This window comes from Scleropages formosus, chromosome 10 (assembly GCF_900964775.1).
Source record: "Scleropages formosus chromosome 10, fSclFor1.1, whole genome shotgun sequence".
NCBI lineage: Eukaryota > Metazoa > Chordata > Actinopteri > Osteoglossiformes > Osteoglossidae > Scleropages > Scleropages formosus.
The window spans coordinates 26,421,583-26,492,941 of record NC_041815.1 but is presented as its reverse complement, the minus strand read 5'-3'; the positions used below and the strand labels follow the sequence as shown (position 1 = coordinate 26,492,941).

Sequence of the window (71,359 nt, the reverse complement as noted above, 5' to 3'; positions counted from 1 at the left end):
CGTGTGTGCGTGTGTGTATCTGTACAAAGATTCATTTACAGAAAAGTTCAGGAATGAGCAGAAATGCAGGTGAACATGCGTGAATGTTTAAATTCCGAGCGCGGTGCATTCTGTGATTATTGTTGTTATATTTAAATAAATAAATTCGTTAAGGAGTGACAACACTTCTCTCTGTAGGCTACACGGCATCCACCTATTTGCTCGTCTAAAACAGATCAGAATGCGAAACACCACCTGTACAGACCGCTAGCAACGCCACGTGCATTATTTATAGGATGTACGTGACACGATACAGCTATAATAATGTGCACCTGCGCGTGACCGCGGCGTCGTCTCGAGCTCATCAGAAAATAAAGGCGACTCACGGAAAACTGCCCACGACAGATATAAATAAATCGATCGACCGGCAAGAGGTTGCATCTTTTTTTTTTTTTTACAAGATTTCATTGCAAAAGCCACGCGGAAACCCGCGTGATGGTTCCCAAGGGAGCGCGGGCGGGAGGGGAGGCTGTGACACGCCTTGTTCACGCAGGTGTGTGCGCGCGTGGCGCGACCCTGTCGCTTTCACATCTCACTGGCACGTGCTAAAGGTGAACCTTTCTTCGTGACACCCACATGAGGAGAACGACGAAAAATAGCGATTTTCGTGGTCTGGTCTGTCATTACTTGAGATCGGGGATGGAACGTCGGCGCCCCCCGCGTATGAACACGTGACAGGCTACATACACTACACTGAGTGACATATGACCGGATTGTATACGCTATATATATATATATATATATATAAAATATATATATAAACCACTGGCTATAGCTAATGACATGTAAAACACTGAAAAGAGTTTAAAGCTAGAACTGCTGTTGGCGCGCGCGTGACACGCGCGCTCACGCGCTCCGTCTGCTGGAGCCGGCGGACGAGCGACCCGTCTCGTGCTCCGGCCGGTACTTGAGCCAGCAGATGAGCCACGTGACCACCACGGAGAACATGGCCAGGATGCTGGCCACGGACAGGCAGATGGGCCCCGCCGGCGAGGGGGGGCTGTTGTGGTTGTGCACGAAGACGAGGCCCGTGAAGAGCAGCACGAGCATGGAGAGGAAGGAGAAGACGACGCACACGCAGCCCGTGGTGAGCGCCGCGCGCTTGCAGCTCTGACAGCTGTCGTAGCGCACCGAGTCTTGCGACAGCGTCGTGGCCGTGGACACGGCGCTGGAGGGCGCCGCCGGGCCGGGGGGCGCGCCCGTCGTCGTCGCCGCCGCCGCCGCCGCCGCCGCCGCTGCTGCCGCCTCCTCGCGCCGCAGAGAGACGAGCGCCGGGTGCAGCGGCGGGGGGTGCGGGGGCAGGCAGTCCTGCGGCAGCGGGTCCGAGTCCACGCACAGTGGGAACGCCTCCGTCACTTTCGTGTTGTTGGGCAGGTTCTGTATGCGGTAGTCCGGCACCGGCGTCCGGTGGCGACACACGGGGCAGCTGATGCGCCACGGTCTGTCCTCGCGCAGGTGCAGCGTGTGCAGACACTCCTCGCAGAACGTGTGCAGGCACTCCAGGATCTTGGGCGCGCGGCGGTCAAGGTCGAAGTAATTGTAGCAGATCTTGCACTCGTACTCCTCGAAGGGGAACGGCGCGGCGCCCGCGCTCTCGGCTCCGCTCGCTGGCACGACCGCCTCTGCCATGTCATGTTTCGCCGCTCGCGCGATCGGCGCACGAAGAGGGGAGGGCGACAAAAAGAAGAAGAAGAAGAAGAAGAAGAGAAGAAGAAAAAAAGGACGCCCGGGCGCGCTCTCTACCAACGCGCCGCCTCCCTTTTCTTACATCCTAATACTATCATGCAATTGCATTGTTGTCGATGTCTCGCTGTTTTCTCTTCCTCTCGTCGTGTGCGAAACGCGTCGGTGGCCGCTTCCCTTCACTCCTCCATTGTTTCCATCCCTCTGCTGAACGCTATAAAGAGGACGGGCGGCTCGCGGAGGATGAGCGGTGATGTAATGCCCGTGATTCAGGCGCGAGAAGCCAGGGGGCTGCAGTCCGTACAGCTCCGCCACAGAGCTCCGCCACCGAGCTCCAGCACAGAGTTCCGCCACAGAGCTAAACCACCCAGCCCCACTACAGAGTGTGAACGCCCCACCGCAAAGGTCCGACACAGAGGTCTAGCTCCCAGCCCAGTATCGGAGCTCCACCACCAAGCACCAAATTGTAGAGCTCCAGCACCGAGCCAAAAAGGAGCTTCACCACCTTGGTTCACATAGTACAGCTCCACCACGAGCCCCACTTCAGAGCTCCACCATGAGCCCCACTTCAGAGCTCCACCATGAGCCCCACAACGTAGCTCCACCACTCTGCCCTGATCCCTAAACAAAGTGAAAAAGAAAACAAACCCTGAAGTCACAAGACACGGTGCACCACCCCAAACCCGCAAAAACAAAGAGTTTCTTTAATGAAATTAAGACTCAACATCAGGTCAGGGTCGTGGTCTCCACGGCAACAGCCGAGTTCAAAGATCTTCCTTCTGCGGCCACATTGTGATTGTCTATTATTATCCTTCCTACTTTACAGCACCTGAAGCATTAGAATCACTTCTTCGTGCACTACAGATGAAACAAAGGCACATGTTCCTGGATAATAAATGAATTGCTCACATTTTATTTCAGAAAGATTATTGTTACCTGTGCAAATGACAAAAACCGTCTTATTCATATTGTCTATGATTCTGACCCTCCCTGAGAATTTGCGTTATAGTTGTTTATTAGATTCTGATTAACTGAAAAATCAAATAAAAAATTAAATGAGAATAAATTACGTCTAATGATATATATGTGTAATTAGTTGGCTTCATATGGTGGTTTCTATTACACTTATATTCCAGGTGAAACTTACGAACAGAGCAAAAAATAATGAAAAATAAAGTAGTAATGGCTACAAGATCTCTCCCGAAATCCCCGTCTGTCACCAGCAGGTGAGCATCGCAAATGACTGTTTGTCGCTGTGACACGACACAGCCGCGCCTGCGTCGTCGGGCTCTAGGACGCCGCGGAATCCTTCCTGCCCACACACCTGCTCTGCCGCTCACCTGAGTGCTCGCGCACCGGAGCTCATACACCTGAGCCCGCGCCCCTTTCTGTCTGTCTGTCCGCGAGGCGCCAGGCGCTAGGCGCTCCGCGGCGACCATGCTGGCCGCGGTCCGGTACCTGCAGGGCTCGGAGCTCGTGGCCGCCTTTCAGCGCAGGTGCGGCCTCTTCGCCCAGGACGGGGCCGCGCGCCGGGAGCGACGCGACAAACAGGACAGAAATTCAAATTACAAATACAAATCGCGCGTGAGCCATGATGATGATGCCGTGAGTACATGATGTGCGCAGTTGTAAATGTCTGCTGCATAAAGTGGGTTAAAGATGTGGGTTGCTGGCGAAAACTGAGTGAGTGTTGCTGGGTGCATGTGCAGGCAAAGTTTGAAGTCAAAAAAAGAAGGAAGAGAAGGAAAGTCAAGTGTTTACTAACTGGATTTTCTCGTTTCACCAGTTTTTTCATCACCGGTTTTAGAAGATGAAGTCACACCAGATCATGTACTAAAAGTGATTTTTAAACTATTTAAGCCCAGTTCAATGTGTGAATTTAAGCAGTAAAGCCGTGACATGGTGCGAGTGGGTTTGATGTGTCTATGAAGTAACATCTCCTCCAGGCCCAGAAGAACAAGTCAGGTGATCTTAGGGAGAAAGAGGACATTGTCTCCAAGTATTTCATTTACTTAATTCCTCATTGATTTAGTCCTGCTGCCCATCTGGTTACACTGCGGTAGTGTCACTGCTGTGCACCTCACTAGCAGGGCTGCTGTTACTAGGATTAATTGTCCACAAATGATGGTCAAATCCAGAGTCCGCAGGGTGCTGTGACCTCATGGTCCACTGGCGCGGTCCCGTATTCATCGATGGCATTATAACTCCGGGAGTGTCTTTCATTAATAACCCAGTTTATGCTCGATCCCTAGCAACACACACCTTCATAAAGGCCCACGCTTTTTTTTTTCCCCCCCCCCAAGCGGATGAGAGTGCGCACCTGACTTCCTGTGTTGATAAGAGAACCTTGACTGTGCCAATAATTATTGGCTGGTAAGACAGTTACATTGTATTAAAGGTAGAGCACATTAATATCATCTTGCATTGGGGCAGCAGGTGGAGTAGCAGTTAGACATCACTTTACAATCCAAAGACCCAGGTTTGAATCCCACTTCCTGCTCTAATACCCCTGAGTGTGGTACTTACCCTTAACTGATATAGTATAAAATACCCTGCTCTAGGGAAATTATTGCAAATAACAAAATACCATTCTGAGTAATGAAAAAAGTGTGCGATACATGAATAATTAGACATCAGGCTAGGTGATGGTGTAAAAGATTCATTCTCATGAGAGGCAACAGTGTGATGTGATATAAGCAGATAATTACTTTGTGGAGAACCCCACCCCCATGACTCACCCTGCTCTACCACGTTTATATACAGGCGCCACCTCTCCAGTACAACGTCCGGAATCGCCTTCTCTATTACTTATTCTTGGGATCTGCGGAGCTCGGACACGAGATGTTCTACATCACCTTCCTTCCCTGCATCCACTGGAACCTGGATCCCTTCTTGTGTCGCCGCCTGGTCAACATGTGGATGGTAAATGTTCTCTGACCTCAGCATGTGAGATGTTTTATTTGTGTTTAATTTTCTCCACTTGTGTGGTACCCTTACAGTGTGTTTAAAAATACTCCCCTGGGCCACGTTCCAAATGGTACCAAACGATCAATACAGAGTCCCACTCTCACTTTTGCCAAATGAAACTGAATGAGTGGATTGAATTTCTCTACATAAGGTTTTGGGTGTGAGGCAGAGTATAGCTGATATGTTGAATAGTGCCCCCTGTGATATTACTACAAAGAATAGCGCTCCAAGGTGAAGCATAGTAATGTACAATATTTTGATAGTCTGTGTTTAATAAAATTGGCAGCAGGTGGTGTAGTGATTAGAGCTCTTACCTTTCAGTCAAAGAAAATGGATTCAAATTCCCAGACTTGCTCTAGTACCTGCGAGCAAGGTATTTACCCTGAATCAATACAGTAAAAAGGTAGCATAGTGGTTAGAGCTGTCACCCTTGCTTCTGAAAGTTACAGGTTCAAGTCCCATCTTCTGCTATAGTGCAATGAATTAAGGTACTGACCCTGAATTGATACAGGCCCGTGAAGCCTGGCGTGCATAAATGGTTAAATCATTGTGAGTCACTGAAACAAAGCTTCAGCTAAATGAGTAAATAGAAGAAAGTGGCAGATAAAGCAATAAATATCATTTAAATCATGAGGTCTGAATTTTATACTGAAAAAATCCTGTGATTTTTCGTCTGATTCCTGGTAAGCTGCTACCAGCTTGTGTGCAGAGTTGGCACAGTGTTCCCGACCATCTGTGGGCGACGGCTGATGGCGACGACGTCTGGCTCGCTTCTCTTTCACGCTGTAGAAGTGCCTCCCCCAGGAAGAACACAGCAAGCCCGATCAGAGCGAGTACAAAAATTATTTAAAAAAAAAAAAAATATTCCATCTCAATTGCCCGTCCTCTAGTGGAGCAACAAGGTCCACACTCATCCCATGGTAATGAGCAGAGACCTGGTCCGTACATAGTACAGCTTCAGAGACTTAAATGTCCCACCATAAGTGACGCGTGACCAGAGGGCGTTGCAGTCACATGAATTTCTAATTTTATCCCAGAATCCCCTCTTTTTTTGGAACAAGAATTCTTCTTTCCTAATGTGTTTTTCTACAGAAGCTCATGGAATTATAGCCTGTTCCGCATCGCTGACATGAAAGGGCGAGAGGCGACTCCTTGGCGAAGGCCGTCTGTGACACGGGCTGATGGCTGCCCCTCTCCACGCCAGGGGGATGATGCTTCCCCGGTGTCTCTCGCCGGGGCTCAAGCGAGGTTTAAAGGCTGCCGGATTTCATGCCCCTGGTGTCAATGGCACCGGCGGACGCCTGGTTAATTAGGTGCTAATTAAACCGTCGCTGTTTGACCGGCCGGTGTGACAATGCGACCCCTTCTTCAGACCCCCATTCCTTCCCGGCCCCCCGCTGCCCCTCCGCTAATCCCACACTGTCGCCATTCACAGACGTTGAAGCCAGACTTGTGTGTCTGATCGCATCCGCCCGGCCGACAGGCAGCGTCGCTGCAGAATTCTGGAGAACACTGTAAAAGAGAAATAGTTCTGGGTCGGCTGGGCCGGCGCTCCACGCCTGCTGTTATACGAGAGCTGTAAAGCGCCCCACGTCGTCTGTCCCCGTCGCCCCCCGAGAATAAATTCCGTTAAAGAAAAATGAGGAAAAGGGCAGGGAGATGCGACCGCCGTAAGCGTTTCGATATTAGTTTGTTTAACTGTGTCGCTTGCGATTGAGCTGCTGCACCGTCATCAGATCACCTGTCCGCCCCGTGATATATCTTGGCTCCCCTTTTATCATAGTCTAAAACAAAACCCAATTTTTTTGCTGTCCAGCAGTAAGGTCCCCAGCAGGGGTTAAACTTGTAAATCATAGTTGGATTCCTTTGCCCTAAACACAGGTTCGCTGTCTGGTCTGTAAAGCAGGAAGCCCCTCCCCCCATTTGATTGCTTTGAATTCTGTTTTCCTGTGTTTTTTGCATCTCAGATTTCGCCGCAGTTTAGAAAGCTCTAATTTACAGACTTAAATATCCTTTTCCTTATTGCTGGTGTTGCCCTGAAAGTATTTTTTCAGGATGGTTACCGCATTTTTTGGCGTTTCCTTACGGCCGCGCTGGGTTTCATGATGCGTATTTGAAGTGTGGTACAAGGTATGAAATGGGCGTTTGGATGAGTCGCCAGTGGGATCCCGCTGTGTGAATGTGACGCTCCCGATGGCCCCACCTCGCGACGCGTCCTCGTTGGCGGCGAAAGTGCGCCGAAGCGAAATCCCGCAGAAATATCTGGAATTCTTCGGGTGCCCTTCGCCGCGGAGGGAGCCGTCCGAGGGGACAATGGGCGCCCTTGTTTCCCGTCACAAAGGCCGCCTGTGTTTATGAGCAGCGCGGGCCGAGGTGAGCGCGTCCGCGGGGGGCAAAAAGCCTCAGTCGCCCTGGCGGGGCGCACCCTCGGAGTTCACACGCGCGTGCCCCTCTAAACGCAAACACACGCTCTCTGCGCGAGTGTGGGTGCGCGCGGATTTAGAATGACACCGTTTGTAGTTAAAGCGTTTCTTTCGCGTTGCGAAGCTCTCGTGTAAACCGGTCTGAACCGGATGGAAAAAAGTGACATCGTTCCTTCTTCGGTTCATTGTTGAGCCTTTCTGGTGAGCGAGCCCCCTCTCCCGATAGCGAGGAGCTAAATCTGGGCTGTGATCCACGGGATACGAAGTGACCCTTTGACCCCTAGCTCGGGCTGCCAGCGTGATGACGCAGTCCACTCGGTGCTCTGCCGTGTCGCCGGAGGGTCCCGATCTGCCCATTGAACTCCGTCTACACCAGACGGCTTCTCGAGACCCCTCCCCGCCGGTCCGCTTCGACGACGCCGCGGTGCCCCTCGTTAGACATTAAACCTGAGCTCTATTCTTCGGCCAGGGCTCCGTCCGAAGCTCGTCAAAGGCTGCCCTTTGCGCCGACCCGTCCGTGCCGTGCATTCCGGCACCCGAGCGCGCTCTGTCAGCCTGCCTGGGGGCAAACTGCTGTCCTGCTGTGCTGAAGGAGCCATCCAGGGTTCAGAGTCCCGATTTAGCCAGGGGCCACACATTCACAGGGCCCTCACTGTTGCCCTCCGCAACAATGAGCGTACGAGTATAAAACAAGAACAATTTGTTGGCCGGGAAACAGCTGCGTGCATTAACCCCCCGCCCCACCCGCAAAGAAAGCGATGAACGCTCTGGCCCAAACCACTGCTCTCAAGTGTGTGTAGCCGTATTTATTACGCAACGATGCGGTTAAAAAAGACATGCGAGCGTGCGGCCTGGCCACGTGACCTCTAACGCTTTGTAGCAGAGAGCCAGGTCCCCGGAAGTCCGGGGTACAGAGCGCGTCCTGGGGGCACGATTACGGTGAAGCATTTCATCCACCGGTTGATCTGAAATAGGAAGTCCGCTATGAGACGAAACCTTTGACCTTGTCTTAGCACGACTTTGTTCAAACCCGTGCGGCAGCAGCGAGGTCCTGTAATTTGGTTAAACTGGAGTGAATCAGTCTGTGTTTCGGAGGGGGAGGGCAATGATGCTACAAACAGAAATACACGCGCTGCGTTCCAACTAATGGGCTCCCGGGGTGGGTGTCTGGGTTAGGGTGACGGAGTGAGAGCGCTGTGCGGGTATACCTGACCTGCGCTGCAAGGCGTGATGGGAGAGAGAGAGAGATGGCAGGTGGCTCAACGTAGCGAATGATCGTCTGTAAAAGGCAGGTATTGATAACTGAGAATCTCAGTGTGCGGCACACAGGGCCTTCCTTCACCCAGCCTTAGTCATTCATTCGTTAATTCATTATGATGAATGCAGGGTCACAGTTAGAATCTCCAGTTCACCAGGAATGTCCCGTTCCGCCCAGAGGAAACCCGCATCGACATGGGGAGAACATACAAACTCCACATACACCTCCATCTGAACCCACAGCCCAAAAGCTGTGAGGCACCAGCGCTACCCGCTGAGCCGCAGCGCTGCCCCTCTCAGTGTTCACCCTCTGAGGAGCAGCATGGATGTGTTTTTCTTTGAAAAACATGTATGTCTACGTCATCCCGTTTTCCAAGGTTGTGCTGCTTTCCTAGGCTCCCGATAACTTGACGTTTCTCCGGCCGCCCCAGTAACCACAGATACGTTGTCTGGTCGAGGCCCATTTGCCGCGTGTTTACACTGACAGAGAGCACACATTATGCACGGTGAAACCAAGCAAAACCTTTGCAGCGTTCGCTGTGGAGTAAAGATTAATCTCCGGCATCTAGGAGAACTGCCTGAGCCTCGGACATCGGTGCGGCGGAGGGAAGCTGAGTACGAAATCCATTCCCCTCTGTCTGCACCAGTGGCTTTAAATTAAATATAGCGGCTCGGCCTAAAATACATCTCTAAAAGCCGGGGCCTTTGTTTTCACAGGCGGGCACCACACTAACTGCTCGTCATCCAGATGGAGCTTACCTATTTATACTGTCGACATGGTGGGGCGGTTCTACCCCATCCCCCTTAACAAGACACACCACAGTCCTGCCCTGCTGCAATGGACATGGGTTTGCATCCTAAATCTTGAGGCGCTCTCCTTTCCTGCGTCTTCCTAATGCATTTCCTTTCAAGGCTCCATCCTTAGCTATGAGCCATGTGATGATGAGAAGGGGTGTTGTTGTTATGACCCCACTGTCTTTCACCCCTTTACCCTTCCTTTCAGGTGGTGATGTATATTGGTCAGGTGATGAAGGACATGCTGAAGATGCCCCGCCCTCTTTCGCCCCCTGTGGTGAAGCTGGAGCCCCGTGTGAACGCCGAGTACGGAATGCCCTCCACCCACGCCATGGCCGCCACCGCCATCTCTTTCACCTTCCTGCTCAGCGCTGCACCCAGGTTCCAGGTGAGCGGGACACGCCCCGGACAACCCGCCGCAAGAGGACAGGTGACGGCATGTACATTTTCAGCACGTCTGAGCAGTACGGGTGTTTTTACCTGCTGTCTGATTGGATCTGATTGGATAGGGGAATGATCCCTCAGCGAGTAAGGGAATACCACATGTACCGTGTCAGGAGCTCTGTACAGTCACCGCTGAGAGGTGCCTGAACCACCCCCAGCCAAGGAGCAGAGAGGGCTGCGTACAGATGGCTTCTCCGTCACCAGTGAGCATCCTTACCATTTAGCATCCCTGGCGTGCAGCTGCTGCTCGTCGCCAGGATACAACCTTGCACTTCATCGCTGTCACACATCCATCATCGGGCTGTAGAGTGAGTGAGTGAGCGAGCGGGCGGGCGGGCGAGAGAGAGGATCGGATATGTCCTTCTCAGCTTGGCTTATGTCCTGGATCTCTCCAACTCCCACCAATGGGCTCCCTGGGACCCCAGTTCTGCATCCAGGTGGGACACTGGTTGTGAACACGGGCGCAAAGCCGTCGCCCTGGTCCACCGCCCACCTGGTCGGGATGAAACAACCCTGACGCACCGCACCCGTGCTCCTCGCTTCAATAACTTAAGAACCACCGCTCCGGAAAAGGAGTTTGGACCACGGCCTTGAGCATCATGCTATACGTTGGACGGCACACCTGGGTAAAACTGAGTTTTAAACCCTTAGTGAAAATATATCATTTTGCTTTTGCATATTGGTTTCCAGGGGGGGTTCAGACAAGGAAACATCCTCTGCTCCGGGTGTCGGAGGTCAGTGGCATCAGGGGAATGCGCAGTGATCGATGACGGCAAAAAACGACTCCCGCTTTAATAGCCCTGAGAATAACTGCCTCGCTTTTAATTTGATCGGTGTTTTGGTGTCATTTACTGGCGCAATCTTTTCGGAAGGTAGAGCTGAACATTTTACTCAGTCTGTAATCCTTTAATCCATAACGCTTCTTTAAATCCAGTCTTCCTGAGGTCGCAACTATAAATAATTGTGAATTGAAAAAGTTTGTGCTTCTGCCAGTCCTTTAATTGAAATGTTTCTTCACGGTCATGCAGGAAGAAGGCAATTATCATTAATTAATTGAGTTTTGTTATTGTATGTTTTTTGCATGGCACAACCTAGTAAAATAATGGTAATTGCTCAAAAATAATCTTCCTGAACTCCCAGAAATGTGATCAGCTCTTGGAGTGGTTTATTTTATTTTATTTATTTATTCTTTTCGGCAAGTGTGACCAAGGCGTGGTCCCATCCAGGCTCAGCCTCCATCCATAAAGCGGTAATTGAATATGGGCGAATGAACAGATGAATGGATGGTGTGATTTCCCCCCCCCCCCCCCCCCCTTTTTTTTTTTTTTTTTTTTTTTTTTTTTACTGTGCGTGCTGAGTCTTACTCATCATAGAGGGAGGGGCAGCCTGTGTGTGTGTGTTTCAGCGAGCAGTGATAGAGTCTGAAGGAGCAGAGAACTCGGAGGTGAAAGATCAGGACAGTCAATCACCGGGCTCTCTATAGAGCGGCCCTGCCATGCCTTCGCCTTTGTTACCCGGGACCGGCTCCCTTTTGATTCCGACCTCGTCATTAACTTCCACTCAATGGCATTCAGCTCCGGGAGGAGGGGAGCGAAGGGAACAAGAATGGGCCTGGGAGAGAAAGAGGCAGCGAGCGAGAGGAAGGGTCTCCATGAATATACAGGGCCGAGTTTCAGGCGCTGTCATTGAAATATGGGGACGCAAAATGGACAAACGGAGGGAGAAAGCATCAAGTGGACAGAGAGGGATGTCACAGGGGCGAGGGCTGGGGGGGGGGGAAAAAAAAGCCGACCATACATCAAAGTGCGTGAATGGAGAGCGGGCGGCGACGGAAGGGCTCTCCCCCGACAGGAGGGGTGATGGACACCGTGTTTGAATTCCCCTTCCTCTGTCTGGGTGCATGTCCAGAATTTCTGCACGTTGACATCATAGGGCCGCCTTGTTAGATGGACATCGAGCACAATGCACTTCAATGGGCTGAAGCGTGCGTTCTCGAACTGGAGTGCGCGTTTACGTCGGAAAATGCACGCTGGGGGATAAGGTGCGCCTAATAGCGTTCAGCCACACGCTAGAGGGCTGAGTGCGGGGTTTATAAATTATCCATAAAGTGCAAAGATTAACCGCATGGGAAGGACCGTGTCGGTATTTACAACGGTTCCTCCTTTCAGGTGCATGTCTTCGCCTAAAAGGCTACTGTAAAGTAACTAACTGTATGTTTACGACCCTGTGCGAGAGTGGTGTGGAGCATGTGAAATACCATGAAATACCTTTCCTTCCTTTCCTTCTTTTCTCTTTCTCTCTCGCCCCAGATCCAGTTTGAAGTCGGGCTCCTCGTGGCTGTCGCGTTTTCCACCCTGGTGGGCCTCAGTCGACTCTACACGGGCATGCATTCTGCGCTGGTGCGTTACCGAGAGTCGAGCATCGTACACGGCTCCCCACGCGAAACGCGCCCGGCTTTCCATCATTCGTCACGCGACGGCTCCCCCGATGCTGGTCTTGCGTGACACGTTCTCGCAGATTCCACGCTCTTTCCATGTTGGCGTACACTCTTTTTACTCTTACGTTTGCTGCCGGAATGTAAGCACGTGCAGTCCAAACACGCGCAGCGATCCAACTCTGGTTCGGTCAACTTTTTTTTGCATTGTTTCATTTAGCTGATGCTTTTTTTTCCCCAAACTGACTTGAAATATTAAGCTACCTACACTTGGTTACCATTTTTACTGGAGCGGTTGAGGGTAAGTACCGTGTTCAGGTTGTCCTACGGCAGTAGGCGGGATTTGAACGTGCGGTCTTCGGATCCGACCGCTCCCGCTGGGGTTGTCGCGTTTGACGTGTCCTCCCCGTTCCAGGACGTCATCTGCGGAGCGATGATCTCGGCCCTGTTGATGGTCGCGACCTACCCGGCGTGGGACGCTTTCGACCGCCTGCAGCTCGAGAGCCCGCTCTCCCCGGTCCTCGCGGTGCTCGTGCCCCTCTTCCTGTGCTACAACTACCCCAGGCTGGACCACTACAGCACCACGCGGGGGGACACCACCGTCATCCTGGGCGCGGGTGCCGGCTGCTCCGTGGGCTACTGGGTGAACCGCCAGCTCGGGAAGACGTTCGAGCCGCAGGGGGGCTTCCCCGTCCCTCTCCCCGCACTGACCCCGCAGGCCCTGCTGTTTGGGTGCGGGCGCTTCCTGCTGGGCGTCGCCATCCTGCTGGGGACCAGGCAGGCGATGAAGACGTTCAGCCTGCTGGCCCTCTGCTCCTGGCGCAAGGTCTCCTTCCAGGATTTAAAGGCCCGGCAGCAGAAGGAGATAGAGGTGCCGTACAAGTTTGCCACGTACATCAGCGTTGGTCTGGTGAACACCATTCTCGTAAACAACGTCTTTGTTGTTCTGGGGCTGCTTTGACAACAGACTTTTTTTTTTTTTTTTTTTTTTATTATAAATTATTTTGAAGGCGGTGCACTTGAGCATGTGCCCCTGTTCAGGTTCATTCAAGAGAAAGATATATAATCATGTGCTGTTTATCGTACATGAGCCAAAAACACTACAGTTCTACATGTATTTATGCTGCACAAATATCGAGTGTGTTCAACAATGAGCGTTTTGTGTTTTTTTTTTTTTTTTTTTTTTTTTTTTGTATAAAAATGTACAACGGTAACTTGAATCTTGTACCGGGACATGGTGTCATTTACCACCGATCATATTGTACGCTCTTTGTAAGTTATGATAAAAGCATATCCTTTGCGGTTTTTTTTTTTTTTTTTTTCTCCCCCCCCCCCTCCATTTCTACTAATGTGGATCCTTCCAATTCATAATTCCCTCGTTGTCACAGCTGCTCACATCTGGACAAACTCTGCAAACCAGTTTAAAACCTGTCCCAGCCACCTGTGGCAGGTGAAGGTTTTACTGCCTGAAATAAGAAATAAAACTACTGAAAAGCCATACATTTAAAATAAGTCTTAGAAATTGGTTGCAAGATCCTTGTCAATGCCCCCCCTCCCCCCCCCCCTTCACTGACTGCCAAACTTATGCCTTTTTAGTGATGAATATTTACTGCTTTCACTACTGTAATTTGCTGTTCAGAGGTCAGACTTTGTTGCGCATGTCTGGGTCACAACACTTTCTGATCCTGGTAGTGTTTACCCTGGTAGTACTGCCAATGACGTATGTTGCACGTGTATTGAAACCAAGAGTCGTTGTATTTCACCGTGTTTCAACGAGTAACGTGTATTATAGAGGGCAAAGTAAATTACCCTTTAAACTTCCATCTCGGGCTACAAATGTTGCGTTACGTGAAAAGTAAAACATGGGAGGAAGCTAGTATTGTATGCTGGTATTTTAATGGTTAGGGGTGGTAACTTACCATCAAATGTCCTGGGTTCAAATCACTGCTCCTGCCGTTGTACCTTTGATCAAGGTTTTTACCCTGAATTGTTTCAGTAAAAATGTCGTGCTTTATAAATGGAAATAAAACATGCATATTACATTGTAAATCGCATCCGGTTTTGTGGATAAGATTAAGCTAAGTGAATGAATAAATAAATGATTAAATCACAAATGAAATGGCTTAATTAAATGTTTGAACAGAGCCTGTGTTACCTTTTTAAGGTAAATAAATTATTTCCTGTTAATTTACTAAAGCAGAGGCAGAGAGACCGTTGGCCTGGAGGAGGGTGTTCTGTAATTATTTGAAGTGACGACGTGGTAAAGGTTAGAACCACACATGGCAGATAATTTTATCGATAGATAATTTTCTGTATAATGATTAACTATGATGTATAGTAGCGTGTGTTGTGAGAACAGAAGTAGTTTTCCTTAGGATGACCTTTAATGTAGCATTAACTTACTTCACCATTCATCCAACACTGGGATTTGTGCATTCATTACATTTATTTCTTCAGCAGATTCTTTTCCCCAAAGCGATTCCCAATGAACTCTAGTGTTATCGGCCCGCACACCTTATTCACCAAGGTGACTTACACTACCGGATACACTGCTTACACTGGGTCACTCATCCATACATCAGTAGAACACACACACTGGGTGAACCTAAACAGTATGTCTTTGGAGTGTGGGAGGAAACCAGAGCACCCGGAGGAAACTCACACAGACACGGGGAGTACATGCAAACTCCACACAGACTGAGCGGGGATCGAACCCACGTCCTGTCGCTCTACCCAGGCGCTGTGAGAGAGCAGTGCCACTTGCTGTGTCCCCCTATTTTTCATTTTGCTATTTTTTGCTATATTTACTATACTCCTATTGGCTGTATTTTCTATTTGCTATATTTATGTTTTTTTTGCTATTGCTGTTTTTAATGTGCCATCATGTCGCCATTATTTTTACACTGTCTCGTAGGAACTTTCCAAGTACTATATATAGGCAAGGAGATATTTGTCTCAGTGTGGTGGTCAGCTGAAGGACGGGCGGGTAGCATTTCTGCTAGAATGAAGGTACAGTGATCCGATATTCCAAGTAGGACTTGTGCTCAAATATTGATGAGGAAATATACCAGAGTAGAATACTTATGGGGAAGGCAGAAGTAAATGTACTGCAGCTGCAACAGGGTTTGGCCTCTAGCTGAGAAGGTTCGATCCGGGCTGGAAATACTGAACATTATCTGGACCGTACAAGTTTTGCCCACGTGTCCGGAGGTGGGTTCGAAATAGGTAGGGCTGCGTCGCTGTCTCGTATTCAGAGCGGCGACACACACGGCCATTGCTCGGGTTTCTGGCACCAAGAATCAGTCTAGCGCCCCTTCGATTACTGTCTCTGAATGAACATGAGGAAAAACTTGTTTTCAAACTTAGATTCACATCATAAAGAAGGGAAAATAAAATCTGCGTTTATAAATGTTATTAATGCAAATTACAATAGCATGTTTATAAACATACGTACACAGAATACAAATTTATTCTTTAATGACTGAAAGATAAACTTATTTTCAAGACTAAAGTTCATTGGGGAGCAAATGGCTATGAACAATTTAAGATGCAGATCGACCACTGGTTTCATAGAAAATATCGCCTATGAAGGTGCAACAGTTGAAAGACACGTGGCGGCGAAGCATCATACTATGTTTACGTAAGTGGGAGATCTTTAAAATTCTAGTAAAAATGTTAATTAAGGTTTAAATTAAGTTTCTCCCAGATCACAATTTATTTTTATCTTACTAATAAAATGTGGTGGGGGGGTGTGGTGGCACAGTGGGTTGGACCAGGTCCTGCTCTCCGGTGGGTCTGGGGTTCAAGTCCCGCTTGGGGTGCCTTGTGACGGACTGGCATCCCATCCTGGGTGTGTCCCCTCCAGCCCCATGCCCTGCGTTGCTGGGCTAGGCTCTGGCTCTCTGCGACCCTGTATGGGACAAGTGGCTCAGACTGTGTGTGTGTGTGTGTGTGTGTGTGTGTGTGTGTGTGTAATAAAATGTGAAGTGGGGGTGCAGTGGTGCAGCAGGTTTGCCCTGTGCCTACTTTCTGGTGGGTCTGGGGTTCAAGTCCCGATCAGGGTACCTTGTGGTGGACTGGCATCCCATCCTGGATGTGTCCCCTCCCCCTCCAGCCTTTCACCCTGTGTTGCCGGGTTAGGCTCCGGCTCACCACAACCCGACTCGGGACCAGCAGCTTTAGACTGTGTGTGTGTCTAATAAAATGCGATGCCCTTAGGCAATCGTCTAGCCTTGTCTGGTTATAAAACCAGCCCTGCTGATGTTGATAAATACCACAACAAAGGAGTCATTATTTATTTTACTTACATTTTTTTGTCTGATTTACAGTTAGTTTTGGACATTAATACACTTATTTATACAACAGTAACTTTAACCATATCAGTTCAGCTTAAAGAACCTCAATCAAGGATACAATAGCAGGAGTGGGGATTTGAACCCAAACCTTTCTGATGACAAGGTGCCACTTATGGCCATGATGCCCCGCCCCCATTCCTACCCACTGGGCTGTGAAAACCGTGACATTTTTTTCTGTGACATGCTGCAGGTGGGAGGGGGAGGTTCAGGGGCTCACTAGGGTAATAACACTGCTGGTGTCATCACAGAAAAGGGCAGGTGGGAGTGTAGTGGTTAGAGCTGCTGCTTTTAGACCCAGATGGTGCAAGTTTGAATCCCACCTCCAGCTGTAGTACCCTTGAGAAAGGTACTTACCTCAGTTGCTCCAGTAAAATTACCCAGCTGTATAAATGGGTAATAATTGCAAGCAGTTAAACACTGTGAGTGTCTGGGGAAAGCATTACCTATATGAATAAATGTGGATGTGGGATGATTGGGCTGGTGGGCAGCTGTCTGTCCGGGGGGTTTTTATTCCGCTCGGACCATAGAGCTCAGACAGGTTAAGGAACAGCTTTAAAAGTCACCCTCCCCAAACTGAAAAAATAATAATAAACCTGCCATGGAGTTGGGATGAGCGCAGAGACCCTTTGATGCCTAAGAAGGATCCCTTTGTTCCCTAATCTGCTCAAGCGCGCCACTATTTAACATGTTTTAAGCCCAACTGAACGTCAAAGCGCTGGTGTGTGTGGCGGAGTCAATAATTACATTCTTGATTCCCAGCTGAAGCAAAATCCTTTCTTTATCTTCCTATCACATTCCGGGGAAATGGCGATGCGCGCAGGAGCCGTTCGGTTAAAGAAGAGTTTGAGTGGACATCGGTACTGGGGCAATGGCTAAATCAATTTATAATGATTATAAATAAAGAGAAAATAGTAACTTGGGTTTTTTCAATTTATTTGTGTAGCAGACACTTTTGTCCAAAGCACTGCTAGATACGCTACTTATAATGGGTCACTCATCCATACATCAGTGGAACACACTCTCTCTGTCACTCACACACTATCGGGGAAGCTGAACAACATGTCTTTGGACTGTGGGAGGAAACCAGAGCACCCGGAGGAAACCCACGCAGACACGGGGAGAACATGCAAACTCCACACAGCCTGATTGGGGATCGAGCCCATGCCGTCTCGCACCACTGAGGCGCTGTGAGACAGCAGAGCTATTCGCTGTGCCACCACGCCACCCGCTTTTAGACTTTTCTCAAAAATTATTTACCTGTAATGAAATAATTACTCATTTATACAGCTGGGTAATTTTTACCGTATCATTTAACAATAAATACCTTGAGGGTAAGACCTACAGCAGGAGGTGGGGTTGAACCTGGGATCTTTGAATCTAGGTTGCAGTTATAAGCCCGACACCTCCTGCTGTCCCATTACTGTCTGATCCAAACCCATAATTGTTAGTTCTGTGTGTGTGCGCGTGTGTGTGTACGAGTCGGCACGGGCGCGAGGCCCACTGAGTGCTGTCTTTAACATTTAAACAGTAGCACAGGCCCACTCACATCCAGGCCTCTGTCACTGGATTTTTTTTCCCATCATGCCTCACGGCTTCCACCTCCTTCATTATGAATGAAGACTCCGGGCGCAGGAGGACTCCCTCGAAATCGGAGCCGCGTCCCGTGAGCGGAGGACACGTGAGCCGCATCTCGTCGGAAGTGACGCAAGCCAACGGGCGACGGCGATCGCGGCCCGTCCGCTTCGAAAATCATCCCTCGTGTTGTTGTGTTTTTTTCCCGGAGCAGCTGTCGCCATTGGGCGCGCGACCCCTTGGAAGGGGCCCTTACGTCGACTAGGGTATAACGAGGTCCCGAAGCATCGTACCATAAGTGCTTTCTGCCGCTTTGGGACTCGGCCCCTTTCTCTGGCGCCGTGGCCTCGGCAGCGTACGCGGATCGAAACGGCGAAACCGTGCCTCCCCGTAATTATGGGATTTGACACAGTTATTAGCGAAGAGATAAAAGTGCATTTGTTTCTCATAACATCTGCCCTCGGATCTCCACCGTCCCCCCTCTCTCCGAAATAACCTCACATCCTGAGGGAGGCCTGCGAAGGTCCCCACTGATAGGATCTCGCTCTCTCCCCAGCCGTCACGCTCCGTCCCCGGGGACAACCTGAGCCGTCTCTCCCCGTTGCGCCTCTGCCGAATCGCAGCCCCCCCCTCCCACCCCAACAGCTTGTTCGGTGCACGTGGGGGAACGCGGCGATTTCACCCTGGTGCTCCTCTGAGCCTGGGGCCGGGCACAGGTGAGTCGCCCCGGCCCGCAGAATCAGCTGACCTGGTCACGGTTTAATAGGTGGTCATGGTCGATCCCAGTCAACAGATAACCTCCGCCCCCGCCCCCCAATCTGATGCTCGGAAATGGTGATCCTACTAGTTCAGCCAGCATGCGTCCCCTGAGGACCCAAGCGCACGGGCCCATCGGCGCTGCGGGATATTTTTAAACCGAATCATGTCTGCACATGTCCTCAGATCTTTAATTTATTTATTTTTAATTTCCTGTCATTCTGAGGGCACAGGAAAGAGTTGGCGGCACACATGCAAGAGCTCGTCCAGCGCGGTGCCGGGGACCACAGGGGCAGAGGCGCCCGTACGGCACAACACAGGCCTGGCCCTTGTTTCTCCCCCGTTTACACTGATTTGCTTTCTGACACTTTTCTCTAAGGCGTCTGACAGTGTGATGTCTGAGCACTAAGCTACTTACATGGATTTACACTGATTTACCCGGCAGGCTCATTTTTACTGTGTCGGTTCAGGCTAAGTACCATGATCAAGGGTACAAAAGGTGCAGCACGGGTTCGAACCTGGGGCTTTAACTGCAAGGTCAAAGTTTTTTCCTTCTTTATTTTCTTGTTTTTTTTTTTTTTTACAAATAACTTTGTAAATCTATTTTAAAGCGATGAAATGTAGGTCTCTTACCCTTTATGAATACAGTATAATGTGGCCAGTGTAATAATTGCCAGTTTCAAAATACACACACACACACATTTTCAGAACCGCTCATCCCATACGGGGTCACGGGGGAACCGGAGCCAACCCGGTAACACAGGGCATAAGGCCGGAGGGGGAGGGGACACACCCAGGACGGGACGCCAGTCCATCGCAAGGCACCCCCAGCAGGACTCGAACCCCAGACCCACCGGAGACCAGGACTGTGGTCCAACCCACTGCGCCACCGCACCCCAGTTTCAAAATATATATTTTTAATTTCTTTCAATGGGACTGAAGTTTATAATTACATCCATTTCTTTAAAAGTAAAATCAATATTTGCCTCTTTTTTAATGTAAGCTTGCAGGTCAGTCCAAAATGTTTGTTATCATGCGACATAAGCAAAATAAATGCTCAATAGTTATCATTTGTATTTAACCTTCAGTCGCTGCACAGATTAAGGTTAAGGCTCTTTACTGGGTGAATTCGATGGAGTAACTCATGAAACCTCCTTAACCTTGTGACAGCTCTAACCGCTGCGCCCCCTGCTGCCCGTCTTCACCCCTCTGGGTGCCACACCAGTCCTGCTGTGCCCAGACTCATTGCAAATCCCCGGTGTTGAAACACAAGCAGATCACCGACCCCCAGTCCATTACCCACAATGCCTCTCTCAAGGCCCTTGTGTTTGGCGTCTCTGTACAGGGTCACCTCTGTTCGCCGAATACAGACGTAGTACTTTTAACCAACGGCAAATAAATGCCTTTTAGTTTCTTGAATCATTAGGCTGGATTTCATAATTATTCCACTCATCGATTATCGATATCCAATAACCCCTTATCCAGAGCGGAGTTGTGGTGGTCCATGGGGTGTGAAGCAGGATACACATCATGGGGCAATCACACACACACACACACACACACACACACACACACACTCATTCACTCACACACAGATTAGAGCCACCAGTACAACTGAAATGCGTGTCCGTGGACTGTGGGAGGAAACAGGAGCACCTGGAGGAAACCACCATGAACACAATTAGAGCATGCAAACTGTACACGTACTGAGCGCAACCCGAACCCGAGTTCAAACCCACAGCACCAGCAAAACCTGCTGCATCTTGCACTAAAGATTTAGTTTTTAAATTCTTTTTTCCTGCATTCAGGGGTCAGGGGTGTGGAAAGCTGCTTGGTCGGGGCTGACCCTCCCCCCACCCCTACACACACACACACACACACACACACACACACACATCCATCTCCCACTCTCTGGAAAGCTGAACCCATCGATCGCTCTAATGGGCGCCGCAGAGTTTTGTTGGGGGAGGTTGCAAACTGTCACTTTTTTGTCTCATGACCTTGGCCAGATCAATCTGAATCCAGGCCCTGACTCCATTCGTTCCCTAGGACACTCTGCCCTGTGACCCCACCACCCCTTACAGTTCGCCACGGGGCGATCACCAATCACACACGCACACGCACACACACACACACACACACACACACACACACACAACTAAATGTGACAGATGTTCATCACAAGCAAAGAAAAACGTGCAAAAACAATTCCCAGTGTGTAAACCACCTTCTTCATGTAATATATACAGTATGATCCACATGTGGCTTCATCATACATCACATCACATTCATCCATAAAGTGTCATTATGCTGACATCTGCAACCCTGAGTCTTGTAACCTTTTTGCAAAAATATGTCCTAAATCCCTAGACTTGAAACTATTATTATTATTATTATTATAGGAGGGATTATTATTGAACTTGTTTAGACTTTGTCCAAGACAACTTTTATTGTAAGTTTAGCAGCATTACAATAATGTACCTATTTATATAGCTGGAAATACTGTGTTGTATCAATTCATGGTAAGTACTTGAGGAGCAGGGATTCAAACCTGGGACCAGGACAGCAGCTCTGATCACCATGTTACCATGGTAAACAATTAATTAACGGTGGGGCTGTGAATTGTGCTTCAAATAGTTGTTTTTTTTATATAAATAAAGTTTTAAAAAATTTAAGCTATTTCAGAAATTTAAATAAAGGGACAGATGGAATTTCACTCGAATGACTGTTTACACGTTGTGTCATTTTTTCTTAAATGTGTCTTAAATATGTAACGTTTTGCAATATCAGTTCTCGAGATAAGCAGTCCGGGTTTAAAAATAAATCCTTTTTCCTACTTTTCAGCCTCAGGCTCTACTGAACACAGAAGATCTTTGACTCCCAGGGAGGAGGAAACAGGAATGAGGGGAAATCCTGGGAAAGGGCGCCACCCGTGGACAGAGGCGGTAACTGCACCCACGATGGGGCACGTGACTCATGAAAGAAAGGTGAGAGCGACCTCTGGTGGCAGAACTAAAAAATACCAGTATAGGTGGACAAACCCATGGAGTAACAAACATCCAGAACCTGCTAATGTGGCATAAGCGTATCAAGGAAATTACACAAAATATTTCATTTACTAAATCACTAGATTGATTAATTAAATCACATTTTGGCGGAGAAAACCGATAACCTGGAGAAACACACACAGCACGGACTTGTGAACGGGAGAGACAAGAATAATATGGTCTCATGAATAAAATTTTCTTTTTTCTAAATCCAAACAATTTCTTTCCACAAGTGGTGTGGTGAACAGCAGTTTCAAGTGAAATTCTTTCTGTTGACTAATACCAGATTTATTCGGGAATGAACCTCTGGAGCACAGATTTCACAGTCAATTTCTATTTCCTTTGGACTGTGGAAGGAAACCAGAGCACCAAGAGGAAACCCATGCAAACACAGGGAGAACATGCAGACTGTACACAGACTGAGCAGGGATCAAAGCCACATCGTCTTGCACAGCCTAGGCTCTGCGAGACAGCGGCTCTGCGAGACAGCAGCTCTACTCACTGTGCCACTGTGCCACCCACTTCCTAACTTACAATGATCCGGTGTCCTGCTGCATGCTGTTCAGGGCCTGCAGAAGGACTGAGGATCTTCCGAAGGCTGACGGTGGTCTGGCTCCTTTTTAATTATTTGATGTTAGTAAATACAATAATTTCCCAGTTAACACCAGGGTTAGGAATTAAACTAGACCACATCTGCCCACTAACTGCATTATTGGCAGATGTGTCCCATCCAGCTCGGTACTGTTTTTTTAACTAAAATATTTCAAAACAACATGCAGGTCCAGCTGTATATGTAAGCAAAAACAAATAAGTAGCTTGGTCACTAAACAGAGCATTAGCGAACATGGTCTAAACATGGCACGGTCATTAAAGTGCACCATTGCTGACCTCTTACCTCGCTCATGAAAATGAAATGTTTTGATTTGGCGGTCACTCAATAAGCATAATTGTTCTTAGCAGACTTTTCAGAACACAGAAATAGAAGAGTCTCATGTCAGATGACTGGAACAATGCGGTTTAGGGACAAAGATCTCAAGGAGGTTTGTATAGCTCGGGGCTCTGGTGGTTACCCCGGTAAAGAGTCGGAGGACAAATTGGCACTGTGTGCGGCCCCCTTGTTGCGTTTCCGCCGTGAAAACCACAGTCTGGGACATGTGCGTCCGGTCGAGTGGCCCATCGAGCGTGTGCTGTCTGGATGGCATGTGGGGGGCAACACACAGGGGTTAATCTGATAAACACACAGACAGACAGCAGAGCGGATCCCATGCGTCTCACTTAGTCGGCGGCAATTTTTGTTCTGCTGATAACATCTCCTGCCAGCATCTCCTTCCTGCATCAACTTCCCAGGGCGAAGAGGGAGAAGGATGCTGCAGTGTTTCCAAAGTGGCCCCATCTCAACGTAAAACCACAAATGTAAGCTGGAAATAATTAAAGAGTGGAAGCAGCTGTTTGTGTGGAACTTCCTTGAGGACATCGGGGGTGGGGGGGGGCAGCGCTGATGGACGGACGGACAGATGTGCGGCGGATCACAGAAAGCTGGGCGGTTAAAGAACGGAGGGCTCGGAGGAGGCGATAACCTCGACAGTCGGGAAGGGGTGCAATCCGTGCCGGGAAGTCAGCGGGAAGAGACGTGTTCTATATTCACACGCTGTTGGGCCGTGACGTGTAATATTTAGCTCGCAGGGTTTCCTCAAAATAGAAAAAAGGAGAGATTAAGTTTTTTTTAGCGCAGCTGAGAGCTGCAGGAGCTGCTGGTGAGGCTCCGCACAGCAGTGGAGCTCATGCACTGTACCATACTGCTATATTCATAACCAGTTTTCATATTAAAATCAGTATTAGGTCAGTGTGAAACAGCAACTGGCATGTTTGTGCTCTCGTTATGTAGCAGTCATTAAATGAATGTATCAACGTACTGTTCATCTTTCCCAAGGTGATTTATTATGTTAGATCAGAAAAAATTATTTTCCCATGCAGGGCAGCAGGTGGCATAGTGGTTAAAGATGTACAATAGGTTTCTCACAGTAATTTACACAGAAACTGTACACCAAAAATTATAATGAAATATAATATAATATACACACACACACACACACACATTTTCAGAACCGCTTATCCCATACGGGGTCACGGGGAACCGGAGCCTACCCGGGAACACAAGGGCGTAAGGCCAGAGGGGGAGGGAACACACCCAGGACGGGACGCCAGTCCGTCGCAAGGCACCCCAAGCGGGACTTGAACCCCAGACCCACCGGACAGCAGGACTGCGGTCCAACCCACTGCGCCACCGCACCCCCCAGTAATATAATATAATATAATATAATATAATATAATATAATATAATATAATATAATATAATATAATATAATATAATATAATATAATATTTACTTAGCAATGCACGGACATCCCTTTGTGGGTGTGCCCCCTGAGCCCAGTGCTTAAGGGATAGGCTCTAGTTCACTGGGCCCCTGCTCAGAACAAGTGTTTACTGAAATTGTATGGATGGATAATATAATATAATATAATATAATATAATATAATATAAAACGGAAATGGTTACAGTATTCAGCAATGGTGGACTTTTAGTACAATCTAAGAAAAAAAGGTATCCAGACCTTCAAGAGTTTCAGTGATGGTGCACATCAGAAAAAAAAATTTGGACCTAAAACATTATTTGATATGAAATTTAATTTTTACTCCCAGTGACTGAGAGAGAGAGAAGAATAACCTCTACCCCAGATGGGCCAGCGCTGTTACATAAATGCATAATTCTCACATGTGCAGCTCCCATTTGCACTGGAACACAAAGACGTTGGAACCGCCGTGATTTAATGACCTTATGGAAGTTCTTGGCACCGGCGACGCACAATATTTAGTATAAACCCCTCTCAGCTTACTGGTGGCATGCGAGGCTAACAGGAATGTTTGGTGGAAGGTGATTTTAGGTGAAGAGACGGGTTCGAGCGTGTTAATGTTGTCTGGGAAACGGGCGGCTCTCTATGTGCCTCCAGCGTGGTGCTGTAAATTGGCGCCGCCCTATTGGTGATCTCCAAACTACATGTTAAACCATCAGCAGGTGGCAAGGTGGGTGGGAGCGGTGCGGGAAAAGTGATCGGAAACATGGTGAAAACAGAGTTTGTGCCGCTCAGCATTCCGATGAGCGGGAGACTCCAGATGGCAGCAGTTCTCCAGTGGATCTTCTCCTTCCTCTTCTTAGTCCCGTCTCACCTCTCTGCCCTCTCAGCTAAATACCTCCTACTGGAGGCTCTTTTGCTCTTTAAGGTTCCTTTTTTGACGTAAACTTGATATTAATATATTTATCATAATCAGCATTTGATTGTTACATTTGCACATTAAGTTTCTTACAATTATTTACCTATTTATACAGCCGGGTAATTTTTACCGTATTAATTCAGGGTAAGTACCTTGACTAAGGATGCTACAGCAGGAGATGGGGTTCAGACCTGGGCACTTTGATTGCAAGCCACCTGCTGCCCATATAAAATCTGACATCATGGCGGCTCACAGTTCAGCCAATCAGAGAGCTGTATGGTAACCGTAGTAAAAACTGGGTGATCTTAGCAAGCTAACATTTCCTTCTCATAGTGATCTTTTGTACTTGCAAGCCCCGTCAAGACTTGTGACCTAGATCCAAGCAGACATTACTGGTTTGGTTTCCACCCACATGGGATCCCTGGGCAACTTCTTCACACCGGCTTTTGCCAACTTTCGGGAGCTCCTTCCTGGGCTGATTGCACACCTCCACATCCTGCCTTTCTGGTTCTGCTTCCCCTTCTTCTGGAAACACCAGGTGAGGTTCTACAACGGCTGGATGGGGGAAGGGCGCCAGGTAGAACAGCCAGAGGCGCGTGTCGATGACTCAACCTCCTTCATTTCAGATTCGCACTAATGCATGTTGCAAACCTGTAAAGTAGCTCTAGATGTGCTCTGAACGCTCCACCCATCCAACCATTCCCAAGGCGTCGTGTCCTGCTGCAAGAGGAGTGTGACCCTCGTGTTGAGCCAGGATGGTGGGGGCAACGTGTCCATCATCGGTGGAGACCAGGCCAGGAAGATCTGACCAGGAAGGCGTTTGTGAAGATCACCTTCAAGTGCGGGTGGGCATCTTCACGAAGCTTCATGAAGGAAACATTTTTCGTATCATCATCATAATCGTGTTCATCGAATGCCTGTTACATGCACAAATTCAGATTCCGCACTGAAAGACCATCCTGCCCCGTGACCCTGTATGCAAAATATAATTCCCCCCAAGTACTGACCGAGTATAAATATGTTTTGATTTTGTGCTCCATCTACCACGAAACAGCAAACCAAGACATTTTCCAAGAAGGTCATTGGAAGTTCAGCTGCGAAGCACCTCTGACCACCAAATGGTGTAAACTCAGATTTCAACACAGGAGCTAAGTTCTCGATGTAATTCAGTTACGTGAGCATGACGCTTGCCCAGAGACCGGCAGGGTGGGGCCAACAGAAAGATCTAGAAAAGCAAGTTGTGGGCCAATGCCTCTCTCTGGCTTAACGTACAAGTTTTTGCACAAAAAATGTACTTGGGTCTGGTGATGCCAAATACGTTATTATAGTACTTTTAAAGTGAGTTTTTACCATGTTTGTGTTTAGTTCTTCTCTACACTTGCAAAACAATACAATCATTCATACTGTGTCCCTCTAAATCTCATAGTTGTAGAAGACCAGTGGGATCAAGGACACTTTCCTTCATTGTTGGCCACATGCAGCTGGGGTGGGGTTGCTATAAACTATAAATATGTAATCTCATGTAACACATGGCCTTAGCAGATTGCCTTTAAATCTCTTGAAAGGAGAGACCGCGCATAGTGAATATGAAAGCGAGTGGGCAAGCGGCTAACGTTCATAAAGACACATTCCAGCGAGTAAGCGGCCGGTCCGTATTTTATTTGAGAGGATTTGAAAAGAGTAATATGAACAGTGCCGTTATAAAGTGCTGGAGTTATTTTATAAAGCCGGCGACTCAATAAATATTCATTCGGATTGGTCTGGACTAAATGCTTTGCTGGACCGGAAGTCGAGAAGTTTGTTGTCATGTGCAAAGCAGTAATATTTAGACTGGACACTTAACATAACAGAGTGCTATTTTAGGGGTATTTTTGAAGTTAAATCCCTTTGAAATTAAATGCCTCACAGTTCCTGGGCTATGGGTTCGAATCCATCTAATTCTGTGTGGAGGTTGCACGCTCCCCCTCATGTTTGCATGGGTTTCCTCTGCGTGATCTGGTTTCCTCCCACACTCCAAAGATGGGTGATTTAGATGGACTGGCGACTATAATTTGCCCATCGTACAAAAAGTAGGGTGATGAACTTCATGACGTCCATGGTGGCCCTGCCTCATGCCCTGTGCTTCCAGGTTAGGCTCTGGATCACCACGGCCCTGCAGTGTACAAGCAGATATGGGAAATTAATAAACAAATAATGCATCATTTCTTCAGCTTCGATTTGTTTTGACTCGAGCACAATACTCTGATACCAAACAGTGTCACCAAAACAAGGTAATTGTAGGTAAATGTACAGTGGGAATATTTCTCCCTTCCATCCAAAGAACTTGAACATCTGGAATAATAACACTCCTACAGTTTCTGCTGTCTGAATGCTTATAAGTTAACATTTTAAATATCATTATAGAGTTTTCGAGACAAAGGCATGTTTAAAGCAGTCTTGTGGTCAGTGACTGTTTACGAGAGTAAAATGAGACATTCCTTCCTCTTTGGACCACTGACATTCCCAGCATTTCTTCTGCAGGGAGCAGGGAGGACAAGAAGTAAAGCCAGAGCTGTTCTGGGCAGCTGTCCACAAGTCAAGGACCTCGGGAACTGGCTAGGCTGCTCTCCCCAATTTAGTAACCTCCAGAGTTTACCACAGTATTCCCTTCTAGAGTGACAATGATCTGCATGTCAAGCGATGCATCCCTACCTGGATGCCGAAAACCCTCCCTCCCTCTCTCCCTCAGAACTGCTGAATCCCATTATCTATTAAAAAAACTATATGCAGCTACTCGTGAAATGTATACTGGTTTATACTGTGGTATGAGACCAATTGACTGCTCTTGAGCTATTATGTGTCTGCATATAGATCTCTTTCTGGTTGTTGGTGAGCTTTTGTATTGTTTACTGAGAATTATATCCCTTTGGAAAAATGTGTCTCCTAAATGAATGAATGTAAATGCAAATATAAAACAATACATAGAAAACAATGGTCCAGCAGTAGCTCATTTTTAACAAGGGAAGCACATAGAATAGCGGTCAGAGCTGCCATCTCCCACTTGGAAGAGCCAGGCTTGAACCATATCGCCTGCTGCAGGACCCTTGATCAAGGTATTTACCCTGATGCAATAGAGCAAAAATGACCCAGCTGTACTAATAGGTAAATCACTGCAAGTAGCTTAACATTTTAAGAAAATCTCACACTCACACTCACACTCACACAGCGAGCCGGAGCCTAACCCTAACCCAGGGACACAGGCTGGAGGGGGAGGGGACACACCCAGGACAGGACACCAGTCCGTCACAAGGCACCCCAAGCAGGACTCGAACCCCAGGCCTACCGGTGAGCAGGACCCGGTCAAACCCACTGCGCTACCGCACCCCCTTATTTTAAGAAAAGCATCAGCTAAATAAATTAATGTAAGTACTGGACAAAATACTCCTTGAATGATGAATTTTAAAAAAACCAACTTAACCCAACAATTTTAGTACTGTTCTTGTTTATGTTGGAAAAAAAGGTTTGAGGGTTGTATATTAGACGGTACAACACAGTAGGGAAAATAAAACAGCTGAGCAAATAATATTGTAGGGAGCAACAGGGCACGGACTGCAACTTGATACCTCCTTTTGTTGCCTTCAATGGCATGTAGTTCAATCACACACAAAACTGGTAGAGTTACTAGGACAATTTTTGAAAGATATGATGGAGGATGCATCCCATGTGTGCCAATATGCCCTGCAGCCTTCCCATGCTACATTTACATATCTATAAGATGCTTCTCTCTAACAAACTCTGTGTAGTGTTATCAGTCCACACACCTTATTCACCGTGGTGGCTTACACTGCTAGATGCACTACTTACAATGGGTCACTCATCCATACATCAGTGGAACACACTCTCTCTGTCACTCACACACTACGGGGGAACCTGACCAGCATGTCTTTGGAGTGTGGGAGGAAACCAGAGCACCCAGAGGAAACCCACACAGACTGAGCAGGGATCAAGCCCACGTCGTTTCACACCACCCAGGTGCTGTGAGAGAGCAGCACTACCCGCTGTGCCACCGTACCACTACTTCAGCTTATGGCTGAAGGTGCAGCTTCCTCCTCGCGTGGCCGAACAGTGAACGTGATGCTGACCATCCCAGTGGTTTTCTCAGTATTAAAATAGAACAGACATTAGCGTCACATGAGATCTCTGCGAAATGTAGGCCAAGCTTGGCAGCGCAGCCGTGACGTCAGCGCCGCTTCCAGTCTCTAATTATGACTGTCACACGTATCCGCGAGAGCGGCGCGCGTGGCCGTCAGCGCGCGTCTAACGCGTGAACCGAGGGACCCTCCGTTCTCGGTGGGCTCCTCCGCGGCGTTTGCGTGGGCAAATATAGGAGAAATGTGATGGGAATATTGTGTAATCTTGTGTCGTGAGCGGCAGTTTTAAAAATGTGGAACGAAATGTGGGAATGAGCGGTTATTTCGTAATTGCGCTCGTTCTCTGTAATTGATTTGTTTCACACAGACAGTTCTGCGGTTGTTACGCTCAGTTCTGATTAATTAAATTGTCCATGAAACTGAATTTTTAGTTTTTCTCCAGTTTTCACTCCTACCTTTTTTATATATTTTTTTTTTCTGGCCTGGTAGATGCCATTAGTAAAACCGAAATGAACAAATTTACCATTTTTTTTCTTAACAGCTGTACTGTGCAGAGTAATGATCATAATGAATGCAACTGCAAGTATAAAAAGAATGTCGATGCTTATCATGATGGTGCAGATAGATAGTCATTAAAAAAACATACAAAATTACGAGCTGACTGTATAATTGTTAATTCTGTGAGCACTGGTAATTGTTGCGGTGTCACACTTCAAAGAACTTGAATTGTCTGATTTGTGCGGACCATGCAGCATCTTTAAAACTTGAAAGCCACGTGTGAGGTGACGTCGTCCTTCGATTTTCTCCCTGTCAGATTTAAATGGCGTTTTTAACCCTCCCTAGTATTTTGAAGCGTTAAACTTTCACGTTTCGACCCCACTCGTGTTTTCCGTTCATACACCGCATCGCTCCTTCGACCGAGAGTAACCCCGCGTGCGTGCCCCTTCCTCAGTGACGTCACTGACACGCCCACCCCTTGCACGCGCCACCCCGAGCGGTCCAATCCGAGCGCAGAGGACGGGCCTGCGCAGAGTCGCGCCCGCGACGACGTCCCTGTCACTTCCGGGCAGAGAGCGAGGGGAACTCGCGGCGGAACAGTCGGTCGTGCCTGAGGAGCCGGTGTGTTTTAATACTTTTAATACGTATACTAGTTGACTAATTTCCTAGTATATTAATAGCACTCGCGACCTGAGTTGACCGTTTTGTCCGCGGTCGCGGGTCTTCCGGTCCCCCGTCGCTCTTGGAGGCGGTTAACTCCGTTTAGCACCACCACCAGGTGAGTCCACCGTGTCGCGACTGTCCGTGTGCGTGTCGAGCAGCAGGCCGGCGGCGGGTTGCTGTGGCTGCGCGGCTGGATACGAGGGTATTTTGCGCCCCATCTCCACATTCACATCATTTCCATATCTTCTGTGCATCCCCGCAACATTTCCAGAACACCATGATCTCCACATCATCTCCGCAGCATGATGATCTCCTCGCCTTATGATGATCATCTTGCATACCGTCGTTTGACTATGTCGCCACCCCTCCACATCATTCATAATCAGTCTCCACGACATTTCCATGTTAACATCTCCACACTCAGTATCTGCACACCATCTCAATAATACCATCTCCACAACATTTCCATCTCATCAGTATCTGCACACCGGCGTCTCCACATCCACACCATCATGACCATGTCTGCTACTCTCCACAGTATCTGCACCTTTGCACATCATCCTCACACCATCTTCACTTCCAGATCTTCTCAATACCATCGCCACATCGTTTCCATCTCATCAGCATCTCCGCACCATCTCTAATCCACACCATCGTGCCACGTGTACATCTCCACTGCGCATACCGTCTCCCCGTCATCCGAAGGAAGTTCTCCTACTTTGTGGAGTCCACCACTCCCAGCCTTGAGCAGAAACTCTGTGTCTGTACACCGAGGAATGGCCAGCGAGCAGTCCACATGGTTTCAGACATCCTCAGTGTGAGCAGAACCAGGCTGCAGTTTCAGCTCATATTTCGCTTCCCCTTTCCAGGATGCATCGTCGCCAACGCAACACTGAGTCCCGGCCAGATTCAGGTTGTCAGCGTGGAGATGTCCGGAGAGGACCCACGTAAACACGCAGAGACCGTGAAGGATTCGTGTCATTTCTGTTGCTCTGAAGGCTTTGTGTCATTTGCGTGTCTGTGAAGGATTTGTTTAATTTCTTGTCGCTCCCGGCACTGACAGATTGTACATAATATCCTGTTGTTTTTGTGACCGTGGTGGATTAATGTTGACTTATACACCTCTTTGCATGGGAGAACAGTACATTTCACTTGGGTAACTGGTGAGGAATAGTTGTCCCTTAATGGACAGAGACGATTATAGAATTAAACAGCGGCATTGTGTTACACTGCACTGTTCCTCACACGCTCATTATAAACCTGTATTTCATGTTTCTCTGTCTCTGTATTCGTTTCTGACAGTGGTTTTCGTAGTATCTGACACAGATTCTCCTTCCATACAGCATCAGAGTTTACGGTGTCAGTTGCTCTCTTGAGGAAGCTGAAGGACAAGTGTGTCGCCCAGAGGGGCTTTTCCTTCAGACTTAAACACGTTTGTGTCTGTCTGCTGGTATATCCGCTATGATATGGTTTGCCCATAACGTTTGGTCTTTTCTCCACTAGAATGAAGAAACTTTTCCAAGGAAGAACTGTGTTTGTTTCCATACAAACTCTCACCCACGCACACCTCCGCGTAGTACTGCGGTCATGTTGATGGTATGGTAGGCCGTGTCGTGTTACAGTGGCTTTATTCTGCTGAGGACTCCAGTAACAGTCCTGTTAACTGACAAAAGGTCCGAGATCCATTCGCTCCAAGTTGTGATTCCCTTTGGCAGTTGAGTTGCAGCTGTGCACCAGTCAATGAGTTCCTCAGCAGTACTCCATTAATGTACATGTGTGATTCTGTGTACTCATCCTGATTAAGGCAACATCTCCAGCATGTTGTTAAACAATGCCTTGGCACTCTCCACAAGGTCTAGGCTCGGAAGCCAAATACATAGGTAGATGTTTTGGTTAATTATGCAGGTCTGAATTATGTAAGAACATTTCTGGAGGCAGGTGTAAAACTAACCGTCTCCACATGATGCACGTTCTGGGTCTACCTGCCATATGTGGTCATGGCGAGGACAGGTGATCCTGTCTGTCTGCTTGAGTAGGTACCGAGCGAGCAGGAGGGTGATGATTGGAATGCGCCAGGTGGGTTGCAGCAGATGCCAGTCCCGAGACAGATTGAACTGTGTGACCTGATTCTGTGTCCCTGAGGGTGTTTTGCTGTTGGATCGAGGGCATGCGTGGCTTCCACAGGCTACTTGAGACAGACTTTAGGAGATGAAGGAAAGCCTCATTCGGGAAGTGACATACAACAAATCTTCAGTCATGGTCACTTATGACATTATTACTATTCCTGCTACAGCTAACACAAGTGATCAATAATGGTAATTTTAGTAAAGTGCAGTAATTCTGTTCCACGATTTTACCGATTGGTTTGTTCTCTGTCTTTTCTTGAACGAGTGGTGCAGCCATTAACATGAGTCCAGTTTTCAATGACTGTCCTAGGTTCTGGCTGGCTGGCCTCTCATCTACTCCCCTCCCTCCCAAATTGTGTTTATCTGCAGCTCATTGTCATAGGGCTCTCCTGGGATCCACCAAGGCTGAAGTCATTTACGTGCACTGTTCTGTTCCATAGGTAATGCATCTGGGCTTCAGTGGAGCAAAGTGTATAGTCCATGCAGATTGGAGCAGTACTTTTCTGTAGTTTGTTATTATTGGTCTGAATATCAACAGGGAGGCCCTATACCACACCCCTCTCCCTCACTCATCCCAATCTTCCTGCTGAGGGAGGTGGCTGTAGCTTTTCTCATTCTGCCTCACGGTTTATTTCCAGCTTCTCTTTCTCTTTTCATTTGCCAGTTGCCACCTGACATTCTTACTGCAGCTCTTTGCTGACCCCCGTGTTGCCAACCTCCGGGCCGTCCGGTCAACCGGAACGGCTCAGCTGGGACAGGGATACGCATGGTCCCCAGTATCGATTGTGCTTAGAGAAGTGCTGCAGCAAGGTGTTCTCAGTAATTCTACACCTCAGGATGATGCCAGAGGCGAGCGGGCCTGTGCAGTCCCACCCTTGCTAGGTTATTCATCAACGCTTAGGAGCTCTGTTTTTTTTTTTTTTCTTTTTCATCCACCATTCCAAAGAGTGATTTGTTTCTCGGTGGTATTAATAATGAATGACAAGCAGTAAAATGGGCTCCATCCTTCTGATTTTGTGGAAACTGTTACAATGAGCTTGTGCTGTAAAACCAGGGAACGGCGGTGTTTGTGTCAGGAGTCGTTAGCCTGAGAGCGGCGAGTGTCAAGATTTGTTTTGTACAGTTGCTGTGTTTGTCACACAAAGTGACAGTGTCAGAGCGTTGAAGGAGGCAGCATTTCCTCAGCAGCTCGTGTTTGCATGCCGGTTATTGTCATTCCTCTATACAGCTTGTGTATAGTGTAATGAAATGTCGTTTCTTTGGAGACAATGGTGCAACACAGAACATAGCGCAAGACAATAAATAAATACGCAGGACAGGACGTAGATGCAGGTATGGCTGCGAGCTGTAGGCAGTTGTGGTGTAGTGTAGTGCTGAGTTAATTGTTTGACGGAGCCAGGTGAGCGTTGGGAGGGAGCTGGGTGTTGAGTAGTCTGACTGCCTCAGGGAAGGAGCTGTTGCGGAGTCTGCTCGTGGTGGCGCGGATGTTCCTGTACCTCCTGCCAGATGGCAACAGGGGGGAAGAGTCTATGAGAGGAGTTGTCCGCAATGCTGGTGGCCTTGCGGATGCAGCGGTTTTTGTATGTGGAGTCGATGGCGGGAAGAGGAACTCCGATGAGCTTTTCAGCTGACAGTTTGACGGTTTTTAGCAGAGATGCAAGCCTTGGAGTGGATGTGGCAGTGCTGCAGAGGGCGTGACAACGGTGGCTTTGCATGTCCCTCAGCGCATTACCTGTCCACAGCAGGAAGCTGATTGGACCTCACACAATGGAAGGCATCCCTGGCATCCCTGTGGGTTGGTCTGGCTTTTGGCACCCTTCTCCCGCTGCGCCAGCCTACTGCGGACTCTTGACTTGGTGATTCCTAGAATGGCGTTGTTGTAATTCATCATCTCAGCGGCTACCTGTAAGGTCTTGCCAGTCTCGAGCATGGTCCTGACGTTCCATGTCTCGATGGTGATGGTGGTCCTAGTCAAGATGATGCTCGTCAGCCCAGTGGCTTGTAGAGTAATCTGGCTTTCACCACTGGGCTTCATACTACCTCCACCTGGAGATCCATATTCTCCCAGGGCCGAAAAGTCCTTTAAAACTCTTGACGGCATTTCTGTAGCATTGCAGGTTTTTACAGGGTGCAGCTGCTAACCCCAGGCCCAGCCCTCCTCGTTTTGCATCCAGGCTTGGGACCGGCATGGGTGGAGTTCCCACTTGGGAAAGCTGGTGGGTTAACTAAACAGATTAATGGATGCCGAAGTCCATACACATGGACGTGGGAGCTGCCCACTCTGGTTTCCACTGATTAGCCGCCAGGTTAGAATGCCTCCGTTGTCGGCTGCTTTGTTAAGTGGATCTTGTCAAAAACCAGCCAGTGCTCATTTTGCTAGTTCTCGGGTTGCTTTTACTTTTCTGCTTATTCCCTTCTGCTGCTGTTTATGAGAAAACACTCCAGAACATTTACACCACAGGATAAGTTTGAAGTGCAGAACGATATTCTGAGTCATGGTCAAAGCCTTTTGTTTGTATTCATTCATAACTTTTTAAAGCTTTTCCAAAGTGGCTATTTTTAGGAGTGATAGATCACAGGATTTCTCATCGCAGCCACAATTTTTCCTCCCTGTGTTTCATGTCATTTCGAGAAGCACAACCTCCCTGTACACTGTATCTACTCTACACCTTTTATGTTGAGCTTGTATTGAAACTGATGTTCATAAGCATCATTAACATCACAAAAACAACTGCGTGTGCAGGGCAATACGGGATGATGTATTCAAACCCACTGGTCACATTTTTTAAGAGGTTCTTTATATGTACATCTGTTCATTGAATGTAATTGAATTGAACACAGTGGATGTAGCACGCTGTCCAGGACTAGTGACTGAATAGCTTCATCCTGCGGCTGGGTGTTGATGGCATGTGGTGCCTTGGTTAACTGGGGTGGGGGTTGAGTTTCAGGACTCTGGACAGCTCCCCCTCATGGCCATATGTAGTATTGTAACCCCTGCTAAGGCCCTACTTCTGCTGAACTCAGTATTACAAGGGTATAGGGGTTCTTCTCCAGCTGCCATGAACTCTGTATGTGAGAGCAGTTCTATCGTGGGGTCCACTGGTGTAATCATGTGAGGTGACGAACAGAGCAGAGTCCAGCCTTGATGTTGTAACAGGCTGCTTACAACAGCCAGGCCGTTTGTCCCCCTTCCTCAATCCCCACCGGGCTCTGAATAGGAGCTTTGAGTGGGATTCAGGCTTCTTATTACGTAGCTGCTGCTGACAGCAAATCTCAAATGATCAGCCCCCCTAACTCTCTCTTATACAGAATATCCTGTAACATCTCCTTGTAACCTTGAGGAATTCCTGCGCTGCGCCAGGTGTGAGTACACGGTCATTCAGGCACATTGTGCATAGGTCCAGGTCATTGGCCAACAGAAGAAGAATGCCTGTTGTGTGACACATGACGTAGGGTCACTCCACACATGGCCCCCATGTTCCCCTCTCCTGTGGTGCTATTCTTAACAGATTATGTTCAGTTATTGAAGATGTGAGCTTTTCTACAGGGAAATGCTGTGGATTCTTGATATCTATTGGTACAGACGTGCATGTTATACTTTTATGTGAATAGAACGCAATGGAATGTGTCACGTGGCTCTTGGCTGAACAGGAACGTGTCTCTGATGTTAGAGAATTTTTACATCTGTGAGTCGCTTGTCCCTCACTTTTCTAATCCAGTTTTTGTTTCCTTCCTTCAGGGCTGGAGAGTTGCTGCCAGACCAGAGTTTAACCTTGTGCCTGGTGATTCTCTACACAACCCTACGCTGCAGAGGAGGATTGAGGCAAGCGGCAGTCAAGGGCAGTCAGTCGTTTAAACTCTGTATTTTTTGAGAAATAAGGGACAGGCACAGTGTGCTGCTAGAGACTGGCAGGAGGCATCTCCATCTTACTGACGGTACCCCCTACCCCTTTCCCGGAGGCAACGATGAAGCTGAAGGAGGACATGAACCCCCTGTTGCTGCAGGTGGTGCGTTCTGTGGTTTGGGTGTACTCTATCATTACCTTTCTGCCCTGGTACCTGCTGTCAGGTGCCAGCACCAAGCAGGAGCGGGCCAAGCGTGTGCGCGCGCGTTCGGCCAACGGACACCCCGGAGGTCCATACCGTTCGGTGGCGAGCTTGAAGGCTCTCACCACAGGGCTGCACCCGGGCAGGGACACGCTGGATGGGGTCTTCGAACATGCAGCCCAGCACTTTCCGAACAGAGACTGCCTGGGGACTCGGCAGCTTCTCAGTGAAGAAGATGAGGTCCAACCCAATGGGAAGGTCTTCAAAAAGGTGAGCATGATGTTGTTGAGGATTTCTAAAGGGTTACACTTCTGTTTCTTACACTTTGACATTGCTGGGTTATGAAATGCGCGCTAGTGGACATTTCCGATACACTTCCTGCTGCAGCGCAGGCTCTGCAGGTTCACACTGCAGCACATATAAATAGCGTGCCAGGTTTGACGACGCTGGTCCCACAGTCCCCACTGTGTCTTTGCTCCTGCTCTGATGACTCAGTGTGTTTCTGAAGAAATGCATTCACCCGCTGTTAAGGACTGCAGTGGAAGACCGTTCTCCTCCGAGGCCAGTGGAGAGACTGCCTACACCTGCACTTCTTCTTATTTCCCCTTTTTCATTCAATACCAAATCCATTTCAAAATCAGCAACTGCAAGCACTTTTCACTTTATACCTGCCTGGGAACAAGATGTTTCTTCTCAGCTGACATTCAACATGACTTTGACTTGGGGTATTTAATCACCTTTAAACAAAGTGTACGGGTAAAGAATAGTGAGGACATGAAGGTCAGATAATGGTGTTTGCGGAAAAGTTGGTGCATAGTTCATCGCACGGTCAGCTGACAAAGGGGCATCCTGTAAGCTCCTGTAAACTTTTTCATTTGGTTTTTACTAGAAGCTGAAAAATCTTGGAAAACATAAACCAAGTTTGGCAGAAGCATTCACTGTACAGCTAAATGAGAATTTGGTGTGCAGTGGAGCAATAGTGTTTCTTTATCCATTGTATTGCACTAATACTTATGCTAGAGGGCAGTGTTATACAATTATATTCTGTGAGGGAGCGGGTGGGTAAGAGAGTTCATGTGTGGTTGGAAAATTCTGGACAATGTCATCAGCTGTACATGTTTTGTTACTAGTGAATTAAGTCGTCGTCATACCTTGTCTCTTTTCTGCCCTGAGAGCAATCTCTTCATTGGATTATGAATATTCACATTGCTGTATTCGTGTTTTCTCCCACAACCCTCTTGTTTTCGGGAGTGCACTGTGTGCTCATTTTTGCTTTACATAACATTCTTATTGCTTTATTGAAATAATTGTTTGGTCGGTAAGTCATTTCAGAGCATTTCTCAGGTTCAAGTCGGGTGCTCATGAAAGAAGTATTAAACTAATCTAACCACTATTCTCTCGCTGCCTCGGAACCAAATTCTTTTTCTCTGTCTCCACCTGCAGGTGATCCTGGGTGACTACATCTGGCTGTCGTACAGGGAGGCCTACCAGGCGGCAGCCCACTTCGGCAGCGGCCTGGCGGCACTCGGCCAGAGGCCCCAGTACAATATTGCCATTTTCTGCGAGACTCGGGCTGAGTGGATCATCACCGCACAGGCCTGCTTCATGTACAACTTCCCTCGTGAGTTCTCGCCAAGTGTGTAGATGCACCAGCAGACACTCAGTCATATGGGCTCAGACAAGTCTGTCCACAGCGATGAGTGCACACATTTGCACACCTTCCCTGAAACAGACACACACACACCTTTAGCATTATCTATACCTACCTACCTACCCCAGTTATAGAGAATTCACTTTTATGAGAAAGGAAAACTTGTACCTTAAACATGTCTTAGCTGCTTATGCTGAAGTTGCAAGAAGTGATTTATTGCTGATAGTGTTTAACTTGAAAACCATAACCCACCCCTCATCCATCAGGCTCGGATGTCATGTTTTATTGTAATGCATATGTTTTTTTTCCCCCCAATGAAATATTCGGTAGCAGATAACATGTCTGATTTTTGTAGACAATATCGTTATATTGTACTATAGTTCATGAGCCTTGGGAGGTGCTCACACCAAGAGAACTGCCTTTTCAGACTGCGTTACAGTAAATGAGCTTTTTGGCCTTGTTTTTGTAATTAAATGATAGTTTAACTTCTTACATTTATTCATATAGCTGATGCTTTTCTCCAAAACAGCTTGCAGTGTTGTCTTTTTTAAAAACAGTATTTACCCATTTGTACAGCTGGGCAATTTTACTGGTGCAATTTAGAGTAAGTACCTTGCTCAAGGGAACTACAGCCGGAGGTGAAATTCAAACCTGTGCCCTTTAGGGCCAAAGGCAGCAATTCTAACCGCTACACTACCAGCTGCTTCTTCTGGTGAAAACTGAGTGATTTCTTTGTGGCCCCAGGAAAATGCATGATGCTTATAAATCGGATTTAGGATATATTTGGATGGACAGAAATGTAATTCTTCTGAAACTGAACCTACACCAACGTTTACTGTTAAGCCTTTGCTTGCAATGAATGAATGCATTCTGTGACGGAGTACTGACCTTGCACTGTATGTTCAGCACCATATGCTGTACGCGTAGGCAGTGGGGTGGGGCAAAGCAAACATAAGCCTGTCTGCCCCTGCAGGTCAAGTAGCAGCCTGCACAGCTGTGTTGGAGTGGAAAAACTTTGCTTACAAGCTCTCAGTTGCAAGCCCCTCCCCCTCCATCTGAAAACTGTGCCCTCTCACCTTGTTGGCAGAAGTTTTTTGACTGCTTACAGACATTTTCATACTCTTATGCAATGAACTTTTTCATCATTCTCTATTCATACCTTCTTGCCCCGTTGACTGGCTGTACGTGCTTTTCTGATAGGTCGGAAAATTCAAATGTAAATTCAGACTCTTTGCTTAGACGGTTATGGTTATTGTTGTTGTTTTTAATTATTTAGTTTCCATGTACAAAACAGTGTCATCATCCTCTGGCTCTTGAAGCAGAACTGTGCACTGCCACCCTGCGGTGATTCTCTCTCGGTGACAGGAAGTGCGGTGCGGTCCTGCCTGAGCTCTCCCAGGGACGTTAGTGTTAGAATGACATTGGGGTTCTGCCGGTTGTTCCCACAACATTGTCCAGCACTGTCCGCACATCCAGTCAGACCCCTGTCTGGGTTGGAGGGGAAGGGAAGGCAGTTCGTCTGCCCCTCCAGGCCCTGGGGCACTGGGGACAGAGCGAATGCTGACCCCTCCCGGGTGCTGTAAAAACACATTGCAAGAGTGGGAAAACCAGAGCCTTGAAGACACCAGGCCCAGCAAGACGAAGGAGGTCAGCATGTCCTGCTGGCCAGCCCGTCTCTCTGTCATTTCCTTATATAAGTGTCCTGTTTATACTCAGGCCCTAGTTTTTTTTTTTTTTTTTTTTTTTTTAAATTAATTTTTTCTTTTTTTCAAATTTTTTTTAAAGCAGAATGCAAAGTATTTATGGGCTTTGGTCCTCCGCCCTCCTGCACACGTTTTAACTGAGACGTGCCGAGTTCCACCATCCGAGTCACGAGTTTCAGCGGCCGTGGGCTTTGGTGTAAACAGAAAGGCCCTCTTTGACTCAGGCACCGGCCCTCTTTGACTCAGGCACCAGCCCCCAGGCGACTGTCACCATTCGCTGTTGGACCCATGAAGGGACCTCAGTTCACCCCCAGGCAGTCCTCCAATCCTGCTCCAGCAGAAGGAAGCTGCTGAAGGGTTCTCACCTTCATCAGCCAAAAAGAAACTTCTCTCCTTGGTGGTGGCACCGATTGTTCGCGCGGCACTTCCTGTGACACTGTAACACAATACGCATGTATGTTATCAGCATTGGCTCAAGCTTTAAAAAAAAAAAAAAAAAAAAAAAGAGCAATACCATTACAGCTACCCCTTGAAAGTCAGTCAGGATATTTCAGGAGCTGATTATTAATGAAGAGCATCAGTGTAAACATTTTAACGTGACATCATTGATTCATTTTTCTGTATCGCTCCACAGTACTTGTTGTACCACATCAGTGGCTGCACCAGCAAATACACCTTTGATAAATCTGTTAATAAACCTTCTCATTAGCTAGTGTCATATGAGGAGAAGGATTTTTGAAGAAGCAGAGGTGTAAAACGTGTTAAATGTAGTTGCTTCTCTGTCACAGAACCCACCTGGCATATGGCCATAAAATCTCATTGCCATCCAGACGATGCAAGTAAAATAATGCAGCTGGGCTGCAGGAAAATTCATAACCAGTGCTGTGACTCTTTTAATGCTTGGGTTTAAAAAGGATTTAAACGAAGGGTAATTACTCTAGAAGAAACCTCTGAGAGTAAACCTCTGATTTTAAGTAATTTACCTGACCATATATAGTTATACATGCTTATTTACGAAAAACTAAAGTACAGGAGGGCTATAGTTTCAAATTGTTTTGGCTCTGGAGTTGACACCAGCACATTTTTGGTTTGTAAATGCAGTTTACCAATGTAGGTCTCACAATTTGGTCAATGTGCAGTAATATGCACAGATTAGGTTAAAATGGCAAAAGAAATCCCACAAGGAGCATCACAGGGCAGGTGAGGGCAGGCAGGCCACTGAAAGATCATTTCACACCTGGTGACATTTCTGCTTTGTTTATATCATCATGGGAATTCCGTTCACCACTTCATCGGCATTAGGAATTTAGAACTGTCGATTGCACGGGACAGTGATGTAACCCTTGGATGTCACCCAAATGGGCTCTGCTGGAACGCGGCACCTGACATCACCTCCATTATCCCTCTCCAGCAGGTCCTGAGAGGGATTTGTGTGCTGTTTGCTCATTCCCTGAAGCTTTTCCTCGGTATTTTGCTATTTTGTGTAGAAGATGCTCTGCCTCTCATTTGCGAACCGAGAGTCTTAAAGTTCTTTCCCACTGGTTGTCCTCATTTGACAGGCGATAACTTGTGTGCTCATGAGGAGAAGTACCTGGGGGTGGCCTGGTCCTCTATGATCCATTTCCTCTGATTTACTCACCATGTCCTGGAACACCCTGTAGATTCACTGCCACTTCACTAATGCAACTAACACTTATGTGCTCCACATTCCTGGAAAGGCTTTATTACAAACTGTCCAGTTACACCACTCTGTGCTTTACAGCATGTCATGACCTAGCTGCTCAGTGTACTCCTCACGAGCATCTTTTGGCTTTTTACAGGAATCATTCCAAAATTCATTTCATCGCCTTGGCTCATATTTTAAAATTGAAAACAAATTACTGTGTACATAGGCAGTTTAGGGCAGCAGGTGGTGTAGTGGTTTGAGCCATCACACTGGCCTCGGAGGAATCTGGTTCGAAGCAGGGTACTTACTCATTGATACAGGAAAAAATTACTTTGCTGTATAAACGAGTAAATCGTTGCAAGTACGTTAAGTTATGGACCAGAAATCCGTATTAAATTTATTTGAGTTTGTTTTGCTGCATTTACTGGTTATTTGCAGTCATTCTCTTAAATGTTCTGTCATCTAAAAAGGAGTGCGGTACTGAAACAATAGCAAGATGCTCAGTGTAAATTTTGTGTCGGTAGGTAGAATAATGTGTGTCACAAAGATGTGTGTAGGTATTTCTCATTCTTACAGTAAAATGATGATAATACTATACCGAATGGGAGGAGTTGTTTGTATGGTCGGCAGTGCAGTTGAACTCTACCATGTCTTTGTGCATAACACTGTTTGCACCACTGGTGTGCACTCTTCCTCCTCATTTTCTGGGTCTGTGCCAGATTTTTTTGGGGTTCTGCGACAGCAGCATTCTATCTGGAGTTCTGGTAAATGTTGACCCGGTCATTACTGTGTCGAGCGTTAGCACACGTACTCCCATGTACGTGAGTCATGCGAGATGGGATGAACTGACCGGGTGGCCTTCCGCGTTCCCTCCAGGGGTGACGTTAGCTAGCGTTCGAGTGGCACCGTACCACGAGACGTGGGCGTTGGATTCTCCTACCCCTGTTCCCTGAGTCCTGTAGTTCGCTCAGTCGGTGTTAGGGTTCCACCCTTTTTACCAGTGTATTGTTTGAAAAGACAGAGCTGCTGTTAGACAGAATGCAGCCTTTTAAAATGTGATAAAATGTTGTTTCACAGGAGTGAGGGCGGTGCTTTCTGAAAAAGTCCTTGAGTTTTTTTTGTTTTAAATGAATCCTTCTGGAAAAGTCACTCGGCCAGAGCGGATTCTGCGAACGAAGACGTGCCGCAGTCAGGTCCTTGATTCGTATCCCATTGCATCGGTCAGTATTGATGATAATCTCAGTCCTCAACTGAGCTGCAGGGGCGCTTCATTTTTTTGTATTTTTGGGGATCTGTCAGGAACCAGCAAATGTATTTTGCTGTGGGTCCTAATCAGCATTGCATGAACTTATACTAAAGATTAATACAAATCAGAAAAAAAAAGAGAAAATTACATTTACATTTATTCACTTAACTGACAACTTTTTGCAGAGCGACTTATAATATTAAGGTATCTACCATTATTTACCATTTATACAGCTGAGTAACTTTACTGGAGCACTTTAGGGTAAGTACTTTGCTCAAGGGTGCTAAAGCTGGAGGTGGCATTTAAGCCTGCAACCTTTGGGTCTGAAGGCAGCAGCTCTAAGCACTGTGCTGCTATTTTATTGTTAATATACATTTACAATTACATTTATTTATTTAGCAGACGCTTTCCTCCAAAGCAACTTCCACTAAACTCTATGTAGTTTTATCAGCCCACACACCTTTTTCACCGCAGTAACTTACACTGCTGGATACACTACTTATAATGGGTCACTCATCCATACATCAGTGGAACTCACACACTATGGGGGAACCTGAACAGCATGTCTTTGGACTGTGGGAGGAAACCCACACAGACATGGGGAGAACGCACAAACTCCACACAGACAGAGCAGGGCTCAAGCCCACGTTCTCTAGCACCACCCAGGAGTTGTGAGACTGTGCCACCAATTCAAACCTGCACCCTTTTGAGTCCAAAGGCAGTAGTTCTAACCACCATGCTGTTTACATTTTAAATTTACATCAACATTTATTAATTTAGCAGATGCTTTTTGCCAAAGCAGATATATAAGTGAATATATTGTTCATAAACAGGCAGGTTCTTCTTCTGATGGCTGTTTGGACTGCTTAGGATGGAATCTGCAGGATTTTCTAGTATATTCCAGCGTTGCGTCTGTGTCTCGGAGCGTGAAGCTCTAGTTGTGGAGTCATCCCATTGCAGGCCAAAACACATTTACGCCACATATGCGCACAGCGGGGTCATCGCCCTTGACCTGAAGGGGCGTTTAATAACAGGATGTGGCTGCAGGGTTGAGCTCAGCCTACAAAAAAAAGTTGCTGCACATCTGTTTCAGATCGCGAACATGTTCGTTCTGCTGCATCTATGAAGTTTTGACTGCAGCCATCAGACGTCTTTGCTGGAATTTCTTTTGCTTTGCATGGCTTTGACTGTTTGAATGATGTCATTTACTATATGGAGTAGCAATTTCGTGCTAGTAGGTATGTCAACATACTTTTGCCCTTTAAAATGTGCTTTTCAATTAAAGAAATTCTTCACACAAAGAATGTTTTCTGACATCATGTCAGTCATGTTGGAGAAGATGAGAAAAATGATGGTACAGATTTTCTTTATCAGTTCCAAGGTTGTGATGTGAATTTTTGTGTTGCGGCCATCATACTCACTTCTGTACAGCCACGGGACTGGGTGGATAGGTCTAAATATCTTTTTGTGTTTCTCTTCACTTCTCTCAGCCATGCTCTCTGTGTGTGTATGTCTGTGCGTGCATGCACCATTTGACAATAAATACAGTCTGAGCAACAGTATTTAATTTACTCCCACTGTAATAAGGACAATACATGTAATAACAATCAGAGAGGAAGCTCCCGTCCCCTGCAAATTAATCCCGGCTTTGCTGTGTGCGTAGCTTGGGTGTAGATCAGGCAGAGGTTTCGCCCTGAGTTGTTGAAATGTGACTGAGGTCAGAAAAGGGAGGCAGGAGAGCTCGTGGGAACGGGCCTCGCATTCGTGTCGTCGTCCCCCCCCCACCCGACATCCCATGACCCAGGACAGCTGGAGCTCCAAGTTGCAAGCCTCCAAAATGATTTGCAGAGATCCCATCATCTACATATACAGAAGAGACCACGTCTACAGGCACCCGGCCCCCCGCATAGAGAAGGTCCTAATATTGCAGCTTTTTAACCGGAGGGTTCATAGAACCCATTTCACTGTACAGTGGAGAATATGGAGAGGCGGTCATCATGGGAACACCACTGATTCACAGTCAGTTCCATTTCCAGTGAACTGTACGTACAGTTTGTGCCTTGTGAAGAGCACCATTCTGATCTTCTCACTTACGGCTGGATTCCAGAAGTGAGGTCATACAACAGGAAATGGCCTCGTAAGACTTGTCAAAGTGATTATGTGCTAATGAGATTTGGGAAAATTATGGCAGTTTTTTATTTTGTCCTTGTCTGAGGTGTCCACTCTGGACTAAAGGGCTCAAATATTCATCTTTCGCTTTGTATCTTTCACATTCTGTCTCTCTTTCTCATACACACATACGGAAATATATGTAATGGTTTTTGCCAAAACTCATGTTCACGTAAATATTCAAATGATGAACACAGCCAAGCCCTGATACCCGCACAGTGCCCGTGTCGTACCAGCTGCACCCACTCCGACACACACTGGGTTTGTATCACTGGTCTGACCGACTCAAAGGCCCAGTGAACCAATATGGGTTCAGCCCAGTTCCCATGAGTGAGCGCAGACATTGTCAGCCTCTAAACCGCAAATATTAAAGTGCACACAAGCCAGCGTTTACCACGCCATTTAATATAGTGAGGAAAATGTGACCTTCATCTGCAATTCCCTTCAACCAACAGCAATAAATTATATGCCCCTTTGCACTTGGTTAACATAATCTTTTTTCAGTTTCCTTTGCACTGGATTAGTAGCAGCACTTATGAATTAAAAATGTGAAATGTTGAGTTTGTACGGCAGCAGTTTGCCTTATTTCCATGTCACGCTGTATATCCAGTGTACTTGTTACATGTGGTCCTTGACTCTCATCTCCATTTTGCACACAGTGGTCACCTTGTACTCCACCCTGGGAGGTCCAGCGATCGCTCATGGTCTCAATGAAACGGAGGTCACTCATATCATCACCAGCAAGGACCTGTTTCAGTCTCGGCTGAAGGTGAGCCAAGGCGCGTTCCGTCTCCTTCGGTCTTCGGTCTGGTCTCACTTCCATGTTCTCGCTCTTGTTGGACAGAACATCTGCAGCTTTAGCACAACCATCAGCAAAGCATTTAGTCTTTTACTCATTAACTCATTTGTGGGGAGAAAGTCTAAATGGCAGGAGTTAAATTTTCAGGGAGTGAAATTTCAAAGGCATGAGAAATGTAGATATTGAAAATAATTGCTTGAATTATTGATTTAACTGAAAAGCAGGGGGTGGGAACGGGGACGGAGCCTGCAGTTCCTCAAAATCTCGTTTTTCCTTTTGGATCGAAGTAGGGCTCTGCTGGTCAAGGTAAAATTGCAAACCACTCTGCTTTGGTGAGTCACCAGCTCACGGAAAGTACACAGCCACGAAATCCCTAGAAACAGGTCCAATGGAATGTCGCAAAAGAGAGATAAAATTAAAGAAAATATTAGCATAACCAGTCTGGAGTTCATAACTTGTCTTTACACAGAGTCCTCTCTGCCTCCATTACTCCCTACCCCCCCCCCCCTTCGTGCTGTGTACCCTCTTCCAGGCCATCCTGCCAGAGGTGCCCAAGCTGGAGCAGATCATTGTTGTGGACAACAAGCCTGGCACTTGGACAGACTTCCCCAAGGGCATCCGTGTGCAAAGCATGGCCACCGTGCAGGAGCTGGGAGCCAAGCCTGAGAACTGTACGGAGTCTCTTTTCCTCTCTTCCTGTTTTCATTTGTCCCTGTGTGTCGGTGTCTTTATGGCTTCCTTTGTCTTTTTCGCCCTCTGTTCCTGCACCCATTGGGGGTCTTGTGCAGCAATAACATGCTTAGTCTGCAAAAGATAAAATGTTGTGTGATGGATGAATGGGAGAAGAGGAACAAAACGATAAAGGAGCATCTGTGCTTTGTCATTCAGCCTTTTTACTTTTTTGTGTTTGACAGTAAGTAAGTTGGGTCTCTCATTAACCTTAGAAGTTCCTGCATCCGCAAGCCTTGGGCTCCAAGACATGTTTCCAAGTACTGATGAATTAGAGGGATTCTGGGTATTTCTCTCTTTTGCTGCGATGGGGAGAGCCTCACTAGGTCATGTGAACAAGGAAGTGGCAGGCAGAGGGGGGGTGGACGCATCTGTGTGAGATTAGGGTCTTCCCCCTCGAGGCTTGGGTGATCCGCACCCCAAGGGGGCCTTGGGCAGTGTTGCTGCTTGATCTGGTGCCTCTGTGTGTGGGTGCAGTTTTTGCAATGACACCGATTAGGGCGTAGCAGTGTTTGAACACTCTGGGTACGTCCTTAGTCTGTGTGTCCTGAGAAGTGTTTGTTTTGCCTGATTGAGTTATTTACAAGAAACCCCTTATTTCCCACAGGATAAAGTGGTATCAGTTGATGTTGAGGATATTGGACTTCATGACAGGCTTTGCTGTCCTTTTCCAAAGTAATGGCTTCTTACAGTTGTGGCAGCAGAATATTGTGTCAGAGATTATTGAAGTGGTAACAGGGCTTTATGGTTTCCGGAATCTGTGCGAGCTCTGTCCACGTGAGACACAGTGTTTCTCCATTAAATTTACGAACGTCACGTTAGAACTTGACATGGAGACAATTACATGTGTCTGCAGTAATATGATGGTATAATATTCCCCATTTCAATTCTTCTTAATTTCTTTATGAAGAAAAAAGTAAAATTTAAGACAAATTTATTTAAAAAAAAAAAAAAAAAAAAAACTGGTAATTTTGAGCGCAAAAGAATTCATTTTGAGCTGCTGTATATCAAGTCTTACAGAGAAGTGTCCCATCTTTTAAGGAGAACTGCCTGTTAGTTCAGTGGTGGGATCTGCTGTATGTTGATCTTTAAAGACAATTATTTTGATGAATGTTTTTTTTTTTTTTTTTGTGTGAGCTTTTCTCCTGTTTCACTTTCCTCCTCTCATCCCCTCCCTGGACGCAGTGTCCAAGCCACGCAGCAGGCCGAAGCCCACGGACATCGCGGTCATCATGTACACCAGTGGCTCCACAGGCATCCCCAAGGGCGTGATGATCTCCCACAGCAACCTCATCGCTGGCATCACGGGCATGGCTGAGAGGATCCCCGGCCTCTGGTACACAGCTCTCTCGCACCCATGTAGCTTTGGTCACGATAAATATACTGTACATCCAGGAATCCAGAAACAACCCGGGTGATGGATCGGTTGATATGGTGCAGAACAGTTCCAGGTCAGCTGTTATATGCATCACTGCAGTGCCTCCAATATTATAATTGACTTTTATAGACTTTTACGGAGCCGTACGGTTCTCATACACATGCACTCGACTTGCAAATTGTTTGCCCACTCTCTCTGCCAGAGATCACGTAAACGGGATTGCACTTCTAAGGAGGCCAGTGCTCTGGTCTGGATCACAGTGGTGAGCATGTTTACATCCAGACAGCACATGCATAGGCATGCGTGTCCAACCGCGTTGCCATCCGCGTCATCCACCAGCAAGCGTGTTTACTTTGGGTTTTTGGAAGAATGCTTAGAGGATGAAGAAGAGCCTGTGGTCTATTCTCAGCCAAGTGTATATATTTTTCCTTTGTCTTGGAAGGGATTTTTGCACTTATTGTACTTAATTATGTGTCACTAGGTGTTTTTCTTTTTTTTTGTAAATAAAATGTCTCTTGCTGGTCCTCTTTTCTGATGCAACCTGCTATAATGCTGGATGTTGGGTGTTTTTGTTCCTTTTTCGGGCAGTGAGGACGACACCTATATTGGATACCTTCCACTGGCCCACGTGCTGGAACTGAGTGCCGAGTTGGTCTGCGTGTCTCATGGCTGCCGCATCGGATACTCCTCCCCGCAGACGCTCGCTGACCAGGTGAGCACATCAGGGAATATTGTATGGGGACTAAGCTATCTGTGTGGACATGTGCTTCGGTCACCTGCCCCTTTTTACCAGTCGAAATGTTAATTTTTCTGTAATGCATGGCTGTGATTGTTTATGCATTTGTAAGACACTTTTCTCCTAAGTGATGCACAACTCGGTAAAGGAAAGTCCTTTCAAGAATAGACAAGAAGGCTTAGATGGAAGTACATGATTATTAAAGTGTAGCTTGTTTCTTTGATACAGCCACTGTCTTGTGCACACATTGTTACATAGCCATGGCAGTGACATACAAATGGAAAAGTACATAAGACTAACAGAAGGTGAAGCAATAACTTCAGCAATTAGCTTTCAGGTGCTTTGGAGAGATATGGGTCCAAAAGAGATGGGTTTTGAGATCTTTCTAAAATGCCGGGAGGGACTCAGGAGTTCTGAGGGGGAGAGGCAGCTAGCTGAGGAAAAAGCTGAGAACCAAAGGGCTTTAGATTGTGGAACCCTTGTGAGTGGGACATGCCGATATCCTGAGGTTTCAGTTTCAGTCAGGGTGGGTTATTTTGACAGTCTTCATATCTTATGTAACTGAAGTCTACTTCTGTCCTACGTCATTAGTCGAGCAGAGGACCTTGCACCACACTCTTAGCTGCATGTAAAATTCAATCCTCACCTAAAATGCTGTAACTGTATATAAAAAGAGTAAAGAGTGTATTAATCTGGTTGCAAACACACATGATAATGTAGTCATGATTTCTGGATGGTTGCATCCTCTGCAATCCCCCTTAAAAGCAATCTGACTGATGGAAGTTAACCAGGCATTTTGGCTGTTCCCAGAACACATGAACAGACACACTCCGCTCTGCCCTAAGTAGCCCCTCCTCCAGGCTTCTCCTCCTGACCATAGACACACTCCCGAAACCAGGCCTGCCCTTCTGATATCATTTCACACAAGAAACAAACAGCAGCATCTTCAAGAAAGAGAAACACGTAAGCAGGAGGACTTGGAAGACAAGTCAGAGGTGGCGTTCAAAGAGTCGTGATGTGGAAGGACCCAGTTAACCACTCAACTGTATTGGTGAGCTGTGCTTACCTGACTGCGTGTAATGTTGTGTTTTTATTCCCTTTCTTTAAACAGTCTACAAAAATCAAGAAGGGCAGCAAGGGTGATACCAGCGTGTTGCAGCCCACACTCATGGCAGCCGTCCCGGTAAAGAAATTTACCCTTTATCTTCCTTAAGCACACATGCGCACGCACACATAGAGCACTTTATTAGAAATACCTGTAAACCTGCTTATCCATCCAATTATCTAATCAGCCAATCACGTGGCAGCAGTGCAATGCATAAAATCATGCAGATACTGCAGATACAGGTCAGGAACTTCAGTTAATGTGTACATCAAATACCAGAATGGGGAAAAAATGTGATCTCAGTGATTTTCACTGTGGCATGATTGTTGGTGCCAGACAAGCTGGTTTGAGTATTTCTGTAACTGCTGATCTCCTGGGATTTTCACATACAGAAGTCTCTAGAGTTTACTCAGAATGTTGCGAAAAACAAAAAACATCTAGTGAGCAGCAGTTCTGCAGACAGAAACACCTTGTTCATGAGCGAGGTCAGAGGAGAATGGCCAGGCTGGTTCTTGCTGGCAGAAAGGCTACAGTAACTCAGATAACCATTCTTTACAACTGTGGTGAGCAGAAAAGCATCTCAGAACTCCCAACACGTTGAACCTTGAGGCCGATGGGCTGCAACAGCAGAACACTATGTCAGGTTCCACACCTGTCAGACAAGAACTGAAAGCTGAAGCTGCAGTGGGCACATGCTCACCAAAACTGGATGGTTTAATACTGAAAAAATATAACCTGGTCTGATGGATCTCGATTTCTGTTGAGGTACACAGATGATAGGGTCAGAATTTGGCATGAACAATATGAATCCATGGACCCAACCTGCCTTGTGTCAACAGTCCAGGCTGGTGGTGGTGGTGTAATGATGTTTTCTTGGCAGACTTTGGGCCCATTAATACCAATAAATCATCGCTTGAATGCCACAGCCAATCTGAATATTGTTGCTGACCATGTGCATTTTTTATGGCCACAGTTTACCCATCTTCTAATGACTACTTCCAACATAGAGCACTATGTCACAAAGCAAAAGTGGCCTCAAACCAGTTCATGAACATGACGATGAGTTTGGTATTCTTCAGTGGCCTTGCTAGTCACCGGATCTGAATCCAGTTGAACACTTTTGGGATGTGGTAGAACAGGAGATTTGCAGGAAGAATGTGCAGCTGACAAATCTGCAGAAACTGCATGATGCAATCATGTCAGCCTGGACCAGAATATCAAAGGAATGTTTCCAATGTCTTGTGGAATCCATGCTACGAATAATTGAGGCTGTTTTGAGAGCAAAGGGAGGCCCTACCCAATATTAGTATTGTATTCCTAATAAAGTGCTTGGTGAGTGTATACGCATGTACACACACACACACACACACCCAGGGCACGTGACTTGCGTCTTATCACCACGGTGCTCCCTGCGACCTAGCCTTATCACAGGGCTCCGCAATGGGAAAGCCTGAGTTTTGCGAAACCCGCCGTTCTTCTGCGTCAAACTCCCCTGCGACGGCATGTCCCGAGGCCCTCGTCATCCTGAATGAGTCGCAGCTGTAAACAGAACGTGAGAAAGGCCTGTGTGGTTCGTGTGACAGCACCCCTCCCCCCCGACTCCGCTCCACTCCGCACCCCTCCCCACATCTCACCAGGCCCTTTAGTTAGGAACAGCTGAAGGTTTTGGACTTCTAGTTGGGAGTTTTTTTTGTGTGTCTTTTAAATCTCCTTTACATGTGAACTTGAACTGTGCTTTGAAAACAAAAACACATATTCATAAAGCCAAGAACTTCATTATTGGAACAAAAGCTCCCTGCAGAGTTAGCCAGTGAGTAACTGAAGCAGCATGACGTAAACGGCCATCATTCCCAGCTGGAATAACTTTTCAACACGTTGCATTTGTTGTTCTTTCTCAAAGGAAAACAGAAGAAATGTGGTGATGCTGCAGATATGTTTTAAGATCATCTTCCTCCATCTTCATAATTTGTACTCTAATAAAAAAGTATTATTGCGATATTGTTAGTAGAAATGTGTCTAAATTGTACTTGGGATCTGGACTGCAGCTCCAGGTTGTTGCGAAGGGTTCTGATGGAAAGGACCGGGATGGTTAGTACTAATGGAGTTTATCAGTACAGGAAGCATCAGTATAGTGTGCATTTGTATGTAATGGAAAACTTAAGAGCTGGAAGAGATGCTGTCATGTCTCCTGATGCTCTTCAACTGGGCCTGTCGCATTTTTCCAAACTCAGCAACACTATCCTCACACCCCCCTCACCAGCTTTCCCAAAAAAGATTATGGGTCATGTCTTCCACTGGACTGTGGACTGATAGACTTTACCATTGACTGTGAAGCCGTGCCGCATGTGTGTAAGTGGTGCAGCCCTTATGATGTGACCTGGCCTCAGGGATATCACACGTCCTGTCACCTTTCCTCACTCTGTTCTCCGCAGTCACTGAAGTTTTCTTCCGAAAGGTGTCGTGGCCCAGCGAGCCCATCTGATTCTCACCATAGTTTTCTCTTTTTCTATTTTGTCGTCTCTCTGACTCCAAAGGAAATCATGGATCGCATCTACAAGAACGTGATGACCAAGGTGCAGGAAATGACCAGCGTGCAGCGGACACTCTTTGTGTTGGCCTACAACTATAAGATGGAGCAGATCTCCAAGGGCTACAGCACCCCGCTGTGTGACAGGTACAAACACAGTGCATGTGTACAGGGTTATGTACATCTATTGTATATGAATTCATACTGTGCTGTACAGAAAACACCTTGTTGTACATATGCGGTGAACTCAAATCTTTTTTGGTTTCCAGCTTTGAATATGTGTGACAAACTACTGTAGACACCATCTAGACTGCCTCTCCTCTCTTCCTCTGTCCGGGACTCAGGTTGGTGTTCCGGAAAGTGCGCTCTCTGCTTGGGGGGAAGACGCGGGTGCTGCTTTCTGGCGGGGCTCCCCTGTCTGCCGCCACCCAGCGTTTCATGAACATCTGCTTCTGTTGCCCAGTGGGCCAGGGCTATGGGCTGACGGAGACCTGCGGAGCAGGCACCATCAGTGACAGTGAGTGGGCGGGGCCAGACAAAGGGGCTGTCATCCCAGTCACCATGGCTGCTTCTCATTCTCTGTACAATGGGAAACAAATGCTTCCTCTAAAGCACACCACTATCCACTGATCTCGTCCCCGAGATTCTTAGAATGGCTAAAAAATGTGTGTGTTTACCCCTGAGGGACACGGTACAAAGGACAAGTCTTCGGGCTGAGAGGCTTGGCAGGGTTACTGTGGTGAGGGTAGGAGGGACTTAGTGGCATTTTAGCCGGGTTCTGTGTGCACTGGGATTGCTGGTTGAGTCAGGGCGTTGCAAAGTACCCGTGACCACTTTTTCCCGTAATGCCACTAAGGTCTTCTGTGTTTTTTTTCAGTGTGGGACTACAGTACGGGACGTGTTGGAGCGCCTCTGGTTTGTTCCGAAATCATGCTGAAGGACTGGGAAGAGGGTGAGTCTAAGCTCAAGGGTCAGAGCTTATTAAAAACCCAACATGACCTCCTTAAAAGCAACTGGTATTAACCAGTTGTAAATGCATCCCATAACGTGAATGGAACATCTGCTGATTGTGATGTTTCCGCCTCGAGATTTCCATCAACATTATCCCTCCTTGACTCATGTGCTTCTTTCTCGGCGAAAATGGGTAGAACAAGGACCAGTCTGCTGTCCTTGTAAGGAAGTAACCCAAACGGTCGTTGTCGTTTCTTCAGTTTGAACACTCCTGACAAATGGTCTGCTTCAAGCCCATGTTATGCAATGACAGGGTATTTCAGACCCTTCAGGGGTGAAAAATCAAACATCTCAGTCATAATAGTTTATGTCCTTACAGCATTATGGGTTCTGTCCTCAGCCCATATCCAGCTGTTAGTTCATGTAAATATTTAGCAGCTCTTGCTGTCAGAGGTCTGAGGGTCGTCATGACCACCTTTGTACACCGAGTTATGGTTCAAGCAGTAGCTGAACATCGCTGAAGGCTTTTTGTAAAAGAACACAGTATTTAAGAGACAGAACTGGTCTAAAATGAGATAGTTAAAAGGGGAGGGAAAAATATTCCAAACAAGTCTGACAAAGAATAATGTTGATTCCACTGAGAAGAGGAAAAAAGGGCAACAGTTGGCGTAGTGGATAGAGCTGCTGCCACCTTTGGATCTGAAGGCCACAGGTTCAAATCCCACCTACTGCTGTAGTGCCCTTGGGCAATGTACCCACCCTAAAAATTGCTCTGGTAAAAAAAAAAAAAAAAAAAAATTACCCAGGTTTATAAATGTATAATCATTGTAAGCTACTTTGGGAAAAAAAATTAAATAAAAATTAATTTCATTAAGTATCAGTTTACTTTCTTGTAAAACAGCAGATTGAAGGTTTTCGATATCTCGGCCTCTTGCCTCGCCAGGTGGCTATCACAGCACAGACAAGCCCAATCCCCGGGGTGAGATCCTCATCGGAGGTCCAAATGTGACAATGGGCTACTACAAGAACGAGGCCAAGAACCGAGAGGACTTCTTTGTGGACAAGAACAGCCAGAGGTGGTTCTGCACAGGAGACATCGGGGAGTTTGACCCAGACGGTTGTCTAAAGATCATCGGTGAGGGCCAAGTCCTGCACCCCCCCCCCCCCCCCCCCCCCCCGACAGTCTCTCTTAGATTTACTGTCATTGTTGGTGGTTCCCATGCATTTGTCTTGTAGCCTGTTAGCACCCCTGTCCCCCGCAGCTCTTACCTGACACCTTCTCCTTGGTTCTTCAGACCGTAAGAAGGACCTGGTGAAGCTGCAGGCAGGAGAGTACGTGTCCCTGGGAAAGGTTGAGGCCGTGCTCAAGAACTGCTCCCTGATTGACAATATCTGCGCCTATGCCAACAGGTGAGGGAAAATCGGATCATCTTGCACACGCACCCGCCATTTTTTTGGAAGAACCCACAGCAGGCCCTCCTCATTCTGCTTTCTCTGACCTTTTTACATTCCTGTCTCCTGGACAAGTCCTTTTTTGGAATGCTGCCAGTTCCATCAGCAAGGAGCTTGGAAGGCTTTCGTTGTATAAAAAATCTCTTTTACATAGCGAGTGTGGCCTTTTTAGGGGAAAACATGAACACGGCACCATAAAGACTTTTACTTGTTCTGAAGCTCCAGTCAGACTGTGGTTGGGGAGGTTATTCCTGTAGATGGCAGGTAAAACAATACGAATTACCTGCTAGTTTGACCAGATGCGTGATTATGTGTTCTTGTGTCTCAAAGCCCACCTGTGAATTTTGGAATGTGTAGCAAGTGTGTAACAGCCTTTATGCTGTCTCTCTCTCCAGTGATGAGTCTTATGTGATTGGCTTCGTGGTGCCCAATCAGAAGCAGCTGATGACCTTGGCAAAAGAGAAAAGGATTGTGGGATCTTGGGAGGAAATCTGCAACAACCCTGAGATGGAGAAGGAAGTGCTGCGCATCATTACAGATGCTGCGGTTGCAGGTAAGAGATGGCCAGCAGTAGCCAGGTGTCACAGAACACGAAAACATGCAGTTTTGGAAGTGGTGAATTTTGCGTGTGATGTGTCTCTTAACCCCCAACCAACAGGCAAGCTGGAGCGGTTTGAGATCCCCAAGAAGATTCGCCTGAGCGCTGAGCCCTGGACCCCCGAGACAGGCCTGGTCACAGATGCCTTCAAGCTGAAGCGCAAGGAGCTCAAAACTCACTACCAAGATGACATTGAGCGAATGTACGGCGGAAAGTAGAACCGCAGTGTCCAACAGCAGCAGACGAACCAGCGGCTTCCTCAACCCACCCTGCTACAATGAAAAAAACGAACAAATGGCACGATACTTGAATCTACTGCGTTCACACGAAACCAAAACAGAGAAGTCGAGTATTGCAATGTTCCCACGTCTGACCAATTTCTGTAGGCACACATAGAGTACAACAAAAATCACAACGAAACTGCAGATAGGAAAGGACCGCAAAGCAGGGGCCTCGGTGACATTCTTCGAGACGGAGCAGAATCGAAGCAGAGGCGTTGGGGACAAGTGTGTGTAAAGAGGCGTTTCAGACAAACTTTTTCTCCATGCCTTCCATCCCCATCGTGCACCACCCCACCTCCATTTCCCAGAATCTTCTGCAGCTGTTATTTACATGATAGGACATAGGACATGGCGTAACTGTGGCAACAGTGCAATCTGTCAGTCCTGTGTCTACACGACCTTCCCCAGGGCTGTGCTGTAAACTTTCATAGTTTTGGTCTATAAATTTGTTGTTCTTGTATCATTCAACAAGTTTCTGATGTCTGAAGATTAGTATTTCAAGCCATGAATGATTGATTAATGTTTTCTCTTTTTTTCTTAGTACCCTTTCATGTCATTGTTTTGAAGGTTTGTTTCCCTCCTTTAAAATGTGGTGTTTCATTTGAGTTTTGAGTTATTGCTGTTATGTTGTTTCTTTCCTGGAGTAAATTGTTTACAGGTTGCAAAGACAACATAATTTGGTATTTATCTCACAGATTGTTACTTGGAATGCTTAATGTGCCTGCAGCAGGAGTGTCCTGTAGTTTCATTGCAACTGAGGAAAAGGTGGATTTTGCTTGTTTCTTTTCCTGATTCACTGGTGGGGAGAACTTTTGGTAAAAGCAGTAGCAGTGGGTATGTAAACAGGGGAAATCAGGCTGGTCTGAATTACTTAGAAAAAGATGTTATGGTCAGTGAAGTGCAGTGAAGCTCGCAAAGAATTTCCAGTAGCGTGTACCTTGCGTGTTGACCCTTTTTAGGGGTTCTGTAGCAGATACCAGGTTTCTGATCGCGTCCTCATTTCCTTACAAGCTGGCCTTGTTGTCACGGACCTTCGGCACCTGCAAGACAGGAATGGGTACAAAAACTCGAAAGCTGTCTTTCAAAACCCAACATCCACCCTGTCCAGAGGTGTCCAAACAGGACTGCTTCTAGAAATAATGCAAGGAAACTTTTTTTTTTTTTTTTTTTAAATCTACTGTGTTGAGCCAGATGTGTATTAAAACCTAGTCCACCTACACACACACACACACACACACATACACACACACACTGTCTGTAACTGCTTGTCCCAAGCGGGGTCGTGGTGAACCGGAGCCTAACCCGGTAGCACAGGGCGCAAGGCCAGTCCATCACAGGGCACCCCAAGCAGGACTCGAACCCCAGACCCGCCAGAGAGCGGGACCCGCACCTACAACCATTCAAGAGGAAAATTCATCAGAATTTGATATGTTGAATGGAAAAATGTGTGTTAGAGGAGTAACCCCTTCAGAAGGGATTGTGTGTAATGTTACAGCCCTTACTGTGTTAGAATAGGGATATATGATTGAAAACTTTAATATTAGGTTTGTTTCCGTTATATCTGTCACATTCTAGGGATGTAGTAAGGATATAGCTGAATATGGAAAATACATCAGTCACCCACCTCCGAACTCTTGCATGAATGTCCTCTCCAAAAGGTAACCAAGAAGTAGATGTAGGTGTAGTTATATACACAGCTTTTGGAACCCTTCAGTTGCAACTGTTTTCATGTTTGTAATTCCAGGATTGTGTGTATGGTTTGTACTTTGCATTTTCGTAATGGTTCAACCGTTTCCTTGCAAGATGAGCAACACAGAGAAACCAGCACTTGTGGTCAGTCGTGTTTGAAGAAGCATGATCATTTGTTTGGTGTTTTGACCTTTGTTTGCACACATTGGTGTGTGTGTGTGTGTGTGTGTGTGTGTGTGTGTGTGTGTGTGTGTGTGTGTGTGTGTGTGTGTGTGTGTGTGGAATCAGTGTAAGGTTGGTGGGTGAACTGTCCATGTCTGATCTGACACATGAAGGTCGTTCTCTGTGGTTATTAACCTTTTTTAAAAAATTCTGGTCTCCTCCTCTTGATTCATTGGGCGCTTCTCTCTGCTTTTGTCTGCTCTTTGCTTGCCGGGTGGCTCTCGTGATCTCAGAAAATGTGTGTTAAGTTTCGAAAGGAGCAAATTGTTTGCAAACCATACCTCTGAATTTTCTGCTTAACCTCCCAAAGTGTGCAAAATCATGAAGTCATCAGTGGCCTTTAATAAGATTGATACTGAAGAGGATCCTTGCAGGCAGAAAAACGTATGAACGGATTTTCCCAAACAATTAATGAGCCAAATTCCATGAGTATGTTTGTTGTAAAAGTCAGTAATAAACATTATATCTACTGAAAATGCTAGGAAGAAAAACACAGAAAACATTATGAATTGTTTGTTTTTTCTTGTACTGTATATACTTTGGGAGCAGTGATCAGAACTCACTGGAGACACCAGATGTATAGTATCTATTTTAAATCTATTTAATCTTTGTTATATTGACCAGTTTGGGGTTCTCCCTCCACCTTTGTCTGGGAAACTGCCTTGTAACATATGTTATTGCAAGTGTATCCAAATTTATTTATTGTTAATATGCCTTGAGATGATCAAAACACAAGTAAATTCAACTTTGATCTAAAAAGGTGCACCGTTTTCTTTACGATGGCCGAGAATGGCCGGTTAAAGAAAATTGTCGGGCCAAAAATTGGTGACTTGCATGTAAAGCCTTAAAGATAACAGTATAATTTATATTTTTAAAGTGTTTGATGACTTGGTCAGTTTGTCTGCGTGTGTGTGTGTGTGTTCACTGCCCCAATCTGAATTGTTCAGATTTGCACCAGTGTGGCACACTGCTTAACATTTCATATTAAAATTAAACATGTTGCAGTGAAAGTAAACACTGGGCACATCAAATAATGCCAACACACAGTCTGAAGCTGCTTGTTCTAGGTGGGGTCACAGTGGGCTGGGGCCTGGCCCAGGGGTGCAGGGGGATGCACCCCAAGCAGGACTCAAGCCCCAGACCCACCACACAGCGGGACCTGGCCAAGCCCGCTGCACCACCATGCCCCCTCCCCAATAGTGCACTATAGTGTAGTGTAGTGTTGCTGTCTCTTAGTACTGTAACATGTAATATGTTCAGTAACAGCATCACCATGGTAAAGAATGCTCCATTTGTCACTTTGCTGTGACATGTTTACCTACTGCTGCAGTATTCCATTCATTTATAAATCTCAGCTTTTTTACTGGAGCAATTCAGTGTAAGCACCCTGCTCAGATGGACACCGTTGGAAGTGGGGAGCGGGACTCAAATCGACAAGAGACAAAATTACTTTGCACAAACCCCATATGAAAATGAATAGGTTCACAAGTTCAAGTTGTTTTTATTGTCATTCCTCTATATAGCTTCTATACAGTGGTGTAATGCGCAGAGTCTTTGATGAAGTGAAGGATGCTGGGATACCATCTGTGCCATTTTCCTCCTCAGTCTCATTCTCGTCATCCTCTACAGTCTTGTGCCAAAGTTAGTATCCCTTTCTCTGCATTGTTTGAAACCCACGTGAAAAATGAGAACAGCTGCTAGCATGGTGGTTTGGACCCACCGGTCACAGGTTCGAATTCTATCTCCAGCTGTAGTACCCTTGAGTAAGGTAAACCCTGTACAGAGGTGGTAGCATTATGGTTAGAGCTGCTGCCTTTTGGCCCTGAGGTTGCAGGTTTGAATCCCAGCTGTTGTACTTACCCTAAATTGCTTTGGTAAAATTACCCTGCTGCATAAATGGGTAAATAATTAAAGTTGCTTTGGAGAAAAGCATCAGATAAATGTAAATTACAATATATGAATACATAAAGCAAATGGACTATAAATGGAGCTACTGTGACAGAAGAGGTGGGAACCAGTTCATTACTCTTGACCAGGTTCTGCTACAGTTCAGGCTACTTTTAGTGAACACACTTCAGTGAGTAACGCTACTTTTTGTAGCTGTTGCTGCAACTGATGATCAGTCTGTAGGTCATACAGTATACATGTGTCTCAAATATAAGTTATCATACAGGGAAAGTGCTTATTTGGGGGTGCCATCATGTCAGAATGCTCTACCAAGACTGTGATTTTATGCTGGTTCACACATGGTAAACATGGTGTAAATGTTCTCACTGCAGTGCCCTCTGTCCCTGTAGCCCCCACCACAAGATCCTCCCCTGCTGCACGTTCCATTTTTCTATTCCTTTTGGGAAATTTCTGGAAATTGTTAGGCTGCGTGTGGACAATTGGAGCCACAGTTCAAGTTCAGCTGTTGAAAGTGAAATAAAATCCTTTCAATAATTTCATTTTTGTCTTTCTGAAGGTAAAGCAGGCTGTGGTTTTTATTTCCTCATCTGTCCTATTCATTTATTCAGAATCTCACAAGCTGATGATATATGATGAGTATGAATCTGAACTGTCTTAATTCCAAGGAGACTAAACTAAATGCAGAGAAAATGAACTCGTGTTTGTCCATTCTGTGCACACGGCCCTGGACCTAAAATGTGGTGAAAATTGTTTTCAGTGAACAGGGAATTTAGTCAGTTTTAATTCACTAACTGGAATGATTAATAAATACACACACACATTTTCAGAACCGCTTGTCCCAGAGGGGGTCACGGGGAACCGGAGCCTACCCAGTAACACAGGGCGTAAGGCCAGAGGGGGAAGGGGACACACCCAGGACAGGACGCCAGTCCGCCGCAAGGCACCCCAAGCAGGATTCGAACCCCAGACCTACTGGAGAGCAGGACTGTGGTCCAACCCACTGCGCCACCACACCCCCTATTGATTAATAAATAACTAATAATAAATAATTACCGATTGATATTTTCGGTGACTCTAAATCAGATCCTACTGAATAAATTAACAGGTAAAAGGTGAGTAAATTAACACGGGATCCAGCACTGTACTGAACTCAAACACGGACACCGTTATTTAATAATTGTAGCTTTTAATCATCTTAAAAAGTTTATTGATCAGCTATAACTGCAAATACAAGTTCACTTCGCAGCTCACTCGCAGTGCTGAGCTACTTACACCGATTTACCAGTTTATACAGCTGGGTAATTTTTACCTTGTCAATCCATGGTAAGTATCTCGAGCAAGGGAACTACAGCAGGAGCTGAGATTCAAACCTGCAATCTGAATCCGAAAGCGGCGGCGCTAACCACAACGCCACCTGCTGTCCCAATTATAAAGTTACGTTAAAATACAAAATTACCGGCGTTCTTACCGCACTCGAGCATTTTTTAAAAAAAAAAAAAAAAAAAAAAGATTTGATCGTATATTTTTGACATGAGCGGCTCTTCTCCCTATGATGTCCATCGGGGCTCCTTGACGTCACCCGCCCTCGCGGATACTTAAACGCGCACAGCTGGGAGTCCGGACACATGTGGGAAACTCGCGCACCCGACAAGCTGCAGGGCCAACGGGAGCGCGCACACGATACCGGGACTTGACACTGCTGGGCATCTCAATAGCGGTAAGAAATTGATGTTAGGCTTTACATCGCCTGTCTTAATAAGTTTCATAAACTATATATATAATGCATGGACTATAGGTTCGACATAAATATTTATAAAGCAAAATATGCTTGATTTAGTACAATATTTGTATGAATGGCTCCGGTTCCCCATGACTCCGTATGGGACAAGCGGTTCAGAAAATGTGTGTGTGTGTGTGTGTGTATTTGTATGAATAGTTTAGTTTATATATATATATATATAGTGTATATATGAAGGGGTGGCGCAGTGGGTTGGACCGGGTCCTGCTCGCTGGTGGGTCTGGGGTTCGAGTCCCGCTTGGGGTGCCTTGCAACAGACTGGCATCCCGTCCTGGGTGTGTCCCCTCCCCCTCCGGCCCCATGCCCTGTGTTACCGGGTAGGCTCCCGTTCCCCGCGACCCCGTATGGGACAAACGGTTCCGAAAATGTGTGTGTGTGTGTGTGCGTGTATATTAATTTATGTAGGAGCTGTAACTTCAGCTAGGCTATACTGCAGTTTATAGTTTATATATAAGTAAGTTTATATATATATCATATAACATATGTTTTCACAACGTTAGCGCCGTGCGTGCTGTAAATGGACTTTTTTTCTCTGGAATATTATATTATATTCCAACAAGGAAAGTAACTTTTTTTTTGCGATGTTGAAACCGCAGGAGGACGCCGAGGATGGGGAGCCCCGCCAACACCACCTCCGTCGACCTCCTGCTGCAGCACTCGGGTTCGGGTTCGGGCTCGGGCTCGGGCTCGGACTCTGGCTCGCACGCGCCGGAGCGCGGGGGCGGCCACGAGTACCTGTACATGGTGATGGTGATGTCCTTCTACGGGGTGTTTCTCTTCGCGCTCACCCTCGGCTACGTGCGCTCCAAGCGCAGGGAGAAGAGGAAGAGCAACGTGTTCACGCGCCTGCTGCGCGAGGAGGAGCAGCGCGAGTGGGGCGCCGCGCGCAAGAAGCACAGTCTGAGCCTCCCCGCCGCCGCGGGCCTCTGCTCCGTCCGCGTGCCGCCGTTCCACGAGGGCCGCGTGCTCGCGCCGCTCGCGTGCGCGCTGTGCGTCGCGGAGCAGAGCAGCGTCAGTTCGCTGAGCTCCACGGCCGACGTGCGCTTCGCCATCGAGGAGGAGTCGGACAGCGGGCCGGAGGAGACCCCCCGCGGCCGGGTTCCGTGACCGAAGGGTGGGGGTCGAGGGGGGACAGTCGCCCCACGTGAAACCACGGCAAAAACCTCGAAGTGAGACCGATAGGGGACATGGACATCCAGTCCCACGTAAGACCACAGCGCACGTGGGGGCCACTGGGAGCCAAATGTTCCCTTTGCCGGTTCGGATCATGATTCATGTTGCGCAGGAATCAGGAGGATTGTTGTCGTTTTCTTCACCGCACTGCGAACGTGCGCCTTCACGTGTACATTATGTAAATTAGGAGCTCTGTAAATATTTCACTTTTTTGTTGGTTTATTTATAATGTGCATTGGTGGAATGATCGCTCCCGATGAAATAAAACCTTCCCCCCCTCCCCAATGACACCCCCCGCGTGGTCTTGGGCTGCGCGCAGGGCTCTTGTTTGCTTGTATTTCTTCTGCTCTCCAGCAGAGGGCAGATCTGTAACAATTTACAGAGAGTAAAAGGTTTTGTTCGAAAAGTCACCAAAACCGTAACTCCATGCTATTGTTAAAGTATAAGAAGGGGGAAAACAATTTTTTCATTGCTTTAGCGGGCTACTTAGGTAATCATTTTAGATTCGCATTTAAACATGCTCACTGTACATATTTAGCTCATTGGGCAGCCTAGAAACAATGGACATTTTAAAAGTGATAAAAATATATAGAAAAAAGCAGAGAAAGTGGGATCTTGAACGGTTCTGGCACCTTGTAGATTCCATCTAGAAATTAAATTAACATGTACATTGTTAGAACTGAGCAGTAACTGCTTATATATTATGACTGATTTCCCCTTCTGTGTAGTCATGATTACATTTAACCGCAATGTATTTGTTGAATATTTTCCCACCAGACACTTGGCATGACTTTCCTTTTGTTAGATATACTTGGTGGTGACTTTTTTAAAAGAGGAGGTATATTCACTGATTTTGGCACCCAGGTATGACTTTAATTAAGCTTTTGTCCAACTGACATATAGTGTTACATGAGCAAGTATTTGCAGTGATTTAATTTACATTGCAGAGTATTCTTACATTAATTTATAAGATGCTTTTCTCCAAAGCGACTTCCAATGAACTCTGTGTAGTGTTATCAGCCCACACACCTTATTCACCGCGGTGGCTTACACTGCTAGATACACTACTTACACTGGGTTGCTCATCCATACATCAGTGGAACACGCTCTCTCTGTGACCCTCACACACTAGGAGGAAACCAGAGCACCCGGAGGAAAACCACACAGACACAGGGAGAATGTGTAAACTCCACACAGACTGAGAGGGGATCAAACCCATGTCCTTTCACAACACCCAGCTGCTGTGAGACAGCAGCACTAATCACTGTCACCCTGTTCTTACTGGAGCAATTCAGAATAAGGACCCTGATCAAGGGTACATTAGTAGGAGCCATGGAGCTTCAGTCTGCAAGGCAGCAGTCCTAATCGCAGCACTACCTACGAGTGACAGGTACACACACACACACACACACACACACACACACACACACACACACACACACACACACACAGTTTCAGAACCGCTTGTCCCATATGGGGTCACGGGGAACCAGAGCCTACCCGGTAACACAGGGCGTAAGGCCGGAGGGGGAGGGGACACACCCAGGACGGGACGCCAGTCCGTCGCAAGGCACCCCAAGCGGGACTCGAACCCCAGACCCACCAGAGAGCAGGACCGTGGTCCAACCCACCGCACCACTGCACCCCCGAGTGACAGGTACATAACCACAAACCTGCCATTAATGTGCCATGTGACCCCATGGTGTTCCCAGCTAAAGGTCCAACACAAAGTCCAAACAGCTCAGGATCTCTTGCAGGTTGCCTTCTGCCTAAGGTCTCCTTTGAGTCAACAAGCGAAACGGAAGCCAGAAAGGCAGTTCCTTTGCTCCAGGGCTTTCCATGTGAGGTCAAAGAGCCGGTCACTGTTCTGCACCTGATTCTGCCCCAGGCGTTACCAAGGAGACTGGGGACTCACTGACCCTCCCGGTGTTCACAGTACAGCCACCCATCTCCATTATTAAGGATGAAATGCACCATACCTGTCTGTTAGCCTAGGGGTACTTATGGTTCAATAGCACAGGGAGAATGTGTAAACTCCACACAGACTGAGTATTTTTTAAAACTGCTGCCACAACCTCAACTAAATCTGGCCATTTATCTGCAAGGGAGACATCCACCTGTGATTTTATTGCTTCCTTTGTTGCACATAAAAAGCTCTTGTGGGTCCCGAGACCACAGCCCCCATTATGTTGTCTGAACCATTAAGAATTAAAGCAGTGCCTTCAGATTGGATGCCCTTTCATTTTGTCTGGGAAAAGTGGAGAAGCTCAGCAGGATGCGGGAGTTAGAACCAGACGAAACCGTCTGCCAGGCTATGCAGGCCACATTTCATGGGGGGGGGGTCATTTCCAACTCGGCACCTTTCAGACCTCTCGCAGGCACCGTGTCAAAAAAATGCCATTGGCTGCTCCTCCCTGGGGTTCCCGAGAGGACCGGGGAGGAAGCGGTCTGGTCTAAGGACCAGCCCTGAGCCGGAAGGGGAGACCTCCTGTCACCCGGTTCAACACAAGTGCAAGAAGCGGCAGCAATATAGGTCAAAGTGAACCACGCCTTACCTTTGAGATAGACACAGGCTACTGGGAAACAAAACTTCACCACCTGGGGAAGATCTGAGTTTGTGGAGAACTCGGACAAGTCACAAAACTCAATTTATTATTAATTACATTTCCTGAACGGAACAGAAGTAACAGTGAATAATTTATTTGGACCAAGATTTTATAGCAGTTCATATATCAACTGCATGGAAAGCCATGGCATTGGAGGCACGGTTTCTGTTATTTAATCTTAAGAAATTAATTGATCGATTGGCAATGACCTGGGACTCACTACTCAAGGGCTAAATCTGAACTGCTCCGTTTGCATTAGAAACTGGGACGTTTTATTCTGTACCAAAGTATCTTTTGGCTCTCATGTTGTTGTATTACTTATGTCTTGTTGCCTCTAGTGGAGAAACGCAGGTAAACTAAGGAGCTTTTCATGTAGACAAGATGTGGAAAAGCCAGTCCATGCTTTTGTCCTGAGCAGAATCAGCTCCTCCAATGTTCTGTTAATGGGCCGTCTGTATCGGACTAGATCCTGCCTGCAGCTCATTCGGAATGCTGTTGCTGGGATTGTCGCTAGAACTATTTGATATGACCATATAACAATGGTCCTTAAGTCACTGCACTGGCTTCCAGTTAAATTTACAACAGATCATAAAATCCTTGTCTGAAAGTATAAGGTAGTTAATGGCCCGTTTCTTGATATTATCAGTTCTTATATTCCTGAATGCTGTGTACAATCCTTAGATGCTGGATTTCTTAACTACCCACGATTGATAAGATTTCAGTGGAAAGGCATGTTTTTATTTATAGAACTCCAAAATTCTGGAATAATTGGTAGTATGTGGTAACTGGAATGCCCCTTTAGTCTCAGGCTTTAAATCCAGGCTTAAGACTCATCTCTTCACCTTTATGCACTTATGCATTGTTGGTCATAGTAACTACCCCCCCCTTTTCTTTTCTACCTTTTTCTTCTCCTCAACTGCCAACTGGATTATCCTAATAGGTGACTAACTGTTGTCTAACCATGTAACACCGGACTTTTCCTGGTAACTTTGTTCAGTGCTCCGGATCACTCTGGTGAGAGGATTGCTCTAAAAAATAAATTGGATCGAAATGAATATTCATCTTTTATGCGTCGTTTGTTCACTGAGACCAGGTGTCCCTTGTCAGCAAATGGATATCATTCTACCAAGGAGAGCTGGACTAATCGGTCAAGGTATCTCAGCTGTTCACTATAGGGTAGCTTCACTGTCAAGTCAGACTACCCGAGACATGTCGCCACATGGGTCATGCCCCCAGTATCTAGGTAAATATTTCTAAGTAATCACGCTAAGCAAAAGATCACGATGGGCCACAAGTGATGATGTGTGTCAGGTATGGTAATTAGCAAGTGACAGCAGACTCATGCACCACTCCTTTGAGGGCTTAAACATGGGACACACCCAGTGCCCTGTTTATGTGGCTTCACAGATCTGTTTACCGTAAGCAGAAAAACCTTATGAACGGTGCAAATATACCGCAGCCTGTGCTGCACACATGACAGGAAGTGTCTGTTGACAGGAGGTGTTTATTAATACCCATCTCGGATGTTATCTCCGAGGACAGAAACTTTGCCTTCCTTCACACATGCAACATTAATGCAGTTTAAATGAACAATTCCGACAATTGTTCTGCTTTTCCCCTGTTTCTCCTTTTTCCTCTGCCAGCAAAAAAAAAATGGAGATGTTTGATTTTCAAACTGCATAAAAACCCTGACTGCGTTCATTAAATATGTAACCTTCGTAAGCTGAACGAAACAAGGCAGCAAGAAAAGCAACAAAGGGGCATGCAAGTTTAAAGTTTCCAGGAAGTGCGTACGTGAACACATTTAGTTACATATCTAATTTTATAAAACAGCAGAAATTTAAACAAGTGCAGAAATATGCTGTACGGCAAATTTAGAAACAGCTGCAGTTACTGCAGTTTCGCTACATCTTTGCTGATTGATGCATGGAGCTTTAGAAATATGATAAATTCCACGTTATTAGTAACAGGCACTTTGAACGATGCAGTAAGAGTCAGGATTTAGAACGGCCCACAGAATGCGTATAGTTATCCATAATATAAAAAAAGAAAGAAAAATTACACAACTTAACAATTTAATGATTTTCTCTAAGGCAATTTACAATGTTAAGCTTCTTACAATGATTTACTTATTTATACAGCCTGGTAACTTTATTACTGAAATAATTCAGGGTAAATACAGTGATCAGTGATCTACTCATAAGTTATAGTTGGGTAGTTTTTTTACTGAAGTAATTCAGGGTAAGTGCCTTTTTCAAGGGTACTGCAGCAGCAGTAGAACTCAAACCTGGGTTTTCCAAATCCAAGGTGGGTGTTCAAGCTACTATGTTACAGGCTGCCCCTTTATTTTTCAAACCCCCCAAAAAAAATTGTATTTAGACTAACTTGAAAATTAGGAATACAAAAAATCACTTTCTTTTCCTTTTTGGAGGGTAGGGTGCTATCTATCTGATATAAGCCATCTCCTTTGTTCCAGGTCCTACCAGTCCCATCCCATCTCCTCCCTCCCTTACAGTTTTTCATGCGTTTATTGCTGTGTTTATTGTGAGTCGTCTCCCTCACTGCGACAGCTTCGAACTACACAGTAATATGATACCTGATGCCAGCAGGGCTATTCCCAGAGCGCAGGGTGTGAACACTCCCATAAGCACACTATTTCTCCAGAGCCCCCGCCCCTCCCCAAACACTTCTACGCACCATACATGCAATGCCATTGGTTAGCATTGACATGACTGTCCAAGAGGAGTGACATCCACGGTCCGATTATTTGGGCATCAGGATTTGCTGCCTGGTTTTTACACTCTAATGGAGTCTCCGTGTGAGACGTTTCACTGAAACCTCTAAGGATCAGCACTGTCTGGTCCAGGCGTGAGGCTGCCCATGGGTACCAAATGTACACGGCAGCCCAAATCTCAGATTTAAACAACAAACGCTATCGAGAACATTGCCATGTATACCAGAGCGAGTCCCAAAATGTTTCCCTGCAACCTGTGTTTACACACACTGCATTTCCACGCACCGTAGAATACAAGGTGCTCATTTCCTGGCAACGAAAGGAACCACAATTTACCCCTTTATTTTCTAATGAGTGTTTCTATGGCGACGAAGGCCGGAGGAGGCATTCGCCCTGCGTCTGGACGGCTGAGTCGATGCTCGCAGATCAGCAGGTGAAAGAGCCAGACAGGCCGGGCACAGGGCCCGCAGGGAAGCGCTGCCACCTCCACTTTCAACCCAGCACAAATTGCTCATCGCCGCAAACATGACCTCATCTCAGAGCTGCGAGAAAATGTCTGTTCCGAGGGTTCGGACCATCTGACAAACACCGATGGAAGGTGGAGGAAAACTTTGCGGCAGAACAGAAATTACAGCACGTTGAACCACCAAATCCCTTTTAATTTGGTCTTGCACGACAATGCGGAGAGGAGTGCTGTGCACCTTAACGTAGGAGATTTAAAGATTTGCGCCCCACTTCGATTTTGTCACCTTTCCTGAACGTGCACCGCTCGGACATCTGTAGAATTACAAACGTAATAAAACATAAATTAATATTTTTCAGCCCACAATATAACCATCTATTTACACCACATCAAGCGGCAATGTGGTACGAACAGAGTCCAGTGTAATGCGGAAAGTCTGCTGGCACTTATCGAAATCATCTTCACAACCGAGTTTAAGAAGCACGTACTGTACGCTACATTAACACGTAACCTGACATTTTATCAGCAAAACACAAGTAAGCTATTAGAGGGCCGGAACATTTTGCATTGAATTTTTTTGCAAGCCTGGATAAGTTCTGCTTACTGAGTGCTAAATTTGGAATAAATCGTGGATTTAGAAAAAATAGATTTGGAGCAAATAAATTAAGCGCTCAACAAACGGAAAAGCACAATAAAAAAAACCATCAGGTCGACATTTGTTAACATGCTCATTTTTCTCATTCATTACTTCTATTTTCCACTCAGGATAAATATGCAAGTGACTAAGCAATGAATTTGAAGGCATGTAAAATACTAACTGATACATATGGGATGAGTTTAGATATATTTTAATGCCAGTTTAATGAGCCAGTTTATTACTGCGGAGACCGGGGAGTCGACCTTGCGGGTTCCTTTCCTGTAAGGATTCTCAGGGCTTGAATGGAGGAGCCGCTCCTCTCCTGAGACGTTCAGCCATCGGATGCCATAGAAACCGCCGGAAACAATGCAGGTAGATTGAATGAGAAATGCGCATGACAGCTTTGATAAGGCTCAAGGGGCGATACCTCAGAATCTGCTATATTTAATACTGTTGAATACGCTGTTTTAGTGACTTATAAAGGAAAAAAAGCTGGTAAAAATAACCATCGAGCTCTGTGACCAAATGAAAGTCACTGGGCTTTAGCTCTGAGATCCGTTTAATTACACTAAAAAGGCCACAGATGGAACAAGGCCAGTGTAAGTACACTTTATATATCACGGTACACTCTGTACCCAGATATAAAGGAGATCAGCAGCGGTCTCTACTGCAGGTGGAACAGAGCAGAAACTCTTCAGGTATGACTGTAGTTTTTTATTAATGTGTATTTCGTGGAGACTTCTGTCCAAGGGAGCTTGTGATCGTAGATACACAGCATCACCGGAAACAGATGTGTTTGGACTGTGGGAGGAAACCAGAGCACCCAGAGGAATTCCACATGAACACAGGGAGAACATGCCAACTCCAGAGAGACTGGCTCAGATTTGAACCCCTAGCCAAACTTATAGCCCAGGACCTGGGAGGCTTTGGAGCTGCTTCTTGCATCATTTTACTGCTCATGTCTCCTGTCAGTGAATATTTTTACATTTTCATCTTTTTTTTTACTTTTTTGTTGCCGATGTCTTTGTTAAACCCTTTGACACTGATAACAATGACCTCACAAAAGGTAATGGCTTTACCTGTGACTAACATCATTGAGTTTGTCCCATCACTTAATATTATCTGCCTTCCAATAAACACACACACACACACACATTTTCAGAACCGCTTGTCCCTTACGGGGTCACGGGGAACCGGAGCCTACCCGGCAACACAGGGTGTAAGGCCGGAGAGGGAAGGGGACACACCCAGGACGGGACGCCAGTCCGTCACAAGGCACCCCAAGCGGGACTTGAACCCCAGACCCACCGGAGAGTAGGACTGCGGTCCAACCCACTGCGCCACCGCACCCCCCCTTCCAATAAACATTTTTTATTTATCAGTATTCAGACTATTAACTTCTTTGCATACATGCCTGGTTATGAAAATAAGAATTTAAATGAAGGAGTCATACAGCTTTTAGTGGAAAAATACTAACGAACACAATGTCTCCTAAAGTTGCGCTTACTTGTAATGTTTCATTTTTTATCTTCTACATCATCAGAAAATTGTGCGGAGGCACACAGCTCCCAGAGATGAACCACCTACTAGTTTTAGATGAAGACCTGTAGAGGTTTGTGAGACAGCTCTACATGGAGGCTCTAGCGAAGGACCATGGCACCGGTCGACTTTATCCAAACGTTAGTCAGCTCATTAGCCCACTTTCTCGATTCCTTGTCAGCAGATGCTCTTTCGGAGACTAAACGAGTGAACGATCGAGTTTGTTGGTTAATTAGAAGCAAATCCTTCTGGACCTGTTGCTATGACGACGGGATCACACTAGCCTCAACTTCAGCTTACTTCAAACACATTTCGCACGAGTTAATGAGACTTTCTTTGGGACGTTGTCATTGCACGCAGTGACATCGCTTCTTTTTTATTAGCCATTATGGTACTGTGCGCTCTTTTGAAAATGTTACACGGATTTTATACAAACTTCACAAGTTGTGAGAAGTTGTGACACCGTCAGTTTCGCAAATAAAGTTTCCGAGGCAACGCTTTTACAGCTGTATCCATGTAAACCGCTGAACGAATACAGAAGTGTTTCGTTATTTTATACATATGTGCGTTCCAAATGATGTTTCTAGAACTTCAGGGCTGTTCCATACTTAAGGAAGAAAGTGTGTCCATATTACACCAGTTCTTAAGTCAATTCATCGGTTCGCAGTTGACTTTAAGACAGACTTTAAAGCACTAATGCTTGCTTAGAAGGATCTGAAGGGTTTAAGCCCGTTCTTATTTACCAGAGCTTATTAGTATGTACCAGCCAGAACCCTCTCCTTCAATCACAGGATGCAGGCTTTCTTATAATACCGAGAATAAATAAATCAACTGCTGGCAGTAAAGCCTTTAGTTAGAGGGCTCCTGAACTGTGGAACAGTCTAACAGCCAAGAATGTAGACTTTAAATCCATTCTTTTTCCTTAGGATGCTGCCGTCCAGCTCGAATGGCCATCGTGAACTTTGCCACATGGAGACCTGCAGGTCCTGACCCTTTGAATAGTCCTGGCTCAACAGACAGGGGTTGCAAAGACCACCACCTAAACATTAATTTTCCCTGAATTGTTTATATAATGGGGTGGTGCAGTGGCG

The 71,359-nt window shown here is 46.6% G+C and overlaps 3 protein-coding genes across 5 annotated transcripts; all 3 read left to right on the top strand.

Annotated features, from left to right (window-relative positions):
- Window positions 1–983: 983 nt before the first annotated feature.
- sgpp2 (sphingosine-1-phosphate phosphatase 2) lies at window positions 984–13,303 on the top strand. Of its 2 annotated transcripts, none has more exons than XM_018748369.2 (5): window positions 984–1,126; window positions 4,486–4,644; window positions 9,373–9,552; window positions 11,918–12,007; window positions 12,458–13,303. In XM_018748369.2, exons 1-5 carry the CDS (start codon window positions 986–988, stop codon window positions 13,001–13,003), a joined length of 1,116 nt encoding a protein of 371 aa, XP_018603885.2. In that variant the 5' UTR covers window positions 984–985; the 3' UTR covers window positions 13,004–13,303. The 2 variants fall into 2 exon arrangements, with proteins under 2 accessions (XP_018603885.2, XP_029111075.1); XM_029255242.1 differs by lacking the exon at window positions 984–1,126 and adding an exon at window positions 3,125–3,327.
- A 16,919-nt stretch (window positions 13,304–30,222) lies between these two features.
- acsl3a (acyl-CoA synthetase long chain family member 3a) lies at window positions 30,223–56,778 on the top strand. Of its 2 annotated transcripts, XM_018748810.2 has the most exons (16): window positions 30,223–30,450; window positions 31,205–31,931; window positions 36,201–36,778; window positions 37,952–38,129; window positions 45,603–45,712; window positions 46,275–46,413; window positions 47,657–47,807; window positions 48,438–48,561; window positions 49,697–49,768; window positions 52,225–52,364; window positions 52,562–52,734; window positions 53,095–53,169; window positions 54,112–54,303; window positions 54,464–54,578; window positions 55,016–55,173; window positions 55,279–56,778. In XM_018748810.2, the coding sequence occupies exons 3-16, from the start codon at window positions 36,428–36,430 to the stop codon at window positions 55,434–55,436; spliced, it is 2,136 nt and encodes a 711-aa protein (XP_018604326.2). In that variant the 5' UTR covers window positions 30,223–30,450; window positions 31,205–31,931; window positions 36,201–36,427; the 3' UTR covers window positions 55,437–56,778. The 2 variants fall into 2 exon arrangements, with proteins under 2 accessions (XP_018604326.2, XP_018604325.2); XM_018748809.2 differs by lacking the exon at window positions 31,205–31,931.
- A 4,150-nt stretch (window positions 56,779–60,928) lies between these two features.
- kcne4 (potassium voltage-gated channel, Isk-related family, member 4) lies at window positions 60,929–62,577 on the top strand. The gene is made up of 2 exons (XM_029255790.1): window positions 60,929–61,035; window positions 61,713–62,577. Exon 2 carries the CDS (start codon window positions 61,726–61,728, stop codon window positions 62,221–62,223), a length of 498 nt encoding a protein of 165 aa, XP_029111623.1. The 5' UTR covers window positions 60,929–61,035; window positions 61,713–61,725; the 3' UTR covers window positions 62,224–62,577.
- The last annotated feature ends 8,782 nt before the right edge of the window (window positions 62,578–71,359 follow it).

Bases quoted from the DNA above. Each gene is read 5' to 3' on its own strand.
- sgpp2 (XM_029255242.1), top strand. From the start codon at position 3,160: ATGCTGGCCGCGGTCCGGTACCTGCAGGGCTCGGAGCTCGTGGCCGCC. The intron at 3,328-4,485 runs GTGAGTACATGA...GTTTATATACAG, and splicing joins TGAGCCATGATGATGATGCC to GCGCCACCTCTCCAGTACAA. The intron at 12,008-12,457 runs GTGCGTTACCGA...TCCCCGTTCCAG, and splicing joins CGGGCATGCATTCTGCGCTG to GACGTCATCTGCGGAGCGAT.
- acsl3a (XM_018748809.2), top strand. From the start codon at position 36,428: ATGAAGCTGAAGGAGGACATGAACCCCCTGTTGCTGCAGGTGGTGCGT. The intron at 47,808-48,437 runs GTACACAGCTCT...TTTTTCGGGCAG, and splicing joins GAGAGGATCCCCGGCCTCTG to TGAGGACGACACCTATATTG. The intron at 52,365-52,561 runs GTACAAACACAG...TCCGGGACTCAG, and splicing joins AGCACCCCGCTGTGTGACAG to GTTGGTGTTCCGGAAAGTGC.
- kcne4 (XM_029255790.1), top strand. From the start codon at position 61,726: ATGGGGAGCCCCGCCAACACCACCTCCGTCGACCTCCTGCTGCAGCAC.